The following is a 72,089-nucleotide window of genomic DNA, read 5'->3' as shown; positions in this document are numbered from 1 at the left end:
GATATTACAGTAAGCATTTGGATACACGCGTGTATATGTATGTGTATTCGGAAGTCGATAAAATTTATTTCGATATCAGCGATAATTATTGACGCATTATTGTACTATCGCATAAGATAATATTCATTTTGCTTTGTCGTTTTTGTTGGTAAATTTCTTCTATAAGTAGTATTAAAAGAAAAAAAAAAAAAAAAAAAAAAAAATTTCACAGATCGAAGAAATTATCGAGACTCTTGGATTAAGCGACGCCAGCAATACTCAAACTCATAACCTTAGCGGCGGACAAAGAAAGAGACTGTCAATTGCTTTGGAGCTCGTCAATAACCCTCCGGTTATGTTCTTTGACGAGCCCACTTCTGGCTTAGACAGCTCCTCCTGCTTCCAATGTTTGAATCTACTCAAATCCTTGAGTCGAGGAGGTTCGTAAAAAAAAAAGAAAGAAAAAAATATCAGAGAAGAAAATTTATCATATCTGAATGAATATTAAATTCAATCAGATACGAAATGTTTATACGTTTAAGAATGCATGGACATTGAATAAAAATCAGGAATGAAAACTGGGAATATTTTTATTTTAGGAAGAACGATCATATGTACGATACATCAGCCAAGTGCAAGGCTGTTCGAGATGTTCGATCATTTGTATTTACTAGCCGAAGGGCAATGTATATATCAAGGGAACGTAGGTGGTCTCGTACCATTTTTATCGTCGATGGGTCTCGATTGTCCAAGTTATCATAATCCTGCAGATTACGGTAAAATATTTCCTTTTAATTTATATTTCACTTGTACAAGACATTAGATAACATAACAGATCAGACAATTAGATAATATAACACCTGTTTCTAATCACGAGGTAACGATAACGAAAGCAAACAACAAGTGAGAAAACAACCTTCTTTTCTTTTTTTTTTTTTAGTGATGGAAGTTGCATGCGGGGAACACGGCGAGTGCGTTCACAAATTGGTAATGGCTGTGAATAATGGTAAATGCAACAATTATCAACATCATCAAGCTGCGATAGCGGCGAGTCAAACGGTTTCGAACGATATCGCAAAGCAATCACCTACTCAAGAACAAACCAAACCAGAAGCTGGTAGCTTAATACCAAATGGTGTTGCAAAACCAGCCGCTGATGGTACGGTCATCAATATGCCGATTTCTTGCACGACTTCTTTGCTCGACAGTGCCGAAAGTATAGAGCAAAAAGTTGGCTTCCCGACCAATGGATGGGTGCAATTTTGGATTCTCCTTAAAAGAACCTTCCTTTCGCAGTTAAGAGACATGGTTAGACTCGTCTCAATCTCTTGTCTTTCTTTCCTTTTCTTTTCTTTTGTCTTCGATGAAATACTAATCTCTTTCTTTTTCTCTCTCTTTCTCTTTCGAATCTTCAGACATTAACGAGAACAAGGCTGATTTCTCACATAATCGTTGGTTTTCTCATCGGTGCTATTTATTATGACATCGGTAACGAGGCCTCGAAAGTAATGAGTAATGCCGGATGCGTCTTCTTCACGGTGATGTTTCTTATGTTCACTGCTATGATGCCTACCATACTCACGTGTAAGTTGAATATTATTCATGATTGGTTAGAAAATTACTCAGGTTAATAACTCATCCAAGTATTGTTTTGTCTTACAATGTTTCTATCATCATTTCAGTTCCCACAGAGATGGCAGTGTTCGTGAGAGAACATTTAAATTATTGGTACTCGTTAAAAGCTTTCTACTTTGCTAGAACTCTAGCCGACTTGCCCTTTCAGGTATATAATACAATTAATTAATTAATTAAAATCGATCGTCGATAACGTTACGTACATCCTATTTATTCATCCATCTTTTTATTTTTATTTTACAGATAATCTATTCCATAGCTTATGTTATGATCGTCTACTTTATGACTTCGCAACCATTGGAGACTGAGAGGTTTCTCATGTATCTAAATATATGCGTGTTAACGTCATTGGTATCACAATCAATCGGTTTGTTAATAGGTGCTGCAATGAGCGTCGAGGTAAGCTTTATTTGTAATCTTACATCGAAACGTATCGAGATACAAAGATACAAAGGTACAAAAGATTTTTGATTATTTTTAGAGTGGGGTTTTCATCGGTCCGGTATCGTCGGTTCCGATCGTCCTATTCTCCGGTTTCTTCGTAAATTTTAACGCGATACCATCATACCTAAGGTTCCTTTCTTACGTGAGTTACATCAGATATGGCTTCGAGGGTGCCATGATATCCGTTTACGGCTACAATCGTGCAAAGCTAAAGTGTTCCGATGCATACTGCCATTTCAAGAGCCCGACAAAATTTCTAGAGGAGATGTCGATGGAGAACACCGTTTATTGGGTAGACGTTGTCGCCCTTGTTGGTTTCTTACTCGGTCTAAGAGTCGTCGCCTATTTCGTCTTAAGGCTGAAACTTCGATCTCTTCGTTGAAACCGATTCGACGACGTCGATGCTCCAATGGCGATGGCAGACAATAACATGAAAGAACAAAGAAAGTGAAGAGAAAATGAAAGAGAAAGAAAAAGAGAAAAAGAAAGAAAGAGAGAGAAAAACGAAAGCACGACAGTCAAAGGTATGGTTCTTCGTGGCCCAACAAACTTGCCTGACTTTTTTCAGAAAGAAAGAAAGAAAGAAAGAAAGAAAGAAGAAAGAAAGAAAGAAAGAGAAAGAGAGAGAAACAAAATAAAAAGAGAGAAAAAGAAGTAAGCTCCTTCGACGCGTTTTTACTTCCACGGAGAAGAGCTTCGATCGAGACTGGATCGGATTTTCCAATGCCAGACACTTTTTCCATAAGCGATCCAATGATATTGTCATTAGCATTTTTATAATAAGAAAAGAGATCTCCCACAAGGTTTCTGGCGTTGGAAAATGAATCATGGAAGTAAGTGATAAAAAAGAAAAAAAAAAGGAAACCATCGTTCGCTCTGTTAATATAACATACATACACGTACACACACACATACTGTGTTTCCTTGTGCTTTTGATATTATCCGACTTTTATAATTTGACTTTCTAGAGATCGGTAAAACTATACACATCACTGACTCTTATTATACACATATAAACACAAAAACACAAAGATACAGACAGCAGCAAACAGAGAAGCATAGAAGAAAATTGTAGTTTCGATTATTACCGAAGTTTAGCAGCTAAAGAGTTCATAGGCAGGACAATTAAAGTATGAAGCCTAATTAAAATTTCATCGAATTATTACGGAACTATCGGAGAAAGAGAGAGAAAGAAATAAAGATAAGAGAGAGAGGGAGAGACGGAGAGAGAAAAAAGAAAGAGAGAGAAAGAAAAAGTCGATTATTACTACCAATGAAATATAACCGAAGAGAACCAGAAGATGAATCATAAAAGCGCGTAGAATTACGTAGATATTTCTATAAGGGATGAATGTAGAGAGTGCGCATTAGTTAGGCTATTTTAACGAATCCCGTAATAATAATATCCTAAAACATGCGGACTTGCAATATATTCCAAAAGAACGGCCAGCGTTCGATCGAAGAGTCAAGAAAGTGAGAAAGACAATGTTCATAGCCAATTACTACTAACTCGCCAGGAGCCTTAGGCCCATTCAAGACTCGTTTCCCTCCAACGATCGCGCGTCTATCGTAATTAAATAAACGAGACGAAGGAATGTTTAGATCGTTTCGTTATTAAGTAGATTATACGTAGTTATATATATATATATATATTTAACGGATCAAAACTTAGAAAAGAAAACGAGTCTTTTATTATTCTCATATTTACGTGACGACGTCGTGTGTCTCTAAAGATGTAGCGAACAATTACGATGAACTAAATAAGAACAATAGACCTAATCGAAAAATATGTAAAGAAGAAGAAGAAACAAGTGGAATGATAAAAAAAAAAGAAAGAAACGTAAAGAGGTAAAGATCTACGCGAAAGGAGACGCCGACGACGCATTTATATTCGGCACAATTTCATATACATACCATATGTATAAAAAGGTCCGTAAGGATGAATTCTCTCGATTCATATCGTGTAATTTCATTAAGAAAACAAAAAAATGCATTATATATATACATATATATATATATATATAATGCATATATAAATGTACACGTAAGTACATACATCCCTACACACACACACACACACATACACACGCGCGAGTTTACTTAAATATTTGTAACACGCGAGAAGAGTCGAATACAAATTGGAACGTGCTGTCTATTGTAAAAAGGAACGAAAGAAAGAGAAAAATCAAGAAAAAATAAAAAAAAAAAATAAAAAAAAAGAGAAGAAAAAGAAGAAGAAAAAAAAAAGAAAAAAACTATAAAGAAACGCGAGAAAAATGGGAGAAGCTCACACTTGACCAATCACTAGCTGCCTGAGCGTTTGCTTCTAATAAGTGCGAGTGCTAGCGTAAACAAGTTGCTACAATTAAAAATAATTAATTCGAAGAATCATCAGGGAGGAAAATATCCAACGATCGTTGCACGTACGATGATGACGAAGACGATGACGATGACGATAACCATGATCATGATGTATGTGCTGGTAAAAACGCGCGTATCTTTCCTTTGCGAGCGTATCTTTAAGTGAGATAAATACATCCTCGTTATATTGCATTTCCTTTTTTTTTCTTTTGTTTTCTTCTTTCTTTCTTTCTTTCTTTCTTTTTCTATTTCTTTTTTTTCTTATTCTTTTTTCGCATTTTCATTTCTCTCTTAACCGATAATATTCGCCTTGACGATTCTTTTATGCGGCCTATTTGGGCAATCAAGAAAAAGAGGATAAAGACGAACGATCTCCCTTTTCGTCTTTTTCTTCGTCTATCTCTTTTTTATACGTATAACGAAATAAGAAATAATGAAAACCAGTCAATAAACGAGCGAGCAACTAATGATCTCTCTTAAGAGATAGGGAGAGAGAGAGAGAGAGAGAGAGAGAGGGGGGGGGGGGAGAGAGTGAGAGAGAGGGAAAGAAAAAACTTTTTACTAAAATTCGGATTCATCGATCTTTCTCCCTATATTCCGATAAACACAAGGAAAGCATACGGTTTATTAATCATTAATTATTATTAATTAATTACTATATTTTATTTTATTATACTTATAAATGAGAATTGAATTATTAATTTCTTTTGTCGTTCGACTGGTTCAGTGATAGAAAAGCAGTATTTATATCGATAGACGACAATGTATTACTTATTTCTAAAGATATATGTTTTTTCTTTTCGTTTTTTATTTTATTCTGTCTCGTTAGTTTATAATTTATCGGATATATATATTTATATATATTTGATTTATTAATAATCATCGTCTCATCATCGAATTGTTCGAAGTAAATTTAAATAGTACTCCTGTATTCCTGCTTCGATGGCTTATTTTAATGTAATTTTTTTTTTTATATAACGCGTGTGTGTATATATATATATATATATATATATATATATATATATTAGAAAATATGTATATTAGTTAATGGATAGACTATTTTCATTATTTTTTTTAATCGTGGTCAATAGTTTTATTTATGTTTAGTAAATTTTATATTATACTTGATTATATTATACTTGATCTTTTTTGTGTAAGAGATCCCTTATATATATATTAATGTTTTCATGGTTGACATATCTTATTTTTCGTAGAATGAAATCAATTGTCATAACATTGATTAGATTCGAGAGTCCAACGGACATTTATTTATTTATTATTATGTCCTTTTTATTGAAATGCAACTTTTTTATACGATATATAGAAAGTAGATATTTTTTTTGTTTTTATAAAATGCACCTTTGATCTGAAGTTATTCCTTTTTATTTTAAAGAGAAAAGATAAATATCTTTTTTTTTCTATTATTATTAATTGATAAGATCAGGAATAAAAAAAAAGGATTTCTCCTTTAAATGTTTGTAATATTAGTTTTTCGTTTCTTTTCGCGTGATATGCATTAGGACGTTTTTTCTTTCGAATAAAAACAAAAAAAAAGGGAAAGAGAGAGAGAAACCAAATAAAAATTGCATATACACGCGTAAAGATGTCAACGTTGATAGAAAAAAAAAAGGCGAAAGAAAAAGAAGAAGAAAGAAAATATATGATGATTACTTTCCCGAATACCTGTGATTTTTAATATCGATGAAATCAGCAAGGAATGACAATTGTATATGTAGAACTTGGGATCATTATCGCATAACTCTTTTTGTACACATAATAAATGTATTGTTAATGTAACGAAAAGGAAGAAAAAAAGAAGGAAAAAAAAGACAATTAAAATCCTAGCCTTGCTCTTTTACAGAGCTTTATCCGAGCAAATGCAGTGCATAGAACGAAATAAAAAAAAAAAAAAAGAAACGACATAAGATCGGTGTAAATCGAAATAATAGCGAAAGGATCGATGTATCCAAGGATTATTATTTTTTTCACAATCTCCTTTTCAAGCTCCTTTTCAAGCTTGATTAAAAATATATATATATATATATATATATATATATATATATATATATTATAAATCACATTGGATATAAAAGAAAGATAAAAAAAATAATAATATATATTAAAGTGACGCCTAACGAATAAAATAATTATTGGATCAATAAACTCATCGATGATGATGATAATAATAATAATAATAATAATAATAATAATAATAATAATAATAATAATAATAATAATAATAATAATAGTAATAATAGTAGTAATAATAATAGTTATAATAATAATAACAATATTAATGATTAGCAGTAGAATTAAGAATGATTTACACCAGTCTTATATTTCGGCTAAACGAATGACACATTCGCGTAGAATTGAAATATTTTATAATTAATACTGCCTCGTGTGGAATATATTTCGTATAATATGATTTATTTATTTATTTTTCGTTTTATTTGTCTTTTTCTGTTTTTCTTTTTTTTTTTTTGATTTTCATTGCCGTCCTATTCCTAATTTCCTAAAGTTTATGTAAAAATTTCGTAACCGCGAATCGACAGGAGAAAGGAGAAGAAGATGAAGAAGAATAAGAAGAAGAAAAAAGGAAAAAGGGAAGACGTTTGCTGCTCGTATTGTGTTCAAACGAAAAAGAAAGAAATGTCATAATTAATTCTCGATTAATAATATATCTTCGAACCATCTCTCTCTTTCCCTCTTTCTCTCTTTCTCTCTTTCCCTCTGTACGTAATAGAAATAATTTAGATAGTTCTAATTCTCTCTTATTTTTAGCGATAAACAGTTTCTAGAGGGAAAAAAAAATCACATTCACATATGCCACATAAACGTATACACACACACATATATATATACACATACACACACACACAGACAGACACATCGATGACATTATTCAAAATCGTCAAATCAGACCACATACTGCTTATCAAAATATGCTAAACTTTTTCACGTACGATGTAATTTTATATAAAAGAATATCCGTGTGCATGCGTGCATGCGTGCGTGCGTGCGTGTGTGCTTGCGTGCTTGCGTCTGTTTTAAGAAGCGTGAGATTAATAAGATGAAGATAATGAGAATGAAAGAAGATAGAACGAGAGTGAGAGGGTGAGTGAGAGAAAGAGAGAGAGAGAAAGTGAAAGAAAGAAAGGGAAATAAATATAGACGTCTTGTATGACGCATATAAAGGGTATTTCTTAGCAAATAATTAATTACATGCGTGAGTATATTTCAAATAAAATGTGGATTTAATAAAGACAAACGAGAGACATATTGTTTCTTGTTATAGACAAGAAAATAATGTCACATTTGTACTAAAGCACAAGCGAATAAAATCAATTGTAACAATGGGCGAGGAGCGTCCATCTTTCTTCTATAACATATAAATTATAAAACTACATTGATTTATTAATTAATCAATCTATCGTTTTTCGCACTTAACAATCGATGGATGGACCCGCGTAAATGGAATTTAAATTTGAATTGTTTTTTACAAATTTCCGACAGATGGCACATCGAGCTTGCAATAGCGCGAACATTTGAAATTCTAGAGTTTGAATCGTATCTCATATGACTTTGCGCGACGATACTACTTCGTGCGAGTTGCTATTTTTATTCGTACTAGTCGCTCGTCAATGCTGCCAAATTAATGATTATATATTATCATATCAACTATCAATTTGTATGATAGTTTTTATCTCGGATCGTAAATTTAACGCAATCGATGTTTAAAAAAGGTCCGATCGAATCGATCGAAAACAATTCGTTTTGGGTAAACTTTTTAAGTTCTTCGATGTAACTTTCTTTTAGTTTCTTATTCGACTTGATTTCGTTATTTAGTACGGTTGGTAGAAGTTGAAAGACTTTGGAATAACTTGCAAGACCATTATACTTACGTAACATCATCGTTAAAGATCGAGAACGATTTCGTTCTATCGAAAATATTTTTGACGAAAGTGATCAAATTTTTTTAAAGGATCATGGAAACACCTATAGTGCGTGCACGCGTTGTAAAAGTGCTTGGCAGAACGGGCTCCCAAGGTCAATGTACCCAAGTCAAAGTGGAATTCTTGAATGAACAGAACAGACAAATAATCAGAAATGTCAAAGGACCCGTTCGCGAAGGAGATATCTTAACTCTTTTGGAATCTGAACGAGAAGCCAGAAGATTACGTTAATCTTCCTTTCGATTTTTGCCATTGTGATCACTACACAATTTTACGTATATACATATATACATATACATACATACATACATACATACATACATACATATATATATATATAAACGAGAACACGATACTAACAATTTCGTCGAAATCTTTTCTATAAGATTTGTTTTATATAAAATAAAAAAAAGAAGTTGAAGATTCGTTTACGATGATTTGTAATTAATTTGGAAAATATGTTCTCTCGTAATTAAAAAAAAAAAAAGAAAAAGAAAACGAAAGCGCTATTATTATTAAAAAAAATGTTTATTGAACTATTACATATACGTGACATATAGAAGATAATCCTCTTCAGCATTACGTCAGATATATAAATCGAGTTGTTATTCATCAGGTAGAAAAAAATTATAGCTTGTTTTTTCAATGAAATTAACATCTTGTAGGTGACACTACCATTTGACGAGTTAATTTATTCTTAAATGCAAAACTTAATTAACAATTGCATTCTATCATCCGTTTAATAATTACTAATATATTTTGCTTAGTCATTTTCTACGCTATGCAATCATATCATAGTTAATACTATATCATTTACAATTTCTACTCAGTTATTGTATACAAATATCGTTGCTATATGAGAACTTATAAATCAGAATAAAAAAAAAAAAAAAAAAAAAAAAAAGAGGAAAACGTCAGAGAATAATTTAAATTGGCAAAAGTAGATTTTTCATAAATTTGAATCAACTTATAGTTTTCTACTTTATCTACAATCATTCGTGATTAATAATATTTTCTACTTTATCTACAAAATCTACAATCAATTGTAATGAACAATGAATTCTACCGACAAGTTTTTACAATCAATAATAATTATCGACATTTTTTACTTTCTCGATCGTGTCGATAACAAGTTAATACTTTTGTTCGATCTTTCGCCGTCTATGGCGCTGCTATATCACATTCAGAAGTTGGTCAGTCATCTTTTCATACGCCATGTTTGTTTTCCTCGCGTTCTTCGCGACGACACAGTGAACTGAGCACGCAATTAGTAGACCAATAATTCATCGATACTATAATACGAAAGAAAGTGAAAAAATAGTGAAGAAAGAAGAAACGTAGGACGTAATTAGAATTTCTACCATTCCTGAATTAAATATATAATTTAGCGATGAAACGAGATCAATGACGAAGCAATCAATTCATCAAAGTTTAATGACAGCGAGTTTATTCGATCAAAATATTTGTCTCATTGTCATTGATATACAAAAAAAAATAGGTAGAAAAATCATATAAAAAGAAAATATATGCATATGTAAATATCTGAGTACATGTGTATGCGTGTGTGTGTGTGTGTATGTATGATAAAACAAAGTAAATAAGAGGAAGAAGGAGGCAAACTATCGATATTAGATCTCGTTATTGTCAACCAATCAGAGAATTATTCCAACTCGATTCGTGCTCTCGGAGTGGCATAAATAATCGAATATATAGCGATTAGAGAGGAAGCGTGTAATTAAACGGCAAGACTTGTTGGAAAGAAAGAAAGACAGTACACGGTGATCGGCCGAACATATCCGTCACAGTTCGTTCTCGTCTATTCAAGTTACGCACATTCGTGTCAGAAGTTTAAATTAATCGTGTAAAATTAAAAAACAAAACAAGAACAAGAAGAAGAAATATCACACGGACAAAAAAGGAAAAGAAAAGTAAAGAAAAAGAAAAAGAAAAAAAGAAAGGAAAGAAAAAAAAAAGGAAAAACGAAAGAGTAAAAATATCTCGGAAAATTTGTTCAAACGTTTATCGTTAAAATATAAAACGAATGAACGGGAGCGGTCCAACAAGTATTACTTTTCACCAACATTCGACAATATTATACTTCGAGGATAGTAGTAGTGAGTCAACGACCTTGAAACTTTATCTCTTCGTTTTTTTATTTTTTTTTGTTTCATCACGTAAGTAAATAAGTCTTTCGAGATATTTTCAATCGCTTTTTAATCTAAACCTTTCCTTTTTCTTAAACGGCAAAAGATTCGATGGATAAATTCCAAAGTGATGAACGGATAAGATCCAAAGTGGATGGATAACCTATCTTGTATTATTTGTAATTAATTTTTTTTCTTCTTCTCTCTCTCTCTCTCTCTCTCTCTCTCTCTCTTCTTCTTCTTCTTGTTCTTCTTCTTTTTATCCTCTTCTTTGTCTTTTCATTTCATGTTTGTTTTTTTCAAACTGCTTTTTAATACTAAACATAGATACATCATAGTGCCATTGCATGTAACGTTGCATGTTGCATATATACGATATTCAACCTTTAAACTCTACATAAATAACGTGTTTCTTTTATAACAAAAGAGAGAGAGAGAGAGAGAGAGAGAGAGAGAGAGAGAGAGAGAGAGAAGATCAAAGTCTTTGGAAATTATTATGAATTTTATAATTAATTACTAAGGCACTATATATTTATTCGTTCACGTGCAAGTGCACACACGTGTATATTATACGCGCATCATTATTATCGTCATCGTCGTCGTCGTCGTTGTCGTCATCAAATTCTGAATATTGTTTGTCATGTTAATTTTTCTATGTTATGTTATTTTATGTCTAGTTTTTCATTTATAAAAAGTATAACATTTAATTGTGCATCAGTTCGATATAAAAAGAAAAAGAAAAAAGAACAAAGAAAAATATTTATATCGTAAACTAGAAAAATAGAGATAATATATTGAATTTTCACGAAAACATATTATTTCTTACGTAATTATAAAGAACGATAGAATAATTCGTTATTACGTCGTATCATACTGTTGAACATAGTTGCGATGAGCAATTATATTGTTATGATTATGCGTAGTGGAATACTGTAGATTTTATATTTCTATCGAACTATGATTCTACATTCTGCTGTTATAATTATTAGAATCTGACTTTAATGTTGGTAAAGAAAACAAGAAAAAGAAAAGAAGAGGAAGATGAAGAAATCGTTTATTACGTCATTTTTCTTCTTGTGAAAAACGCGATATAGAAAAAAAAATTGTTCGGTTGTTCGAAAGAGAGAGATGGAGGTGGAAAGAGAGAGAGAGAGAGAGAGAGAGAGAGAGAGAGAGAGAGAGAAATGAAAAAAAAAATAAAGAAAAAGAAAAAATAATAAAGGTCAAGGATATAACTGAACGTTCAAGATCGATTAGTTGTAAGAGTTCAAGAACCTAACAAATAGTATAGAAAATCTTAGTTGAATGTATTCGCATAAATAATCATTTGCTGTATTGTACGTATATTAATCCTGTATGGTATATCATTAACATAACGTGATACAAACTACTTCATAAGTATCATTTAATCGTTAGTATGTGCATATATATAATAAAGAAGTAATTCAACAAAAATTTGCAAATATAATAGGCAGATACGTTGGATTGATATTAGAAAAAAAAGAAAAAAGTAACGAAAAGAAGAAGAAAAAGAATGAGAAAAAGTTGACAAAGTATTGTTAATCGGAATTTTTTTTACCTTGGTTCTTATATAATTTTTCCTGCCGACTTTACTACGATCTACGACGGATAAAAGAACAAGAAAAGGAAAAATGAAGGAAAAAAAAAGAAAATGAAAAAGATAGAAAAAGAAATAGTGAATGATGTTATCCTTGACCATTAGATTCATTTGATATTCTTAAATGTATAGGTATTGAATTAGTTCAGAAATGAATAAGTTCAAGTATCGAATCGATTTTTACACGAATACCATTCGGACGTTCGTATTTCATTTAATAACTTTGTTTTATAAATTAATAAAAAGAAAAAATTAAGGGGAAAAAAAAGGAAATGAAAAATGAATATAAAGGAAAGTTACATCCGAGATGATACTTTTTCTATTGACAACTATTTATGTCGATAGATTATTTTACAAAAGATAGATCGTTGATAGATCGATATCTGATCGGGACAATTCTATCACGATACAATTAATATTATTTAAACAATTAATTATTTTTCAATAACTCTATAGAAAATTGAAGACGATAAAATCAACCAGATAAAAAAACGAGATAAATAAACGTAGAGAAAAGTAATGCATATGTCTGTGTGTGTGTATGTGTGTAAGTGTGTAAGAGAGACAGACGAATAAAGAGAGAGAGAGAGAAAAGAGAGAGAGGGAGAGAGAGAGAGAGAGAATAAAGGAGACATGACAAAATACAAAGTTTATGTTGCAATAAGGATAATTAGTGTTCCATGTTATTCGTTTGATTTATATATTTGCATATCATACATTTATATTTCAATGTATTTCTCATTTTTTCTTCCATTTATTTATTTATCTCCCCTTCCTCTACTTCTCTTTCTTTTTCCTCTCTCTCTCTCTCTCTCTCTCTCTCTCTCTCTCTCTCTCTCTCTCTCTCTCTCTCTCTCTCTCTCTCTCCTTCTCTAATTTATTTTCCCTTGTTGATTATCAGCAAAATCATGGAATATTATTCAACGTCACATCGAGAGACGATTACATAATTTTGACGAAATACACACTAACTCTTTCTCTCTCTCTTTACTAATTATTTCATCATTTAAATCTACTAGCTTTTATGATAACATAATTCTCATATAATATTCTGTTATACATTTAACTTTATTTAGAATACATGATTAACAAATTTTGTCTTATTTTTTCAGATATAATAGAAATACGATAGAGTTGGATCATCAAGAAGTAAAAAAGGAGAGAAATAAAGAGAAACAGATATATACAGAGCTAGGATGGTGAAAAAAGAGAAATACGATGTGCAAAACAGCTGTTATGGAAACGGAGTCGATAGGTTCGTATTTTTAAAAAATATTATAAATTCGATCGATATTCTTAAATGATATATATTCTATCGATGAACTATATAATAATCATGTGATTTTAAAAATTATTGAGTAATTCTTGTAGCGGTATGTCTCGAGCTTCATCCTTCATTGATTCGATTTTTGTGTTTTTATTCTTTTTTGGTTTTTTTCGTTTTCTTTTATTTTATATATATATATATATAAGAATTCATGTACGAACGATTTCTTTTTACGTTCCTAAACAATCCTAAATCCCTTTTTATTGTAATTTAATAATAATATTTAATTTAATATCGTTGAACAGTCTGTAAAATATACTCGAACGAAAGAAAGCTTACGTGATAATTGAAAAAGAAGAAAAAAAAAATGATTATCACTTTTCTAAGGAATTGCATCGATTTTATTATTAATGTTCTATCATTAGGTTTTATTAGACTTATAAAATTTTCCCGAGAATTTTACATACTGGTTAACTCATTCAAGAATAATTGAAACATTAATTAAACGAGAAAATGAAGGAACGGACAAACGAATGAATGAATCTTAAACGATGAATGAATAAAAGAAATATGTATGTGAGAAAGATTCAAAAGTCGATAATAATTATCTTTGACGAAAGATATCGGATTGGTGCAAAGTGCTCGTGAATCTTTACTTTTTAATCTTTAACAGATACTTGCGATAAAGAAAATTGGATCTAGATAGAACAGTGGTGACCGATTAATCGGCTATAGTCCATTAGACTTTGAACTTTTATCGATTATCTAAAAAAATTTAAGATTTCTCCTTGTTTGTCGATTATTGTAGAAAGACTTGAAAATTATTTATTATAAAGTATCTTTATATTTTTTATACTTTTTTTCTTTATTATATTATTTTTTTTTTATCATTATATCAGATATTATCAAAATTAAGAAGATAAAGGAAAAGAAAATCGTTCCTTTTTTCTTTTTCTTTTTATTTTCTTTTTTTTTCCTGTAATCATTATAATATTTCTTCATTCTAAAAATTATTTTCTTCGACGAAGTCCAAAGAAGACGTAATCGAAACGTAGTGACACAATATAAATGTTTTCCAGAAGTCTCGCGTTGAAATGTTTTTTTTAGTTCGTCATCGTAAACATTTGTTTTTAAAATAAACCACAAGACGACGGATTAATATCGAATCGTATGTCGTATATATTATATAATGTACATACAGACACACACATATATATACAATTAACATTAAAATTTTTTTAATATTTCATCAATTTATCGATACTTTTGATGAGAAGAAATCAAAAATAAAAATACTCAATTTTATTTAATTCTTTCGTAAAATCATTTTAGAATCATGTATATCTAAATGCTTAAATTTAATTTTCGTTTACTGTTATAAGAATAAAATGATTATTTGATATCTTTCAGGCCTAGTCAAAACACAAAGTTATTTATGATTAAAATTTATTCGTGATAATTTCTCCTCTGTAATTATGATATTTTTTTCGGAAGATGCGCGCGTAAGATTATGTCCGGTTTTGTTGTTTAGCGGGGTCAATGTCGATAAATATAGAATTTTCTTATAATTTTATCCTTACCTATTATTAGGAATTATAAACAAGAATTTTATAATAGATCGGGCTATTCATAAATTTATTGTTATTGTGTTTTATGAGATCATTTTAATTATCTCTCGAAACTAACGATTATTGATTTAGAGATAGTAAGAATCTATAAAGTTAACCATTAAACACGTATATTGCATGTGATATTGCAGAATTGTAAAAATTTAATGCATTTTATGAAATATTCCATAAATTAAAAAATAAAGGAATTAATAACGATATTTCAACTATAATTAATTTACTTGATAAATCTTTTCGATAAAAATTTTATAAGAAAAGGAAAAGAAGAAAAGATAGAAAAGAAAAAAAGAAAAAAGTAAAACAACAAGAAAGAAGAAAAAATAAACGATCGTGTGCATTAATTGAATTAAAACAAGACGATCTTGTAAACGTAGAGAAAGGATTTGCATAAAAATGCCTAGAAATAATTTTGGAGAGAAAGAGAAATAATAAAAAAATAAATTGTTTAGATTAAGTATATATAAGTTAGTGATGTAATAATAATGATGATAGGAGTGTTTTAAAGATGACGATTTCCTCGTTGACGAACTTTGATCCATTCGTTGTCTAGGCGACCTTTATTCCAATAACTTTATTTTTATATTTACGTTCGCGCTAAAGACTCTCTGAATGTCTTTTATTGATAATAAATGAAATTATTAGCTTTAGAAATTTTACGATTGGATCGTTAATAAGTTGAATATTCATCTCGAATCATTAACTTTGAATTAAAATATAATTAAAAGACACACGCGCGCTCTCTCTCTCTCTCTCTCTCTCTCTCTCTCTCTTTTTCTTTATGTTATCTTTAATATTTTTTCTATTTTTCTTTTTTATTTTTTCTCTCTTTTAATTTGATTACTCTTTTTATTAGTTTTTGATAATAAATTCTTCTCTCTATAAATATTTCCTTATCAAATCAATTCTAAACTTCTTCCTAGTATTTTCTCGTGCTTAGAAATTCATTCTAGAATCATTTCTAACGAAATTGTGGTTTTCCTTGGAATTGTATCTCTCATCGTAGAATCCCACATCGATTATGTCGATCGCGATCAGTAACGTATAGAAGAACGTGACTTTACTTTCTAATTAATATCTCGAGAATATAAAATAACATTGTACCGATGAACTTTATACGAGAAAATTCATTCTTAACAAAAAAAAAAAAAAAAAGGAAGGAAGAAAAAGAAAATCCATTTAGTTGAATTACATTTCAATTATTAATAGTTGAATTAACATTTTAATTATTTTCATTGAACGGTAAATGAAATTAATCTGAATCGAATCTGGGAAAAAAGTAATTATGCTAATAATAATAACAATATTTCAATTGATAGACTTAAATAAAATTATCATACTAGAGATTATGTCGTTAAAATAATAAAAAAAGAAAAAAGAAATAAAAAAAATTAATAACAAAGAATAAAAGAAAAAAAAAAGAAAAATAAATTACAAGAGGAATAGTGGAAAAGAATTTGGTTTATTATATTCATGATTATTCTTATAAATATATATTATATGGATTTATTGTCAGGTTAGAAATCATTTTTCTAAATTTATTGCCTAGTCGACGAGTAAGACATATGACATCGATTATATGTCCGACAAAAAAGAATGAATGTATAAGTGTAGGATGTGTACATCCTTTCGATTTAAAAGGAAATAGAAAGAAAAAATAGAACTGTATACATATACATATCTATATGTATATATGTATTTACATACGCGTAACGAAGAGAGGAAATATTGATGTGCTTTGTAATCGCATAAAAGATGATTTCATATCGCAACTACGTGATACTTTCCTCATATGAACTATAAATGTCGTTGAACAAAATATAATTTTCGATAACGAATGAATGTATTTCGAATTTTTCATACCAATCGTATCAAATTTGCGATTATTTCTCATTCTCGTATGATTATCTTTTCAAAAATTTCTTTTTCTTTTCCTCTTTTTTTTTCACAATAGACGCAATTGTCTAATAGAATTGCAAATTTTCTTACAACAAAAGATTTTATAGCAGATCTAATTTCAACAATTTCATTTCAACATTATTTAAATTTTCCATTATCGCTTGATCGATGATAAATCGATTCAACTTTAAACTATAAGATAATTTGAAAGAAAAAGGATGTAAAAAAAGAAGGAATAGGTGTTCTTTTTGCTTTCTTCTTTTTTTTTTTCTTTTCTGTTCGTTGAAATCGTTTTCATTAATTGTGATTATTTATTATATATATGAACGAAAAAAAAATACTGTACGATATTGAAACGAATTTATTTCCATCGATATTCCTCTTTTCTGTAAGATGCTGATCAGCTACTTTTTACGATTGATATTTTAATGCAAATTGATGATATTTTCGTGATAAACAAATAGTGAAAAATATTCCCGACTTTTTTTTTTTTAATATCGACTCCAATTATAATGATATATGATCATGATCTTTCTGATAAAAGACATTTTTTTTTTATTCTCCTGTTTTTTTTTTTTGTCAGTGTCAATTCTTAGACTTTATATTTTAATCTTTTTATTCGAAAGGATACGATATATATCACGATTATTCCTTTTTTGCATTCATAAAACATACGTGTAGTCACGTTTATGTGGTAGTTTGAAACGTGAGCAGTCATTGTGACGTAAAACGTTAGACGAACGAGCTTTCCTTCGATGTCTATCATAACGGCTTATTGTTTCTAAAAAACGCGGCGAAACTACTAGTGGGATTTAATGAAGTTAGATAATGGGTCATGATCATATATTAGAAATTTTCTATCTCGTTTAACAGGTCGATTTCAATTTTTATGTTATTTTTTATCGATTATTTTTCGATCGATACAAGATCGAATATTATTTATTGTTATTATATATAAGTAAATTATTTTTGATTTCGTACATGACGATTACAAAATTCAACGATGTTTAAGTCGTGCTCAAATCAATGTCTCTCAACGATATCGAGGCATCACAATCGACCTAAATCCTTTTGAATTATGGATAAGGATGTGTGACGTAAAGAGAAAATAATTAAAACGTGAAACGTCACTCCCTTACTCAACCAACAATCTATTCTAATTTATGAAAGCATTGTACGAAGAAAATAATAATATTAAAAGAATTTCGTTGGACAAATGAAACTTTTCAATTTATTTGTTATTTCGATTTTAATTAACAAGTTTAAAATATTTTTCAATCGTCGTACAAATTTTATATTCTCTGTCTGAAATAACATTATTTTCTTTTCTCTTTTTTATCCGTATCCTTTAATTGTCGCTTGATTTTTATAAAAAAAAAAAAAACAACGACGAACTTGAATGAGATTAATTCAATCATTTATTTATTTATTTATTTTTTATTTTCTTTTTCTTTTTTTCACTCCGATGCGCTTATACAATATGATACATATTTAATATAAATAATTTAATACTGACATATGTAACATTTGCAATGCTCGATACGTTTTTCTGTCTAAGTGTTAATTTTTTGGGAGCGTATATATACGCTCTTAGTATCTGATATGAATATTTATTCTTCAAGGACGTATATATACACCATTTGTTGCTCAAAGATTAAAGATATAACGTTCTATATCCTAATTTTTTTTTTTTTTTTTAATATTCATACAAGAACTTTGTACTTTGTTCAACTGAAAAAAAAACATGTAGATGGTATAATAGAAGGATTCCATTCATATAATGAAGCATTTCGATATTATATGTGACAAGAGAGTGAGAAAGAGAGAGAGAGAGAGGCGGAAATGAAGAGAAAAAACTTGTAATAAAAAAGACTATTAACACGAATGACCTTCTTTTTCCATTATAATTTACTATCATTCGCTCGATTACATTGATGACAAATTTTTTAATGTACATTTAACATTTAATATATGCGGTAGCATATAATGCGTTTTTACTGAACAAATCGTTAGAAAAATAAATTTCTATTTAATAATAATATTTTGATTTATTACAAACTAGTATCTGTAATTAAGTAAAATTAATTTCAACTTTCTCTTATGTTTAATTGGATCGAAAAAGCAGATTTTCATTAAAAATAAGAAAAGAAGGATCAGGTCGATCTTATAACTGGTTGATCTCTTTTTATTTATTATAAAAAAAGAATAAAAAATAACAAAGATTGAAAAAGAAAAATAAAGAAGGTACAGCTTTCGTTAAATTAACTGCAATTACTTAGAATATTATGATATATCAACGACGAAAAAGTAGCACGACGAGGTGCTCCTTTCACTCATTTCAAAATTTGCGATAATAATTACGAAAAATGAAGAAAAAAGAATAAAATTAAAGAAAAAGGGGAAAGATAACAATAAGAAGAAAAAGATCGCCAAGGAATGAGGAAAATATACAAAGCGTATAAAAGAAAAAGATAAAGCATTTTGATTTTAATATCAATTTTATCACGATTTAATCGCTTATTGTTTATACGAAAAATCATGCGTTCGTTATTCGAAGAGAAAGAGAAAAGAAGAAAGAGACAATAACATTCCTTTATATAATTTCTTTTTATGTTTTGATTTTTTCTTTTTTTTCTCCTTGTATTAATCATACCAATCAAGGAGAAACGATATTTAGTTAAATTCATCACGTCGACTTTAACCTTGCCGATGATAATACACGGACTTCTCGTCTTTCTTATGCATATACTTTTTATCAATATTTATATTCGACTATAAGCTCTTTTACAAGTAAAGAGAAGTATAACAACATAAGAGAGAAAGGTGCGAATGAATGTTAATGAAAAATAAGAAAGAATAATATAAAGAGAGATAGGCAGATATAACAAAGAGGGAGGGAGGGAGGGAGAGAGAGAGAGAGAAAGAAAGAGGTAGGGAGAGGAAGAAGGAGAGAGAAGGAGAAGGAAAGGGAGGGAGAGAGGGAGAGGGAAACGACGGTCAATGGCGACCAATGTGATATAGCAAGAGCAGAGTGAAATCAGTCGGTCTCAAGACATTGAGGCGCTAATATAAAGGAGGGAGAAGAGGGTATTTCGTTCGTTCCTTTTCTCTTTCCAATATTTTTCTTTTTTTTTTCTCTTCTTTATGTATCATTTATCAACAATTTCTAATTTGAATTAATTTGTTAATCTTTTTTCAATTCGTCTGCCGGCCTACTTTATCTCGTTTTATTTCTTTGCATTTTTGTTTGATTTTCTTTATTATCGAATTATTTCGAAATTATCGATTAAATCCATAAAGTTTATTTTTCCTTTTTTTTTTTTCTTTCCTCACTTTTTTAATATCCAAGTGTTATTACACGCGTCACGCGCGAGAAGCCATATCGTCGTCGATGACTAAACACCACTGGTTCGGTTTATTCTCCGATTAGAGAAAATTTCTCTCTAGAAAGAGAGAGTCGCTTGAAAGTGCACCATACTTTGATTTAAGAAGTCTAAGAAGAAGGATTGTTGGACGAGAGAGATTTTTATTTCTTAGTGTTGTCTCAATACTTGCCAAGAGATATCGATAATTAACACAGTTTCGCACATGTAAGAATTTATTTCATATATATGTACATATATATATTTTTTATATCTGCGAGAAAGTGTAAAAAGTATATTTTTAAACGTTTTAAAATACATATTAACATTTCTTTCCAACATATTCTTTATTTTTTCTTTCTTTTTTTTCTTTTTTTTTTCTTTCTAATATGCATGATTACTGACTTGCATTACGTAGGAATATGTAAGGAAAAAATATGTATATATACATTGTAATAATTATGAAGTGTAAATTCAAACAGAGATACTTGCATCGCTATAATTTTTATGGATAGATCAAAGTTTTTATTAGCTATCTCATTTTTAGAAATCTTTTATAAATATATACATACAAGTTTTTTTGTCGAACGTTTATCTCCGTAACTAGGAAATAGTATAGATAAATATTCCGATATATTACATACGTATCATAAAAAGTTAGCAATGTTAATCAATCATTTCTTTTTACAATGAACGTTTACCATCGATCGTGAGCACACTAGATCACTAGATTTAGTTTTTTCTTTTATCATAAGAAAGTAATTGTCTAGAAACATTCCAAGTTACATCATAGTATATATAATGTATAAAACTTACGAACTTCGATCATGCTAAGGAAATATTAAATAAAATTGATATATCGAAATTTCCTCTATCTTTTCTTCTTCTTTTTTTTCTTTTTCTTTATAATTTTTCCGTTTCTTATAGTTAAACAAATTCTTTTTAACAAATGAATACGTTTGACGAAGATAACTCAGTGTTTATCTTTATCGTACAAAAAAAAAGAAGAAAGAAAATAAAAACAAAAGGAAGATAAAAAGTATATGTATGATTAACAATAAATTCCATCTAGTAAAAATATATAAAAAAAGAGATACGTACACAATCAATTTTACAGGCGGTGAGAGGAAAGTCGACCAGTCAAAAGGTCAAGTGCATGAAACGGAAAAGAAAGAAAGAAAGATATAGTTCGCAACATCTGCTCCTTGTTATAATTCAAGGCTGACTTCTTTCTTGCGAAGAAAAAAGAAAGGAGAAAATTTTATACTCGTTGTGTATGTGTGCGTGTGTATGAGTGTATCTATAAAAGGGAAATATATATATAAAAAGAGAAAACCAAAAAAGTAAATCGCGATGAAGCTCGAGGGAAACTGCTCGAAGGACGACGATACCAATGGGATATTATTGCAATCCAGGAAAAATTCGGCTGTTCGGTTACAAGTTGTACCATCGCCGCCAAAAACTATCACGCATTTACCAAAGAGACCACCAGTTGATCTGGCCTTTTCTGATCTCGTTTATAAAGTTCGAGAGGGACGCAAAAACAGTAAGTAATTTTTTCTTTTTACTCTTATATGTGTGTGTATATATATATACATTGAAAGGCATAAAATAATTGTCGAGATAACATTCGAGGATAAATATTTATTTAACATTATCCGAACATGTTTCATTATCATTTGTAATAGGACAAATCTTTTGTTTCTTTTATTTTTTTTTTCTTATTTTTTCTTTTTTTTTTTTTTCTTTCTAAATGGTGGAAAATATTCTTCTTTGTTTTCTTTCTTTGTTTCGTTTTTGATATTTTCTAACATCGCAATCTCACAAATATTTTTCTACGAACGAATCGAGGAAAATTGATACTTTCAATATTTTCTATTGATACAAGAAATTTTTCCAATAACTGTGTTTTCGTTTCGATCTTTTAAAAGATCGAGAAATGAAGATAAGAAAAGAAAAGAGAAAAAGAAATCATGTGTACTATTCATCGAATTACATAATTCAAATTTACTGTCTACTTACCGATGTTGTAAGTAGAGTTAGACCGAGATCGCGAACGGAATATGTAATGTAATAGTTGATATAGTTGAGAGATCGAAAGGAAAAGTTTTAACAATTGGAATACGTGCTCGTAGACCCCTTCGTACGATTGTTGATTTTATTTAGAAATTAAAAGAAAGTACTTTACGTAAAAATATATTTTATTATCTTTTCTTTGGTTTCCTCCTTTTTTTTTTTTTTTTTTTTACTTCATGTTTCTATTTCGAAATCTATGCAAATAACGATTGGTATTACTATAGAAAAAACAAAAAAAAATATATAAAGAAAAGACAAAGCATAAATTGTGAATAAACCGTGCCACAGTTTCTTGGACTCAAGATAAGATGAAAAAAAGAAACATAATTCTTTCACAAATTACGTTTCCTTTTCTCTTATCAATACGCTTACCAAGAAATTCATATACATACATAGGTAGATATATATATATATTACATATATGTCATCAATAGCAACAGAGAACCTTATTGTTCGATCGTAATTCATTCTTTCTTATTTCTAAGTCGACCTTCGATTTCTCTTCGAATTAGAAAGAAGAAAATTTCATTGAACTCGTTGCATATCCAAAGATATATTTTTTTTCATCGAAAAGATCTTTTTTCTCTTATTAATTTTTACTCGATTCGACTATGATTCGATTTGTCGTTTTAAGAGAGTGATCATTTTTATTATAACAGTAACAATAATAATAATAATAAGAAGAAGAAGAAGAAGAAGTATAATAATCTCTAGTAATCAGTAATGCAACAGTGTACTACTTACCGGTTTAACATAGATACGATCATTGACCCCGATTTTGCAAGAAATCTAGTTACAGCATAAACCCGCAAATACGATTAACGATCCATGTGTTAGCTTCGAGAAACTATTGACTCGTGTGACATGCACACCTACTTTTCTATTCCTCGAGTCTTCTTTATTCTCGTAAAGATTTAATTTATAATTTAGATAAAAACTTGGTACCTTTGCTTATTTTATTGTATTTTGTTGTTCTTTTTTCATTTTGATTTTTATTTCTATGTTCTTTTTATTTCATTTGATTTTTTTACTTTTTCTTTTCTTCTTTTTCTCTCTTTCTCTCTCTCTCTCTTTTTTCATTTGAAATTAAATCGAATTATAATTAACGTTGATTAAATCTTGTTTTATTAAGAATTTATAGATTCTCTTAAAATGGATTTTCTATATATTCGGAAATGTTATAATTAAATTATTAATAAAGTAATTATATATTATAAAATATTTGATTATCATTAATAATTGTATATGAAATTACATCTACAATTGAAATCAAAATCAAATGGTAATGACATTTTAATTGGTAATTATCGAACTATAATTATTCGCGGATATCGTTTATTGAATGTTCATTGTATGAATGGTACGTTAAATTAATTCATACCTATTCAAAAGTTGTTCTATATTTCGTTAGAACTCGAATAGTCGTCGAAAGGTAAACATGTTACTTAACACCATTTTTCCCATATAAGAAAGAAAAATATTTCGACATAAACCTCATTTCGAATGATTCGTAGGAAAATAAATATAGACGTAGATTTCATTGTGTTAGAATCAAAAGGGAAAAATAATTATACTTATCGAACAAAGTACTTGAGATAAAAAAGACAGAGAGAGAGAGAGTAAAAACATATATATATATACATACATACATACATATATATATATATATATATATATACATATATATATATACACGAGTTCGATATTCAAGTATGACGGATGTTATCGAAAAATAATATAAAACACTTGTGTATCTTTGACCTCCCCCTTTTTGTTTGCAGTTTGTACAATTTATCAACTTGATGTTAGGCACCTTATCTAGAAGGTACAACAATTATAATAGATATTAAATTATCATTATTACGTTTTAACCTGTACCTTGATCTTTATTTTCTGGTTAGTTGTTTATTTGAGGATTTATTATCGATCGTTACTTCAGATAAAATATCACTGTGAATGGTCTTGAATAAGAAAGAAAAAAAATGGGAACTTGTTCATTTTATCTGTAATTAAAAGAAAAAAAAGAGAGAATGCAAAATCCTAATTAGAAAAATAAATATTGGTATTCATCGTTATTGCAAAATTATTTATAAAAGAAGAAAAAAAAAGAAGATAGTTTTCATATCGGCTTTGTAACTTTCTCATCGATCCATAGATCCCTGACCGCGTTTTATTTATATCCAGAAGAGCACATCGATCTTTCGTTTTCTTTTCTTTTTCCTTTTTTGCCTTTGATGCCATTGTTTTCTTTCGAGAACATTGAATTAACTATTATAATTCTTTTTGTATTTACAACGTTATTATTTGCATATGCTTAAATATATTCATATTTGTTCAATAGCGAATAGCAGTACACGTAACTTATCTTGTCTTCTTCAAGACTACTAATTTTTTGAATTTATAATTAATAGATTGTTGATGAAAGATATTTCTTGGCGTATTATATTTCTTAAACATCCGATAAATAAGAAAGTAGTATCTCTTATCAATAGTTACACTCAATGATTTTTAATAAGATATTTACATTGTTCATTTTTTTTCTTTTTTCTTTTCCTTTTTTTTTCCTTTTTTTTTCCTTTTTTTTCTTCTTTTTTTTTTGGTATAGGTACATGTACGTTTGACATATATCTCCTAAAAATGTACGACGAATGTAGCAAAGATTCGTTTCATAATATACATTCAATGATCTATCGATTTAACTGTTTTAATTGTTTTCTTTGTTATAGTATTTATTTCGGTCAAATTTGTAAAATTCTATGAAGATTCGGAAGATTAATTTAATTAATTAATTCTTAACCACTATAATAAATTGTGTTAATTAGTGATAATATATTAAATAGATACAGTATTGCCTATTAGCTTCTTTGTTATTTTCATTTCAAATGAAAGAAAAGGAGAAAGAAAAAAAAAGGTTTTATAGAAGAAACTAAAAGTATTTAATTCAACAAATGACAATTCTTTCACAATCGGTGTACAGTATGTATATATATGTATATATATATATATATATGCATGTTTGCAATCTGTGAGCAAAAGGGATAGGTTGGATTTAAAATCGAAAGAAAGCGAAAGAAACTTGTAATTTCCGATGCAATCGTTAATGCAACGTAAAAGAATGTTCAAAGCAAAGGAAGCCACAGAAAAAATTACCTTTAACACGACGCAACACGTTTCACTTCGCGTAACTTCAAGAAATAAATAAGTAATATGATGAAGTATGAAGACATATTTTCAAATGACTATTTTATATATTCATCTTCTTATTTGTACTTAAATAATTTTTTTTTGTTTTTTTTTTGTTTTTTTTTTTTTAAATGTAATGCATTGAAAAAAGAAATGATTTTTCTTCTTCATATTTTTTTTTAATCATTGAAATACGCAAAGAAGAGAAAAAGAATTCTTCGAACGTCAATCGATTTTATTTTTTTGCGTGCAATACTATTTTGAAACGAAGTAGATAGAAAAAGAAAGAAGAAATAAAAAAAAATATGATATTAAATTATATATCAAATATTAAATTATATACCAAGTGAATCGTAGAGCTGACAATAAAAAAAAAAAAGAAAAGAATAATTATCCTTTTTTTTGTTTAATAATATTTTTTTTCACTTGAAATCAAATAATAGTTGTGTTCGAAAATTGTTCTATTCGATCGATGTCATTAATTTATTAACGAACACAACGGAATGATGCGTTCGTTCATCGTTCTGGACTTTGCTCTGCTTATTCAACGCTCTTTGTTCGATATCCGGAACCACGAACGTTAATAATCATCGTCACGATGAAACTATCATGTAACGTTTGCACCATATGCGAACGTATTAATAAACTCGTATTGATAATATTAATAATAATAATAATTATTATTACTGTTGTTAACAGACCATGTTCGGTAATTAAATTTCATTGTAACGTAATATCTCCAAGATATTTACTATCATTTTATTTATTTTCATTTTATTCCGTGTTTATCTTTACAATTATTTCTATTATTCTCTATTTTGTTTAAAAATTATTTATATCAATATTTCATCTTTGATTTCAATAATAATCGATCGTATAGATCAATTGGTTTGATTTTCTATTTAATTATTAACACTTATCTCTCACATATTATTGCGTTCTTTTTTTTCTTCTGTATTTCTATTAATTCATTAATTAATTAATATTATTTACAGATGTAAAAACAATCTTAAAATCTGTGAGCGGCAGACTCCGTTCTAGTGAATTGACAGCCATTATGGGACCATCTGGTGCTGGAAAATCAACTCTTTTGAATATACTTACCGGATATAAGTGAGTTAATAAATATTAATATATTTCCATTTATTATTTCCAGAAGAAATAATTTGATTTAATGAATTAAAATATACGTATTTAGATACATAATATATATGTATCTCCATGTTACATATCGTTATATTTTTTTTTCTTTGTATTATTTTTTTACATATATAATTTGAAGTACAGAACTATTCCATTCGTAGTGACGCATAAATTGTATAACTTGCGAAAGTAGCATTGTAATCAATCGAGTCACGTATTATGTTACGCGATGTACTTAAGTACTTACATTACATTATATATAGTAAAAAACGAAAAAAAATAATTTATTTATTCGGTTGTCTTCGATAGCACTTCATTGTTTAAAGGTTTAACTATTTTTGTTATACAATAAGATCGTTGGGTCAGGGTTGCATCAGGATTGCTGATGAATAAATCAACTGACACGAGAACTCGATTTTACTTCTTTTCTTTTTTACTTTGTCTCTTTTTTTTTCTTCTTCTACTTCTTTCTTTTTCCCTTTTTTTTTCCTTCTTCTCGTAAGAACTACTTTTACTTTTATTTTAGAAGAGAAATCATTTCACTTTCTTCGTTTTCTCTGCGATTATATAAATGCAATAGTACGTAAGAAAGAATATTTTTTTTATCATAATTGTCCACTTTGTCTAGAGATAAAATAAATTTTCCACTAGATTTATACTAAACAAACAGATTTTTAAATTGTTATTCATCGAGCTGTCGCATTTTTAATGTAGAATCATTAGCATTTTAAACATTGCATATTTTAATTCTTTTTTTTTCTTTTTTTTTTTTTTTGTAAATACCAAGAAAATAATACATTGAAAACTATTAAATCTGATTTAGTAAGGATAAAAAAATTATATGTATATGTACATATTCGTCTATTCTTTTACTAAATTTATTTTATTTTTTCCATTTGAACGTCAAACTAAGCTATTTCGTATTTATATTATACAACATTTGCATAAATACGTGTACTACGAGCTTATGGGGTCAAGACCGAGTGTCAAGGCTTTTCCGTTTTAACGTCGTTTATTTATCAAGAATGTTCCGAACGAAAATTTGTTGTCTATCGTTTTTCTTCTTCTTCTTCTTCTTCCTCTTCCTCTTCTTTTAATCTTTTTAGTTTCTTTCAAATTTTTCTTTTCAATTTTTATCTTTTAATTTTAACACTTTAAATAAAATAAAAAGAAAAAAAAAAGAACATAAGAAGATTCCGTTATCAAATAGATAAAAAAAGAGAAACCAACTATTCCTTGCATCTAATATTGAATATTTTCATATAATAATTGAAAAATTTTCGTATAAATATATTATAAAGAACAAAATATCTTGATGATTGAAGATAAATAATAAAGCATATAGAATTTATAAAATTCGATTTTGAAATAAAATAGAAAAGTATTGCGTTTCGTTAGAAAGGTACTCTTTATCGTCTTTTTAAAGATAAGGGACAAAATAATAGATAAAAGTTTCACCATCGTTTCTTTTTCCTATTTTGTTTTTTTTCTTTTTTCTTCTTTTTTGCTCAGGGTTTAAGAAAACATGATGTTTCTTTCTTTCATCGACTTGTAAATATGTAATTCAATACCTAGACTTCATCATAATATAAAAAAAATAGAGAGAGAGAGAGAGAGAAAGATCACGACATTAAACGAGTTTTATTCCTAGTTAAATTGTCACATGAATTACGATATAAATTTTATCATCAACTTGGAATTTAATTAAGTATCTTTCTTATGAATTATTAATTAGAAGCCATTCTTTGCTATTTTTTTCCTATTTTTTTCTTTTCTTTTTTGTTAGATCAGTATCGAGCATTCTTAAATTGAAAATAATCTCTCTTTGTGTTTAAAAAGTTGATAATTAGTTACTATACTTACAATTGAAATTATTTCCATACTTTTACGATTAATAATATTAAATTAAAAATGAATTGTATTTTTTTAGATGGGCAGGAGTAGAAGGAAGTATAACAATGAACGGACACGAAAGGAATTTAAGTGTCTTTAGAAAACTCTCTTGCTACATCATGCAGGATAATCAGCTTCATGCCAATTTAACTGTCGCTGAAGCTATGAAGGTCGCTGCAAGTCTCAAACTTGGAAAACACGTTTCAAAAGACGAGAAAGAAGAAGTGGTACGAATAACTTTTAATAATTTTTTATATTATTTAAATATTATATATGTATATATAATGAAATAATTTCTTTTAAGTTTCCTCATCTTTGAAAAATGTAGTTAAACTATTAATTTAAAAAAATATACTTATATGTGTATACATATGTATACATAAAAAATTAAATAACATATTTATTATAGAAGTTTTGCATCTTTTTAAAAATTCCATTAATTATTCATTAAACAAAATGTTAAGTTAGTTAAATATATTATAATACACACATTAATAGTTATACATATTAAGTTAACTAAATGTATTTATGTAATAATACCTATATTATTTAAGAGAAATAAAATTTATAGAATAGATTCTAATATTAATTATTAGCTTATATAAATAGAAATGAATTTATTTCAGTACATGTTATATTAACACGTTACATGAATTTTTCTAGATACAAGAAATATTAGAAACTCTAGGTTTATCCGAACATAGACATACTATGACCTCGAACTTGAGCGGCGGTCAAAAGAAAAGACTTTCGATCGCCCTTGAACTTGTCAATAATCCTCCCGTCATGTTCTTCGATGAACCCACAAGGTAATTAAAACGCTTATAAATATTTAACGATCTCTTTTATAAAATCACACGATTCGTATTAAATTACTTTCATTTTCTATATAATTAGTAAATAAACGAATTTAATCTCTTAAGATTATTTTGAATGATAGTCGAACAGGTTCGAATAAAAATCGAAATAAAGAATTTAAAGAATTCGAAAGAAGACTTTCACTATTACAAATAGTAGCGGATAATCTTCTTAAGATTTTTATTGTATTAATGCAGAATTATTTACTTATCAAATTATTTATCAATATGTATATACTCTCAAAGACACATCTTATTAAAATTAATTTAATTACGTAATTCAGGATAAATCATAGAATCTTAAGATCCTCATTTCTACTGGAGAACAACAGCCAGTGAAAGTTTGAGATTAATGTCCACTTTTTGAAACGATAACTCTCATTCGCTTTCTCTTACATACAGTATAATTTCTATGGTCTTCAAAACTTATAAACAGAGATTGCGTTAGGTTCTCTCTTTCTCTTTCTCTTTTTTTTTCTCCTTGACGATTTTTATTTATTTATTTTTTTTTTTTAATATTTTGACATTTTAAATATCTCGAATATTTATCTAGGGCAAATTTAATTGTTGCTTTAATCCCTTTGAAAAAAGATATTCTGTCTGATGAACATATATATATATATATATATATATATATATATTCAAGGTTAACGGGTCTATCAACGTCTTCTTTCTATTTTTCTTATTTATCGCTACGACAAAAAAATAAATGAACAGACGGTACTGTTTCGAAGGTCCTCATTTGTCCTTGAAAGAAAAAAAGGAAAAAAGAAAGAAGACGATTTTTTATTTTCGTTCAAATTTATGTTAATTATTCTACTTTTTATTTTGATCGATCATATAACGATATGAATTTATCGATGATTGTATATTTTTATTAATCTCAGATATCGAACAAAGAGATAAACAATATTCACGTTCCTGGTTAACTTTGATGAATAAATTGTATAGAATGATAATAATACAAATAATCTATTATTTAATTTTACAGTGGATTGGATTCATCATCTTGTTTCCAATGTATATCCCTGCTGAAGACATTAGCTCGTGGTGGAAGAACAATCATTTGTACGATTCATCAACCCAGTGCAAGATTATTCGAAATGTTCGATGCGTTATATACTTTAGCCGAAGGTCAATGCGTTTATCAAGGATCTACTTCTCAGCTGGTACCTTTCTTAAGAACAATTAATCTGAATTGTCCAAGTTATCATAATCCAGCTTCTTTCAGTAAGTAATTCTATCAGAGGATGATCAATTTTATTAAAAAAAAAAAAAAATAAAAGAAAAGCAAGAAAAAAGGAAAAAAAAATCTTATGATCGTCGAGTCGTCTTAACGAATTTAATTACAAATTTTATAGTAATCGAAGTCGCTTGTGGAGAATACGGTGACAATTTAAAAAATTTGGTGAACGCGATTAAAAATGGAAAATACGATATACGCGAAGGCCATCCGTTTCCTGATATCAAAAATGAAGGTTTGAATAATTCTGGAGCAAACTCTAGTTTCGAGAAGGACGTAGAATCAATTGAAAATCAACGAGAAGTTAAAGATAAAAAAAATGTCAATAACATGGAGGAAAAATTTCCAGAAAATGAACAAATCAAGGAAATCAATAATGGTGGAATTATTCCGAGTTATGTCACAAACGATATTGTTAAACAAGGTACATTGAACTTTTCTTTTTAATCATTATCTACTCTTTTTTTACCTATGAAATACATCTTACTTATTTATTAATTATCAAAAGTTTTCTCTCTCTCTTTCTCTCTTTCTTGAAATATATCTCAATGAAATAAAAAAAAAAAAAAAACAATTTTTTATTTTAATCACAGCTCCCGAAGTAACGATACCTATTTCTAACGAAAAAGACAACGTCAAGACGGCACTCCTCGACAACACGATCATCGTTACACCGGAAAGATATCCTATCTCAGAAATCGTACAATTCTGGATCGTTTTGAAGAGAGCGTTACTTTTCAGTCGAAGAGATTGGGTAAGTTATAAAGATGGACGAAAAAAAGAAAAGAAAAATAACAAAATGTTTCATAATAATAATATGTATTTTATAAATTTTGATAGACTCTGATGTATCTTCGTCTATTTGCTCATATTCTGGTAGGCTTTTTAATAAGTGCACTTTATTACGATATTGGTAATGATGGTGCTAAAGTACTAAGCAATCTTGGATTTTTATTCTTCAACATGTTATTCCTTATGTACACGTCCATGACTATTACAATTTTATCCTGTAAGTATATTGATTGATCTCGTATTTTATTAGATTAAATAGAAAAAGCATTTGATTGATCAATGTCCTTGCTTATTACAGTCCCGTTAGAACTTCCAGTACTCCTCAAAGAGAATTTCAACAGATGGTATTCTTTAAAAGCGTATTATTTAGCCCTCACTGTGTCGGACATACCTTTCCAGGTAAATCAAGACAATTTTTCTTTTATTAATATATTTGTTATATTTCGAACTGAACTGTTATCGAACAAGAAGAAAATTATTATTATTATTATTATTATTAATACCATTTGTATACATTATATATCGACTTCTTCTTCCAGGCTATTTTTTGTATAATCTACGTAACAATCGTTTATTTTCTAACGAGTCAACCGGCTGAGATAATGAGATTCAGCATGTTCCTAAGTGCCTGCCTGTTGATATCATTCGTCGCACAATCAGTAGGTCTTGTCGTCGGTGCTGCCATGAATGTACAAAATGGTGTATTTTTAGCGCCAGTAATGTCAGTACCGTTCCTATTATTCTCGGGTTTCTTCGTCAGTTTCGATGCCATTCCTGTTTATCTTAGATGGATAACTTATCTTAGTTACATCAGATATGGTTTTGAAGGAACAGCATTAGCTACTTATTCCTTCGCACGAGAAAAGCTCAAATGCTTCCAGGTAATGACTTTTTATATGACACTTGATTAATAATAATTAATGAACTTCTTAATATATCTCGACGATCATTAAAATTTATAGAAACGGAATGAATTACTTTCCTTTTCTTTTTTTTTTTTTTTTCTTTTATGTAAATCATTGATTATTTATTCTTTCGGTCTTAGTTGATTATTAAATATTCTATCTCATGATTAGTTGCGATAACGAGAGAAAAAAAGGAAAGAATTTAATTAATGAAAAAAGTTTTTCGAGTCGATTACAACGATTGACGTATTATTTGTTTTGGTAGACTTTCCTGTTATCATTAATACGACGAGGAATGATCGATCGTGTTTCATTCACAGGTATACTGCCACTTCAAAAATCCAGAAACGACATTAGAGGAACTCGATATGCTCGATGCCGATTTCACTCTGGACATTCTTGCTCTTCTTTTGATATTCGTTGTTCTACGAATTGCTGCGTATCTGTTTCTCCGTTGGAAATTGAAGTCAGCACGATAATAACCATCAAATTCATCAATTGTATTTCTGTCTTTTTTTTATTTTTCTTTTTTTATTTTTTTGTAAATTCACGATCTCGACGATAGTGAAACGATTAAGAAAGAAACATTTCTTGTTCTACGAAAAGATTCCAAGATTGATGGATCTTTTTTTACCGGTGCTATCGAATATTTTTTGAACTTGAACAATTACATGTTGAACATCTTTTGATCCGCTTGCCGATGCTTCATGTAGAAATATGGAAGATAATCTACTATGTGTATGGAACCAGAGAAGATTGTGCCGAAATGAAATCGAGAAAAATATAACATGGAGAGCCTTAACCGTTTGATTGCGAATACCGTATTATTTAAAGGTATCAAATTTTTTGTAGGATACGTACAATCTGTGATCTTTCTATTTAGGTAAATACGATGTGAAAAAAATTTTGTTTTATAAAAATATATGTTTTATATATATATATATATATTATATATATATATATATAAATTTCTTTTTTTATTTGTTTTCTCTCTCTCTCTCTCTCTCTCTCTCTCACACACACACACACACTCTCTCTCTTTCTCTCTCTTTCTCTCTCTTTAATAATACATAAATAATATATAAATTGATCAATAATTGTTCAAACGTAATAAATTATTTCGTCACAATTCTAGGCTAACAAACAAAAGCTTGTTTGCAGCCAAACGGTTAAAGAAAATAACATAGAAAGAAAAAAAGGAAGAAACAAAAGAGAGATCTTCAAAATGTTCAGTCTCAAAATTTTTCACAAGAAAATTTATCGTTTAACTTTTTTTTTCTATTATTATATTGTATGAGCCTAATCTATAAAATAATTTATTTATCTTTAGTTTCTAATTACTCTATATATAGACGATGATGGTTATCTATAAGTTAATCGCTTTTTTTATTCAGGGTACTATCTTTCTCTCTAATGCTATTATTATTTACAATTATTACCGTTATTATTATTATTGTTATTATCATTGTAATTATTCTTATTATTATTATTATTACTATTATTACTATTATTATTATTATTATTATTATTATTATTATTATTATTATTATTACGATCACTAATACTATTTCTACTACAATTAGATTTTTTATAACAAACTGATTATGAATATAAATTCTCGACTTATAAATCATTCACGATCATTATGAAATCATTTATGAGATCATTTGTCAATGATCATTCGTTAACAAAAAATAGATAGAAAAGAAAAGTATGATCTTTTTTCTTCTCTATCCTTCATTTTACTATTTTTTCAATAATTATCACTCTCGTAATTCATAAACACAAAACAACCTTTCATAGTCAATAATAATAATTATTATACTGCGGATGTTTATGCAAATGTATAGTTTTATGGAAAAACAAAAAAAGAAAAGAAAAAAGTAGCATTTAAGACGGATAAAAATTTATTATGTCATGTATATATTATAACAATGTAGATTTTATTCTGTATAATGTATCGTAGATATGATTTACATATTTTACGTAACTGATATATATATATATATATATATATATATATATATATATATATTCAGGAATATAGACATTTGTTTAAAAAGTAATTAATTTTATAAAAATAATTATATATAATAATATTATTTACAAGCAGTAAAAGCTGATAATATATTTTCAATATATTATCACTTCTATCTTACATATTTAATGAATTTTCATTTTTATATCTATTCAAATTCTTCAAATATTCGCAGATTAATAATTATGATTTGTATATTATTCCACCTGTTTTATTTTCTTTTTCTTGTTTTTCTGTTTATTAACGTATGACTGTGACTGTATGAATGTAAAAGGGTTTTACGATAATACGTATGTTATCAAAAGTTTTTTTCTAATCTTCTCATTTTTGATTATCAATGGAGAAAAAAAATAGATTTTTAGCTTACGGTACTAACACATAATTTTGTGTTATCTTGCCGCGATAATTACTGTACATGATAAGTGAGTTAAATATTCTTATTCATACGCATTATACATTATGAATCTTCCATCTTTTATCTTTCAGTTCAATCGATATATGAAAAAACCATAATTTCGAAAAGATAAATTGATTAACAAACAAAAATTTACAATATTAATCTAATCTTTGAGAAAGAAAAAAAATAAGAAGCATTTCATTCCTTCAATATAAATAAGTATTTTATATACCAGAGAGATTTATTTCATATATAAGAAAGAAATATGAATTTATGAGTCTATTAAATGTCGATTAAAAAAAAAAACAAACAGATACATATATATATATATATAAATTTTATTCTGGCAATCGTGCCTAACGGGAGTGGTCGTATTACATATACATGTATGTACATATACTTTAGTTTCAAATTTTTTCTGGTCTTTTATTTGTTTTTTTATCGTAGAATATTCGATCCTCTATACATATATACATTTAAACGTGTGTGTGTATATATATATATATATATATATATATATATATATATATATATATATATATATATATATATGTTTATATATATTTTATTTTTATTTATTATTTTATTAGTTTATTATATATATTAGGTGTAAAATAATATTTACAAAAAATAAAATATTTTTTTCTTCAAATTGTTCTTTTGTATATATATATATATATATATATATATATATATATATATATTTTTTCTTAATATATATTTGGTATTAAAATCCTTTCATAAAGTCACTATAACTTTATGATTTAAAAGAATATCAATCAGATTAATATGGAGCAATTAGAGATTAATAATTAGAGATTTTAATAAGGAGGAATATGAAGCTTTATTAATTTTTTATCGCAATATAAAGATAGGTTAATAAAAATTAATAAAAAAAAAAGAAAAATCCGAATGATATTGATGAAAATATTTTAGAAAAAAATTATCGGTATAAAAAACTGTATCTATATATACATATTATATATATATATATATATATATATAATATTTATATAATGTATATATATATATATATCTTTTTATTTAATTATTAAACGACGTGATATTTTATATATAGTATGTGATAAAATGAGAGATCAGTAAGCAGAGATCTTTACGCATGTAATAGATATATATAATTATCAACTATGTTTAGAATTTCGAAAGGATTATTATAAAAATGTTCATTTATTTTTTCGAAAATATTACGGATAAATCTAATTTATCAAGAAAGTGAAGCTGTTTTTTCGACAAAAAAAGAAATGAATCAGAGATATAATTTTACAATAGAAAGTACAGTTCGAGATTTTTCTTTTTGATCTTTAATCCAAAGTTGAATTCATTGAAATAATAGTCAATATCATAATAACGAAATATAAATTTACATATACATTTTCGTGTCCCTTTTTTATGAACTCGTTTAATAATTTATCTTACATTTTATAAAAAACTTGGAAGAAAGAATTGAAAATTAATAAGAACATAATTGAAAAAACTGAAACTGGTTTTTTCTGTATCTACGATGTATGAGATTAAAAAAATTTTACTACCAAGAAAAAAAAAGAAAGGAAAAAGTAACAAGACGGGATTGATCAAATCAAATGAGAGATTGTGATTCCTTTTTTTTTTTATACAAGCTGCATAGCAATTAAGGACAAATCCCAAGATATTCGCAGATTATAATACATTAGGTTGATCCATAAATAAAAAATTTGTAAGATAAATATGGACGAATATCTTATATTATATACTTTGTTCTTCGTAGCTTTATCATCCTGTCTTAATCATTGTTACATGTATTGTATTACATGTATTGCGTGTAAAGTGATTATATAATTATAATTAAAATAATTTATTAAAACTTGACGACGATATAATTTATCTTTTTTCGAAGTTTAAAAAATAAAAAGAAAAAACCGATTCACCTCTCCCGTTTAAAATGTTTAAAACTGAATGACATCTTCCATTAACAATATGTTAATTCGAAGATTATTATGACCGATCACGATGATCTAATACTTGTGTTAGCACACGCATATAATCATTAAACTATCAAATTGTATAACTCGTCATTATAATATTATCCATTACGTAAAATCATATTAAAATTTAATTGAATTTATATATGATCCAATATATCCAAAATTTTTCATATTTTTTAATGAACGAAAAATTTCGATTTGATTATTATAACTCATTACAACTCAACTATGTACTGTATACGATAATTGTTATTATTTTCACTGATATGTCAGATAACAGACATATCAACAAACGATTTAATATTCCTCTCTACGTTCGTTTCTCGTTTTTGTCTCTCGATTGGATAGAGAAAGAAGAAGAAAAAAAGAGAAGAAAGAAACACGCCAGAATAGAAGAGGAGGAGGAAGAGGAAGAGGAGGAAGAAGGAGAAAAAACGAATTTGAGAGATCGTAAAGTAATAGAGGAAGGAAAGAAGGTCAACGATAGAAGAAGAAAGACAAGAATAATACTAACACGTAAGAAAAAAAAAAACAAGTATACAAGCCCTACTTGAGTTCCAATTCGGAGCATGCGTGGTAGTATCGTATAAGCAGCGGCGTTCCTACTATAGGAACTCCCCCAAGTTAAAGTCTAGAAGGCGTTAGCCAAGCTTGCAGTCAGTTTGCCGCCACTATTCGCACGGTATACACATATTTTTCTTCTTTCTTTCTTTTTCTGTCTATTTCTCTACCTCTGTTTTTCTCTTTCTCACCCATGTATTTTTCTCAAGAGTTACTTCGTTAGAAAATCGTGAGATAGGTATATCTTAAGATCACAAGTATAGTTTAGATTTAGAAAATTCAGATAGTGGGAGATCGTGAGAGTGAAACAGAAATAGGTTATTCTTCTTTCTTTGTGTGTGAGTACTATCTGTCTGTCTGTCTCTCTCTCTCTCTCTCTCTCTCTCTCTCTCTCTTTCTCTCTCTTTCTCTCTCTTTCTCTCTCTTTCTTTGTATCTACACCGACGAAGTTCATCTCTTTTACTCTATCTCTATCTCTATCTCTATCTCTTTTTCTCTTTCTCTTTCTTTGTCTTTCTTTCTCTACCTCTTTTTCTTCCTATCAATCTTCTACGTTCGTTCATTCGTACGTTCGCACGACGTACATATACGTTTATTCGCCCAATCGTTTCATAAAGATATTCATTATTTTAATCTATTATTAGATTTATATGTAAAGAAAATTCTGTACGTACGTGTGTGCACGCGCGCCCGTGTGTGTGTATGTGTGTGTCTGTGCATATGTGTTTGCGTGTTTGTATACGTGTTCTTTTTTCTCAAACAAGAGAAAATAATATTTTTAATATTTTCTTTAATAATATGTGTACGACATTCATTGATATTGAGAATTTATTTTTATTTCTATAAAAAAACTTGTTTCTTTCGCACGATATAAATTCGAGTATTTAATAGATTAAACATTTATACTTATTATTTATACAAATTTTTATCTCTCTGTTTGTCCATTCGTCTGCCTATCTGTCTATCTGTCTCTCCTCTCTCTCTCTCTCTCTTTTTCTTTCTCTCTTTTTCTTTTACGTGTTGCATACAGAATCTCGTGTTTCATACAAAATTTATTAAATGCGATATGATAAGGACTTGTTTTGTCATTTTCGTTTCAATCTGACTTACGAACGAATATGTCTTGCTTAAGAAAAACAAAATAAAAGAAGAAAGAAAAAGAAGAAAAAGAAATAAAAAAGGGATCATGGGTCTTTTCTTACGAGCAGAATATTAAGTCATCTGGCATGATAAAAAAGTGAAAAGAAAATTAAGAAACAAATTTGATTGAAGTTATATTTCCAACGCATTCAGTTGAAAATTACAAATGATTTTAGTTAATTCCATGATCACGAGTACGTACATTCGTGTTAAACACAAAAAATGCTAAAAGGAATTAGAAACATTTGTCGAGAAAAATTAGAAACGTATTGTAAGTTAATCGATTAAATTTAGCTAAGGTCAATCTTTTTTAAATGAAATAAAAAATCGATAGAAACGAAAAAAAATATTTACTTGTTTTCGATTTGTTATCTTTCTATTATATCTTTACCCGTGATTTTGCGAGTTAATCTTTTACACATCTCGATCAAATTTCATGATAGTGATTAATATTTTGATGCGTTGGAAAAGAAGATTATATAAATACAATTTTCATTCACTTTATCATTTCACTACAGTCGAATTTTCATTGATCGATCAATACATTGTAAAATTGTAACTTTTTTACTTCTTTTTCTTTTCTTTTTTTTTTTCTTTTTTTTTTATCACTTCGACACATACATTAAACGCGTTATAAATATATTGAAAAGGTTTTTTTAGTAACTGTTCTAATGGAACATTTCGTAAAAAAGAAGGAGAATATTTCTACGACTAACTTCAATAAAATTATAATTATATATATCCTAACGTTATGCAATAATTATCGAGCATTGAGAAAAACCTGAATTCTTAATAAACTCGAATAATGATTTCTAATTGCGTATTATAATGAAAGAAAATAAGGATTAAGATGAGGAAATTATATTTTGTAGGTGTTGATTATAACGATATTCAATCGATGAAATCTAATCGTGATTGAATATATTACACACACGAGTTATAAATTCTATCGGCCATAAACATTAATATTTATATATATGTATATAAACTTGCGTAAATATTTGTTATTTTTCTAATTAAAATGAACTTTTTATCAAACCGGTTTTAAATGTGACAATATTATTGTAATCAAAGCGTCGATTTTTTCTTTTTTTTTTTCTTTCTTCATATTTTTATCTTTCATTACATTAAAATGGAACGTTTAATAATTTATACTATCGGTGGGTTAACATTGTCGAATAATTTATTTTTGATATCTAGCAAAGTTTTTCGAATTCAATGCATGTCACGTAAATTTTTATTTGATCGAGGAAACACAAACATTTCTTTGAAATATTAACGACCCATCTCTCTCATTGAGTTCTAATTCGATATCATCGAGCAGGTAGAATAAACGCATGCGCATATACAGTAAAAATAGAGGTTGATGAACGAGAAAAGTGTCTGCCATTGATTAACGTACCTATTCTTTTTTAAACATATTTGTATCACTTTCGATTTATTTAATGCCTTTTGTAATACACTTCAAAGAAAAAAAAAGAGAGAGAGAGAGAGAAAATTATTAACATCAACAAAGACATTGATTCGACTTATTTTTTATGAAAAGAAAAGAATAAGAAAAAAGATCAAAAAACAAGTATTTTGAAATATTATTTTATATTTGATTTTACAATTCGCACATAAGACTTTGTTTTGAACATATTTGAAGATGTTATTTTTACATAATCATATAAATTCTTCATATTTTCCTACAACAAACATACAAGTATAAAAATAACGAAATACATATTACTATATTATTCCGTATGTCAGTGACGCAATGTTAGCAATACAATCCGTCTGCAATGATCATTTTTTATTCTGAATTTGAATATATTAATAACAACTTCTTCGCTCACTTTTTTATTCGTATAAGAGTATAATAGTTTAATCCTATAATCGATTTCTTCTCATTACGTGTTTATAAAATGAAAAAAAAAAGAAAAAGAAAAATAAGGAAAAAGAAAGAAATTATTCGTTTTTATTTGTTAATATTTAAACAAATAACTTTTATTAGAATAATATGCATGTTTTGTTTAAAATAATCACTTTTAAATATTACAACCGGAAATTTATATTCTTGTAAACTTGACCAATTGACATTTCACTAATCGTTGAACTTATTTATCGACCTACATATCTGTCTTATTTATTTTTACTTACATATCTATGTTAGTTATTTCGGGTGATTAAAATTAGAAGGAAAAAAAAAAAGGAAAAGAAAAAAAAAGAACAAGAAAAACTCAGTTCTCTTTTTTTTAATGATTAGATCAATAGATAACAATTGGTATTATTTATTTAAATGATATACTTTTTACAGAGAGATATTAATAAGTTTTAATATTTCTCAGCATTATTCTATGATTCATTCATTATATATTCATTGCTATGCATTAATGTTTTTCATTGAATAGTCCTTATTTATATATGTGTAAAAACTCGAGATACACATAAGTAATCTATGATGAATGTCTGTTTAGATAAATGTCAAAAGGTCGCTTATTATTTCATTACTAAATATAACATGAAACAAAACGACAAAGAAATAATTTTATTACTTACTAATTGTAAGTATAAACAACAAAGTTTATGAATAACGTTGACAGTAACAAATATTGCATTAAAATTATTCACAAAATAAAAGATAAAAAAAACGAGAAAGAGAGAAAGAGAGAGAGAGATTCGTCTCTCGACGAATATATTTAATCAAAAATTAATTTAATTCACAATTGTTCTTATTTTCTGTTTTTCAGAAATAAACCAAAAACCGGATCAATTTTCAAAAGAATGCATCCTGCATTGAAAACTTTTTGAATTATCAAATACATTGGTGGTAAATATTCATCATGGATTCAAATGTAAACATATTCAGTAATTCAGAAGAGAAGAACGATATCACAAAAGATAAATCGTACAATATCGAAGTCTCGACGGATTTAGGACATCTTATGAAATTGGAACCATTGGACATTGAATTCAATGATATAGCTTATAGCGTGCCGATAGGAAAAAAAGGTAAGCCAGATAAGAACAAATTATTCATATAAAAAAAGAGAGAGAGAAAAAGCAAAAAGAAAAACTAAAAAACATCCATCGTTATTTCCTATCGACAATTTTATTGATACACGTTGGAAATAAATTGTCTTCTTTTCTTTTCTTTTTCTTTTTTTTTTTTTTCTTTTTTTCCATTTACATGCTCATCCTATTTTAAAATAAGAAATTCTAAAGAAGATAAAACAAGTTCTGTTTTCTTTTCTTTTCTTTTTTTCTCTTTTTTTTTCTCCTTTTTTATCTTTTACCACGAAGGCCACATTACCTCAATTAACAATCTGAATCATTGCATTTCGAAGTATACGTCATTGCGTACGTCTGCAGTAACATATATATACATACATACATATACATATGTATGTACATAGATAATAAAGATAAAAGATAAGAAATGTTTTTCTCTCTCCTTTTTTCTTCTTCCCTCGTATTATTTTTCTTCTTGTTTCTTTTTTTTTGTTTTTATCCTATGAACATTCTATATCATTATTAGACCGAACGTGTTTTTCCTTCGAATAAATTCTAGTAAAGATTGCAATGATAAAAAAAAATATAGTTGAAACATTAGCGAGAGATGCGATGGATAAAATTAAAGATGCTTGTATACTTAAAAAAAAGAAAAACCCACAAGATGTTATGCAATCGATCAATCGATTGAAATAATTTACCATCAATTTTCATTTCACTAATTATCGATTTGATGGATAAAAAAGAAAACTTAAATATACAAATGATTTAACAACTGTTAATTAACAATTTTTCAAGTGTTTGAAAGAGTGTTTTTAAGAGAGAAAAAAAGTATCAATGATAAAAAAAAGAGATAAGATAAAAATAAATATTTCAAATAAGATCAGTAGAAATTATTTTATAAAAAATATCCAAGAACATAAAAGCAGAGTCACGGTGAATGTCCGAGAGATATATTCTGTTATAATTATTATCATTCGGGATAGCATTATAGTGAAACAGTGACGTTTCACTTTCTATCCACCCACAACATGAATCTTTCTCACTCTCTTTCTTTCTCTTTCAAAATAAAATATCAAATGAGTTTCTTTGTAGTCATCGATTACGTAATGTTTTAGATCCATACATTTACATCGTTTTTTATTTTATTGAATCGTTAGAAATGCTTTTAACGTCTGTTCAAAGTTCTTCACTAATGATGCAAATCCTTGAATATATGTTTATTTTCATAATTACATAAAATAGCATTGATAATTTCCATAAAACGGCTACATTTATTTTAACATAACGTAAACATTTAAATGATAATAATTTTTATAATTCAATTAATTTCTTCGTATAATTACGAATTCTACAAATCAATTTTTAAAGTTCAATCGATCATATTTCATTCACAAAAATATGCAATAGTTAGAAGTGTCTCATACATATGTATATATAAGATAACTTTATAATTTATTACCGACGTTTGATGATACTCATAGATTTGCATAATTAATGAAATTTAACATTTCGTTGAAGCTAAAAATTAGTATAACCTCGATTAGAAAATCCCTTGAGATAGGATAAAATAAAGTAATTCGCTTAAACGATAATGTGAAAGTGATGAAAAGAAGTATGACAGTGAAGGTTACTACTTTCATCGATAATTCTTCTTTACTAAAAGGCAAACCCGTTCGTATCGTTTAAATCGAAAACTATTCTGAGTTGACAAGAAACATCATTGAAATAGTCGAGATACTTTCGTTATAAACATTTCCATTAAATTATTGCTTTTATAAATAAAAAAAAAACTGTGAACTTGAAAAATTATTACTTTGAATGATTTTTACTTATAATTAACAAAATGATATTCTTATTAAAGTTAGTTCTCTCTATCTATCAATCTATCTATATTTATTTCTTAAAATTTATTAACATACATATATTTCATTCTACTGATTCATAATTACTATTAAATTTATCCTTCTTGGATTAAATAACTCCAAAAAATGATCTTATCATACTAATGTATATTTAAGAATATATGATTTTTTCTAACAAAATATTATAAATGTTTCGTAGCAAAAAAAAAAAAAAAGAAAATTAATACTATCGACATATCATTTCTTTAACACATTAATTATTTCTTTTTTTATATCGTTTACGTTAGGCAATTAAAAAAATCTGAATGCGTGGATATCTGTAATTTATTTTCATATTCGAAGTTCTCTTTTTTCTCTTTTGCTCTTTTTATATTTATCAAAGGAAAACGTAATCTACCTTAATAATTTTTCATTTATCTTATAATTATCTTTCTATATCACTTTAATAAAAACTTGTTTAATTTTATTTTCATTAAAATATTGATAAACTTTATACCAACTTAAAATAGCCATCTCTGTTAAGAAAAAAAAAATATATATATACATATATATATATATATATATATATATATACATAAGCATTAGAATGTTCGTATAAGATCCTTAGAACTATAACTAAATAATAAAAACATGATTAGGATAAATCGTAAACTCTATTATAACAAAAAAGTATAAAAATAGTGCAGAATGCATAAGATCTATCCATTCGTTTCTAATGTTAAAATTTCTAATGTCAATGATAAAAAAATGAAAAGAAAGAAGAAAACGATATTACCAGTAGCCTTTGTAAAGTTTGTTAACGCTTAAATTGTTAAGACTTAGAAAAAGAAAAGAGAGAAAGAAAAACAGTCTTTTGTACGCTCAAATGCCTCGTAAATCTTCGAATTATGTTGAACGTTTCCGTACTGTGCAAAAGATGCGAATGAGTGTGCACTTTTACGAAGCAGGAAAATACCAAAGAAAATGTAATATATAATAGAAAGGTTAAATTGCTTTCCGCTTGCTGGAGACGTCAACCAGTTGGAGAACAAATGCTTTTGTAGCCAATGATTTGTTGCCAGAGGCGAGAACAAGAAAGAAAAAATGGTCTTCTTTTATAATTTGAATGACTATATTGAATTAAATTAAATACATAAAGCATAATAAATAAATATATATATATATACACACACACATATATATATATATACTTATATATGTATACTTACATAGATATCTATAAATAAAAAAATGTACCTCATAAGTTTAGCATATATATTATGAATAATACTAACGCGAAGATCATCGTTTTAACTCGTTATTTTCCTCTTTTTTCATTTTATTTTTTTAGATATTTTTAAATATTATTCGTCTTGTTTTTTAATATATGTATATATCCACGTGTTTAATATTATCATATATTTTTATTCGACATTTATATTTTTTATATATAGAATTTTTTTATATACAGAAAAGATATGTTCTTTTTTTTTTACAAATTTTTTACTTTTTCTTTCATTTCTTTTCTTCTTTTTTCCCTTATTTTATACAATATTGCTTGCTCATTTTTTTATACTCATTACATCTACCCATGTATATATTTATGCATGCATACGTAGGATTACAATTAAGGAGAAAAAAATAATTGTTTAATTATGCTTGAAAAAAAAAGGAGTGGAATGAAAATTACTGATGCTACTGATTTACATAATGCAACGTAAATATTATGTGCAAAAATTATTGAATAAATTTTTATTATTTTAAATTATTTGCAATTCCGTATCACATATTACATTTGCATATTGCTTCTTACATATATTCTTGCAAGATCTTCTTTTTCTAATTTATGCATGAGTAGATAGAGTACGAATTTCTTATTCGTTAATAACGCATTCCCATCTTTTTATCTGGCTTTTATAGGATCTAAAGTAATATTAAGAGGAATCAGTGGTCAATTTAAATCCGGTGAATTGACCGCCATTTTGGGTGCTTCCGGCGCGGGAAAATCAACTTTATTAAACATTCTTGCTGGATATAAGTAAGTATTAAATGAATCCATAAAATATTATAATTAGAGAAAGAAGAAAAAAAAAGATACAAAGGAAGTGTTTTAATGACTTGTTACGTTTAGCATAATTAGAATTTAAAATAGATATTTTCCGACCGATGGAATGTAGTAGTACGTGTTAAAAGTAAAAGGTCATGAATATTTTGAACTCGAACGTGGCAAGGGAAATTAAACTTTGAATAGATTTACTTTGAAAAAAAATAATCTAAAACCAAGTTAAACGATGATTAAATAAATTATCGATTCGAAAAAAAAATTTTGTTATAAAAACGTTGATTAGAATATCAGTTATTACGTAATTTTATAATCATATTATGCTCTTAATTATCGATAAACTAGTTTACGATATCATTGAAAGTGATCTATTTAAAGGAACTTCTTTTTTTCTCTTTTTCTCTCTCTTTTCTTTTCTTTCCTTTTCAATTTCTATATGTTAATATCATTATATTATTTTTTTTCTAGATGCGAAGGGGCCACTGGTTCGATAAATGTTAATGGACAGCCAAGAGACGTGAATGAATTTAAAAAAGGTTCTTGTTATATAATGCAGAATGATTTAATTCAACCTAAGCTTACTATCTATGAAGCAATGTGTTTTGCTATCGATTTAAAACTTGGCTCGAAGTTAACGAAAACAGAGAAATCAGCAGCAGTAAGTGAATAATTCTTTTTTTCTTATTTTCATAAAATTAAAATAAAATAAGAAAGAGAAACAAAAAGAAAACGAAGAAAAAGAAATATAGTAGTCGTAAAAATAATTAATATTTTGATATACGTATCCGATTGTACTATCTCTCTTATGAATCTTATTTTAATCTGTTATTAATTAATTAACACATTATACGAATATAAATGTATAAACTTATAAAAAAATTTTAGATAAAAGAAATCATGGAAATATTGAGATTAACTAATGCAAAAAATACAGTTTCTGAAGAGCTTTCCGGCGGTGAAAGAAAAAGACTTTCGATAGCTTTAGAATTAGTTAACAACCCACCAGTAATATTTCTCGACGAACCCACCACGTAAGTTATCAAGAACTTTTCTTTTTTTCATCTTTGAGAAAAAAAGATATTGTAATTTATAAAGACAATCTTATTCTATCTAGAGGTCTCGACGAGGTATCCTCGGCGCAATGCATCTTACTTCTTCAAAAATTAGCAAAACGTTTAGCGAGAACCGTAATCTGTTCGATTCACACACCAAGTGCATCGATTTTTTCTAAATTTGATAATGTTTACGTTATGGCAAATGGACAATGCGTTTATAGAGGATCTTCCAATAACGTGGTATCGTTTCTTCACCAAATTGGAATTGAATGCCCGATTCATTATAATCCAGCCGATTTCAGTAAGTCATTTCGAAAGAAAACGAAATTTTACGATTTCATGTATTTTTTTTTCTCTTTTATATTTAACAAAAAATTTATATCATTATTTAATATCATATTTTATATGATTTTTTTTTTCTTTTTCTTTTTTTTTTCTTTTTATAGTCATTGAAGTTTCGACAGGAGAATATGGACAAGACTACATCGAACGAATGATCACTTACGTAAATACAAAATTACCAATCTTATCGATAACACGATCTACCAAAGAATTCGAGCTTGAAAGAAAACATCCTAGAATTTCATGGTACGAACAATTCGTCACGTTATTTAAAAGGATGATGCTGCAGTTGTATAGAGACAGAGTAAGGAATACAACAAAGAAAGAGAAAAAAACATTAAAAAAAAAATTTGTCACATTTGTGTAAATTGTTTTTATATCATCACTTTATCATTATAGATTATTTGTTTGTATTTTTCAGAGATATGTATACCTCAAGATATCTTTACATCTCTTTACGGGTATTATGAATGGTCTATTATTTTTAAATATTGGCAATGATGGCTCAAAAACCCTCTTCAATTTTGGTTTCTGCTTTATCTGCTTGATAGTCTTTCTTTACATACCGATGTTACCAATATTATTACGCTGTATGTAAAAATTTACTTAAATTTCTAAAAAATTGAAAAAAAAAAAGAAGAAAAACTATAATTTTTATTATTTCAGTTCCTTCCGAGGTCCTTCTGGTCAAAAGAGAACATTTCAACAGATGGTACAACCTCAGTCCTTATTACTGTGCTCTCTCTCTGTCTTATATTCCTGTACAGGTTGGTATATATCTACATGTATATATAAAAAAAGAGATTTAGATTTTAATATTTAGATTTTAAAGAAAAAAATATATACTTATGATATATAATTTTACAGTTTTTCATAACATTTATATACGTTTCAATGGTTTATACGATCACTGGACAACCTCTTGAGTTACCTAGGATAAGCAAATTTTTTGCTATTTGCCTCCTTTGTGCTTTCATCGCTGAAAGTATAGCTCTATCTATTGCCTCTACATTGAGTATGGTGGTACGTAAAATAAACTTATTTTATATGTTTAAGATTTATGTATACTATAAATCATATGTTTCAGAATGGTATGTTCATTGGACCAACAATAGCAGCTCCTTTAATGTTACTCTCTGTACAAGGCATGGGAGATCCCGAACCAATGCCTATTTATCGCACAGTAGTAATGTATTCAAGTTATTTAAGATATGGACTGGAAGGACTCATAGTAGCAACCTATGGCTATAACAGAGAAAAACTGCCATGTCCAATAGAAGAAATTTATTGTCACTACAGTGCACCGAAAGAATTATTGCGAACAATGAGTAAGAAATATTTCAAACAATTTGTAGAGTTTCCTAACCAAATTATACGTTCATTTCTTTTTCAGAGATGGAGCATACCGTTTTTTGGATAGATATTACAGTCCTTATAATCATTCTTATTATCCTAAAAGCAATTACATTCTACTTATTGAGACAACGAATACAACCAAATAAAACTTTTCAAGCTCTCCAGCTCATTGGACGGATAGTAAAGAATCGTTTTAATAGTACCTGATGACTAGTAATTTTAATTAGAATAGTTTTCAATGATGTTAACTTGAAAATTTACTTGTATTATACTACTATTATATTTTGTAATGGTAACTAATCAAAACTTTTTTTATCAAAACTTTAATTTAGAAATCAATGGAAGATTTTAACTATTTCTAATAGAAAAAGACAATTTTAGTTGAAATTTAATTCCAGATTATATCAAGGTCTAGGCCTTATAAAATTTTACAAAATATTAGTTAGATATAAGAATAATCTTTTATATAATCTTTTATATATATTAACAACTCTCTGACACAACTCTCTTGTTTTTATAAATATTATAGATTGTGATTATTAAGAGTATTGTACAAAATATTATTTTTTATATTAACATATATCAAGAGTAATAATGAATTTAAGTACTATGAGTCATTAATGTTCCTGATACAAGCACAAAGAAATATAGACCAAGTTCTTTCTGCAATTTGTGAACTTTAAAAGAATGTTTATCAACTTCGAACATATAGATTAGTAAATCTAATAAAAATATAAAAGTGGCACTAAATATTTTGTAAATTTAATAAAACAAAAAATTGTTATGCGTACCTATACAAGATTACAATAACTGGCAATACTTTTTAATTTATAGAATCAATCCAAAACAAGAAGATGAAGAAGTAATTGTAAGGTAAGTTGCTGAAAAAATTGTTATCTTCTTTTTATATAATATTAATACAACTTACACGTATTAACCAGCAAAAAGAAATTTGTTATTTGTTTCTATTCTAAAGTTCTCTTTTATGAATAAGATGGCGCTGTAATATTTACACACGAAATTTAACCACGAAAGCATAGAGATACAACGACGCTAGCTTCACGGATCGATTATCAATTATTGTTTTATAATGATCTAATAATAAATATAATTAACGTTTAATCCCTTTAATTTTATACAAAAGATTGAATTTAATACGTCTTCGATCAAGTCTCATAAATCGTACAATTGTGCAACACTCATAAACATATACTCATCTTCTAACAATTCAATTTCATTTTTACTATTTATAAGAATTATACAACGAAACATTTTTCGATATATTCGTCTTATTCAAAACAATTCTCGAGGATATAGTGAGAATAAATGGAATATCAAAAATTATTGGATACCGTCGATATTTTAGGTTACGCGGGAATATGCACAAGCACGGAATTTTCTCAGCTTTTAAAAAATTCCCTCTTGATATTACAAAAAGAAAATCACTTTCGAAAATGTTATTATTGGGGTAAAATAAACGGCATACAAAAAGATTATCACATCGCTTTTGGATACGAGAAAGATTGTATGAACGGACAAATATATTACTACAGGTTATAAAGAAAGGTCTACGTAAAAAAAGAAAAAAATAATAAATTAATTAAAAAAAGAAAAAAAAAAGAAAAAACATTAAACGATATATAATTAAAATATAAATAATTGTTCGATCTCTATACAGTATGGATGGATTAAATTGGTTGTTATTACCAAAGTCACAAAAATATGCAAAATTTTTAACACCTCTGGCCGTTAACAAATTCGAAGGAGAACCATCGTTTGCTACGAATGTTTACGATTCTAATCCACCATTTCCACCAAACGAAGATCCTAAACATTATTACAACGTATAATAATTGGATCATCGTGCAATTATCTTATCGTTTATCTGGAAAATCTTATTAACGTTCTATATTTTTACGTATTTATTTTATTTTATTTTATTTTATTTTATTTTTTTTTTTTTCCAGGAACCTATACCAAGGGAATTAAAGGAGGAAGATCGTTTAGCGACTATCGTTGAAACAATTAGAGAAGATGCAGCAATTATTCCTCGTGGTGGATGGTTCAAATGTTCGAACGGAGATATCGTAGAAAACGTAGCATTCGAGGGATTAGATTTACCAGACGCATCTAATCTTAAATCCTATTTACATGCACGCCCACCACAACAAAAATGGAATACTAATTTGTTATCAAGACCTGATTACAATTATGCTACCGATTTTCTTGATACCATCGATCTGGATGTTCCTCATGGTATTGAAATTATCTTACTCGTGTTCGAAAATGTATTAATAGAAAAATATGTTAACCTCGAACGATTCTATCGAATGAATATTTCCATTTTTGTTATATATGTATTTACCACGAGATATAAGAAAATATAATATACAACTTACAGGATGCTGGAATCTGCAACTAATTTTGGAAGCACGTTTAATTATCCTACACAGTTTATATTGGCCTGGAATGACATTTTATCACAAGTTGAGTACCCCTCATTACGGTTTTTTATACGTTGGAAATGGTAAGAAGAATATGGATTTACCTTTCATGGTGTAACGTAATAACAAATAAATCGAGAAGATAAATCTCCTTCTAAAAGGAGAAGAAAAGGAAGAAAAGATTATCACCAGTAGTAATATTTGTTCGATTAAATATTAGAAAAACAAAATACAATATAATATCTATTTTATTTATATATATATCTATACAAATATGTAAACGTATATACATTTTGACTATGGTATTACGGTTTTCGCGGGAGCGCAAATAATTCGACCAATCAGAAGGCTCGCCTTAGAGTACATAAGTTGGACCGTTTGAAAAGTACGCCAGAAGATGGCAGCACTGTAACGGCAGAAGGAAGGACGAGTTTCGAGTCGCAGTATACAACGGACACACAGGCGCAGTGACCGGCTTAGAGAGACGGAGTGAAGTGACGTTGCCAGTAACACTGCGAGAAGTCCCGTTTTTATTCTTAGAAATTTCCTCTGGATAATTTGGTCGTCCTTACCGGTAAGTACACATTTTTCATATTATATATATATATATATACACATATATATACGTATATATTTTTTTCTTTTTTTTTCCCTTATTTCTATACCCCTCGTCCATCCGCTTACCCGTCTAACCGCCCGCCCGACTAAATCGCGTACAGAATCACGTATCAATCGTGTCGTTAGATCCGAACGAGAAAACGTTTACTTTCCGATCGGCTAAATAAAATGGAAAAAGAGTTAGAAAGAGGAAAAAGGAGAACGAATACTGAAAAGAAAAGAAACGATGAAAGAAAAAAGAAAAAGCATAGCTTTTTTCAGTGGCTGCCCTTCACAAACCCCGAACGCGTCTTGCCTTGCCTTGCCTTGCCTTGCCTTTGCTTTCCCTTGCTTGTGCCGGGTGACGCCGGTTCATGTCGAAGTATACGTTCTTTCACGAACACGTGAAAGAGAAGGATCCTATCGTCGTAATACCTTCGAAATATCTTCACGATCGATCGGAGTCGAATCACCTATCGTATTTTTTTTTCTTTTCTTTTCTTTTTTTTTTCGTCGTTATGAAGGTCGTCCTACGCGAAAGAAAAAAGTATCAAACTTCGTATCTTTTGTTAGCAACGATATGCATGGATAGAAATTAGGCGCGACGCAGATCGTTTCTTTCTTTCTTTCTTTCTTTCTCTCTTTCTCTTTTTCTTTCTCCATCTATCTATCTTTCTCTATCTTCTCGTCGTTGACAGGCGGCGTTCTCGTCTTCTTCGTTTCCTTCCTTCCTTCTTTCCTTCCTTCCTTCCTTCTTTTTTTCTTTTTTTTTCTTTCTTTTTTTCTTTTCTCATTTGTTCGTTCGTTCGTTCGTTCGTTCGAAATATCCTCCACCGATTTCTACACAATCACGAAAATGGATATTATATTATTCATCACGAAAAGTTTCTCGAAATTATTAAAATAACACGCAATAGAGACGCGACATTTTTTTTTCCTTTACGCGTTAAATACGTGTATGTATATGTGTACGTATATGTAATACACGATAAGAAAATATTATTATTGTTTTATGCGTATATACGTCGTCGTCATATACATGTGTACGTATATCTCTTTCAGATGAACGTTTCAATGTTTCTCTCGATAATTCCTATAGAATTTTGTTTCGTAATAGTAAAATGATATATTAAACGTTAGCAATATGGAGGAGCATGTTTTTTTTTTTTTTTTTCTTTATACATTTCGTTTTCTTTCCCCTCTTTTTCTTTACTAAGATATTTTAGAATATTTAGACAGGAATCGTATAGAAACGATATAATTCGTTAATTTTTTTCTTTTTTTTTTAATTCGTTTACATTTATAATTATGTGTATATTTTCATATTAATATTTTTAGTTTCTTTGTATTGTTAATCGTTGGAACAAACGTTAAATAACCTTTGTAAAGATACATGTATACGTTTTTTTCTTTTCATCAAAGATTATTATTACAATTTAGGTTATCTTAACGTTTCATTTTTCTTTTTTTCTTTCTTCCTTCTCCTTCATCTTTTTCTCTTCTTTTTCTGCTTCTTCTTCACCGAGAAAGTTTGTTCGTAGAATGGTGATATCGTGAAATACGAGACTCTGATTGGTCGATCGAGAAAGCGACCCTCCTGATTGGTGCACATTCGATCGTACTTAGAGATAATGAAATTCATTTCGACGAGAACATTATTGATCTCTCTCATTGGTCCAATCTTCTAATTACTATTACGATTAATTACTATTATTTCTGATTAGTGTGACAATCTGGATTTTGTACGTGCGTATGTGTGTATATATACGTGTGTGCATTTTTATTAATTTTTTTTTTTGTTTTATACGAAATATAATCAACTCATAATTATCGAATAGAAAAACAATAATTGTTATTATTAATATTATTATTAATGTATAGTATAGGACAAGCTTGAATGAATATTTTTTATGGTATATGTTTTTTGTCTTGTTAGTGTATTTTCAGTTGTATTCGTTTGATCTTTCTCTCTCTTACTCTTCCGCTTTTTCTCCGTCTCTCTTACATGTCGCGTTTGTTGAACGATGAAACACACGACCGACTTGATTCAAGGTTAGCTGGGTCAACCTAAATTACAAACCCGTTGGCGAATGAAAAAAAGAATACTTTTTATTCTTTTTCACATCTTCGTTTCTTTCTTTTTCCATTTTTTTTTATACATGATCTGCACGTCGACATAACCTCTCTGTTCGATTTTCTATCTCTTTTTAAAACGATCGACCGTCATCTGATATTTCGTATGTCTGTTTTTTATTTATTTATTTATTTATTTTTTCTTTTCTTTTCTTTTTTTTTCGTTTCACTTCTCACTCTTTATTATAAATATTGTATGATATTCTTTTTATTGGGATCAAATTGTTATTATTGGTTTGAATTTTAGAAATTGAGGTTACTTCTCTCTTTACCACTTTCTTTCTTTCTTTTTCTCTTTCTCTTTCGTTGATAAAGGAGAGTAGGCTGCCTGTTAAGTATCTCAAGCATATCCCCGAGGGTAATAAATTAATCTCATTGTCTGCCAATTACAAAGTTCAGATTCTGTCTTCTTTCTTATTGCTCATTCAAGGTCTACGTTTTCTATGTAATATCATCTTGGAAATTTTCTTTCTCCTTTTTTCGTCGTCTCGTTTCTTTTCATAAAAGAAGAAAAAGAAATAAAAAAAAAAAAAGGAACAAGATTCGCTCTCACAAATTATATGTATGACATGTATATAAATATACACACATCATACGTACGTACATATACATATATATGTACATGTATAGATACATTTATTAGATTAAGGAAGAGGAAGAGATAACGACGAAATTTTATTAGAATCAACAGAGAAACTTCTTTCGTGTCATTTTTATTTTATCAATAAATTTAATTGATAAATTTCTTTTTTCTATTTTTAATTTTTATTGTTATTATTATTATTGTTGTTGTTGTTGTTTTTGCAAATATTAATTAAATTATTTAACGAAATAGAATTTTTTTAACAAACCATATACATATATACTATCGTTTTGATTTACACATAAGGGACATAGGATGAATATTTGCTGATCATTTGCAATACGAATTAAATTCTCATGTGACCTTGATGCATATATGTATATATTATATACACATACATACGTTTCTTGATCGTTTCTCGATACAGACTTGTGTGTGTGTATACAGGGTGGACTAAAAGTTCCTAACTGATTGTACAAATCAATTAATCTTTTTTGATGCTTTTTAGGCTAATCTTTTCTTTATTTTTTTAATTTTAAAATTGCAACGCTAATTGTAAGTTTAAAGAGTTACGAAATAGAGTAATAATTGATTTTTAAGATCGTCTGGAAACTTTTGACTCACTCTGTATATACCTATGTATATATAACTACGTACACGTTCGTTCCATTTTAAAAAATTTATAATAATCATGCAAAGGAAAAAAAAAAAAATGAGAAAAAAAGGAAGAAATTTTTTCCATTCTGGCAAAGTCGTTTAGCATAAGCAAATCACTGCGAGAAACAAAAGTTGTAGGTCTTGATTCGTGACTAATCCATCTTTGCATGACGTATCGTGATCGTGCGAGGATGCTAACAAGAATGGAAGCTTATCATCGTCGTAAAGAAATTCCCGCGAACGATTGAAAACGCTTTTCTTCGAACGTGACTAACGCAGTGGTAAAAAATTTATGATGCTTTGAAATTAAAACGATAACAAGAAAAAAAGAAATAAAAAAAGGATATGTATATATATATATATATATATATATATATATATATAAAAGTTGTAAACCTATAATAGATCTATATTACAATAAGATAAACTTAAATTAGAAACAAAGAAAAAGAGTATACCATCTATAAATTAAATCGACATCTTATCTATATATCTACAATCCCTAACATATCTCTCTGGAGATAACATTAATTACCGATATATTAGAATTAAAACAAACTATATTTTACAAAAATTAGATTACTTTCGTGTATGTCGAGAAAAAAAAAATTACAATCGATTCAGTATATTTCAATCGTTCATTATCGATTAAAATTCGAACAGATGCAGATACGATTACGTACTACAATTGTAAGATCAATTTCTCTTAATGTTTCTTTCGATAACCGATAGAATTTATTTTCGTGCAACGACAAGAACGTAGACGAAGAAGAAATCAATGAGGTGCCGATAACCTCGGCGCTTTGCTTCTTCTCCCCCGCAAAGCCTCCGGCTCTCTTTTTTATCCGATTCATATGCACAGCCGTACGTGTGCAATCGTGTAGTCAATTCCGAGCACGGACTACCAAGTTCCGGTTCCTATTCAAGTGCTATTCTCTCGTATTTTCTACGTACCATCCCTCCCCCTTGTCCTCCCCCTCTTCCATCTTAATACTCCTTCTCTTTCTCCTTCTTCTTCATCTTTTTTCTTCTTTCGATCTTTCTCTCTTTCTCTATCTTTTTTTCTTCTCTCGTTCTCTCTCGTTTTCTCTGTCGTTGCCTCTTTCCTTCTCTGTCTTTTTATCTCTATGCCTTTGTACCAAGCCGAGAATTTTTCTCCATGGATTCGTTTTTCCATCATTCACATTCTCACTTCTCGATTCAATGATATCCATTGAATCTCAAGTTTCAGGAAACTGGATCCTCACTCTTAGATTATCTCGGATCTGTTTTTTAATATCGCTTCTTTTAACTTCGTTTAAAGTTTTCTTCACTTTTTTCTTCCTTTTTTTTTTTTTTTAAATCATATTTTTGATGATTGATGTTCTGTAGGTTTATATACTAGGTGTACGATAAGTCAATTGAATAAGAATGTATTTTTGTTGCAATTTAATTAACAGGCGTTTAGTTATACAGACGACTCTATTTATATTTAATTAAATATAATAATTTCTTTCCATATAATTTGTTCGAATATTAATAAAAATGCAGAGTTGGCTAAAAGCCTTAAGCGAGTTTTAAAAAGCGAGCTGGTCCTTAAGTGATTTTAAAAAAGAATTCGGTCTTTTCCGCGACTATTCAGGCCACTTTTTTCTTCCTTCCTTTTTTTTTTTTTTTTTTAAATCAAATTTTAAAACTGCAAGCCTGAAAAGTCTCGAAAGAAGAGTAATTGATTTTTAAAATCACTTAGAGACACTTTTGATTCACCAACAAACTTTTGGCTTTACTATTAGCGTACAGAATTTCTTTCCAATAGATTTAATAAATTCGAGTTGAATATAGGTACTGAATATACTACAGAGAATTTCTTTTCAATTTTGATGAGAGCTTTCGAATTAAAAACAAAATAATTTCATTCAATGGATTAAATTTTTCGATATATGTATGTTACTGTATATGTTGTGTGTGTATTCGTTAGGTTTTTAATCGGAGAGATGATGAAAATATCGGCAAGAAATCGATGAAACAAGCACTCCGTGTAAAATAGTACGAAAGGTAGCCTTTTGTGCGAATGGAAGCCACAAAAAAATCAGCTCCCGTTGGATACATCGAGAGCGGAAGTTGTAAAAAAAAAAAAAAACGGACAAAGACCCAACTCGTGGTAGGATGTGGTCGAAAAAAAAGGGAAAAAAAAAAGGAAAATGTACCAAACGTGACCTGCTCCGTGGTATTAATTACCACTTTTGCTTCTTCGTTAAGCTCTTTATTATACTTGTATAGTTTCTATATATTTTCCATATTACCATAAACTCTTAAAACCTTTGCATGTATTATATTATTGTTTCTTCATATATGGTGTTCAAAAAAAAAAAAAAATTGATAGAATAGGTTTTTTCCACACCGAAAAATTTAATCTGCTTTATTTATACATAGATATCTATGAACAATTATTTTTTTATTTATAAATCTTTATCAAATCCTCTGACAGAGAATTGAAAAAATTTGTTAATTTGGATCTATAATATTTCGATGAAAGCAAATGAGATATATAATTGGAAATCTTTAGATATTTTTTAGCTTGTTTATTTATTTACTTTTTTATTTGTTTTCTTTTTCTTCCTTATGTCCGACATCTTTCGAGATAATCGAAAGGCTGTCGACCTCGACTCGATACGCTTTGTCGTTGCGTTCCTCCTTTTCAACGCTCGAGCTAGCACCGTACTGTTGCACTGGTAAGATCGTCTAACGGGATCTAGTGTAAGCCGAGAAAAAGTACATCGAAATGGTTGCGCTAACTCGAACACGTTTCTTTCCACTTTACCGCGAACATTCGTTCTTTCCTTCGGAAAAATTATCATCGATCGATCGATCGAAATCGATATCGATATCGAAAGTGTTTCACGTTTTATACAAACAATCAAACAATTGTGTCTTCTGTGTACAGGTATATTTCTCGAGAATAAAAAAAAAAAGAAAAGAAAAGATAGAATAAAAACAGGAACGTACGTTTGTAATATAATTTTATTTATACGATTTTTTATATGTGTTTCATATTTTACGAGATATAAAGATACGTTGGACAAGGACAAAAAACATTACGTTTGTAACATAATTTTATTCTGAAATAATATTATATATTTTACTTCTCGAAATGTATTCGCGAGATTAATTTAATTGTTGTTAGTTTGAGGAAATATAAACGTATGTTTGTTAAACGTAATTTAATTTCGAGGAATGCGAAGGAACATTTACTAAATGCAATTCGTTTGGAGTAACTTTACCGTTAGAAATGATGTAATGATAAAGAAAAGAAATTTAGAACAATATTGAGTTACGTTTCTATTTCTATGGATTCATGGACCAATTTTAAATACTAATATTCGCATTTCCGCACGACTACAGAAAATAATTTGATTTAATGAATCTCATTTTGAAGAATCTCGTAAGATTATATTTTATGATATTTTACTCGCTCGTAATCGTTCATAATTTTGAAAATGATTCATTGATGTTGAGTGGAATTAACAAAAAGAAAAGGAAACAAGAAAAGACGTGAGTTTAATATTTTATTATCATTATCACAAAGACTAGGATCGGCATTATCGATCACGACAAACTTATCAAAGAATTTCTCGCGTTCCAATATAATTATATTTTTTATCGTAGTACACTTTAATATAATATCTTTTTGTATTTATTCGTACTTAAAAAACGAGAAAAAAATATATATATAAAAAAAAAAAGATTCGCTCATAAAAAAATAAGATGATCTTCCTCCCATCGAAAAGAATATATTACGCGTACGCGTTGAGAATAAAGATGGCGGATGGAATAGAAACTTAAAGAAGTTAAAAAATAAATATTAATCGAAATTAATTCGACATATCGCCAGTAGATACGCTGTTTGTATGTATCTTTAAAACGTTATATAGTATTAAATATATATATATATATATATATATATATATACGTATATTCTAGAGTCTATGAGAAGCTGAAATGAAGTTTCCTCTGAAATGAAGGTTGTCCTTTCGATCAATATGTATAGAGAAAGAAAGAAAGAAAGAAAGAAAGAAAGAGAGAGAGAGAGAGAGAGAGAGAGAGAGAGAGAACGATTAGATCGAAGAGAAAAGATATATGCATAACTACGAAGAAGGGTTCGAACTAAAACGTCCGTGAGAACCACCCGTTTAAGGCGCGAGAACTGGTTCCGAGTTGGTCGCGGGCCATCTTCTTTCCAAGGTCCTCTCTTCTCCTTTTCTTTCTTCTTCTTCTTCTTCATGTTCTTCTTCTTCTTCTCATTGTTAAATGCGCGAGAGATGTTGCGAACTCAGCATGGTCCTTTGCCTGAAATTAAACGTCTGACGAGGACAAGAACGGACCTCTTCCTCTCTCTATCTTTATCTCTATCTCTATCTCTATCTTTTTCCAACTTGAACAAAATATATTTTTCCTTTGCACGGATCTTTTATTATCCCTTCTCTATCTTTTTCTCTCTCTATTCGCTTTTTTTCCTGTCCTTTACTATTTTTATCTCTTCTCTTTCTCTTACTTTCTGTATCTTTTTTTATGCTTTCTCTTTGGTCTCTTTTTTTAAATTTCTTCTTTTGCCCTCTCTCTCTCTCTCTCTCTCTCTCTTTTTCATTCTATCCCTTCAACTCCTTCGAGAAACATATTTTTCCTTTGCATACATTTTTTATTCTCTCTCTCTCTCTCTATCTTTCTCTCTATCTCTCTCTTTCTCTTTCTTCTTTCCTAATCCTATTTTTTTTTATAGTTCTCTCTCTTTTTTCTTTTTTTTCCCCTCTTTCTTCTTTTTACCTGGAAACTATTACGAAACTTTTAAAGTCGATCCTTCTAAACCCACGAATGGAATTTCAAGGACGAAATAAGGATCAACGGGCACAACAATTTTCTACGGATCATTGTCAGTAGATAATAGATCGATAATATTGGTCAGATGATACAGATGATGGTTTAATAGATCTTTTTTTTTATGATCGTAAATATTTAATAGGATTCCGTTCGGGTAGTATTATCGTTGTATTATAGATAAATGCTGGAAGAAGAGTTAGGAGAACGTTATGAATGTTTTCTGACCGGTATCGGACATCATCATCACGTGCACCAAGACTGATTCTCTTCCAGGCAGTGGCTCCGTTGTCAAGTGGACAATATCTTCTCGTGTTACAACGATGTTACCGTTGCCGAACAAAACGAGCAGTTCTCCGATGTTTCTTCCTCTTGCATATTCCTCTCGTCGTTCGTTCATTCCTTCGTTCATTCGTTCATTCTTTATTATCGTGTCTTATTTCTTTTTTTTTTTTGTATCCACGTCTTATGGTACGATCCATATTTTCTCTAAAAATTCTCACTTACATATATATATATATATATATTTGTTATATAAATATTTATACATATATTTTTTTTTACCAATGCTTTATATGGCATTATAGAGTTTATGTATTTTTTATGATTCAAAATCATAACGAAGATGAAGGAACGCTTTGTCAAATATTATGTTAATTAAATATATGTATGTATTTTTGATTGCATAATGATTCGATTACAACATAATAATTATTTTAATAAACAATGTATACAATAATTATAATTTTCATTAGGATTTTACAAGATCAAAGAAAGATTAAAGAGATTATTACTGTTAATATCGCTTTGTTTGAAAATGTTTGACAATTTAAATCGTTAGAGGAAATAAGTACTCGGGTATATATGTATCTATAAAAAAAAAATTGATTTGAAACATTATACTTTTCCAAAATATCATAGATCCTTCGAAACGATCAAGACGAATAGGACATCAACCCGATGTCCGGATGCATTTGACGGGCAACGTTATTTCCGTTGGTAGTAGTAATAGTAGTAGTAATAGTAGTAGTAGTAGTAGTAGTAGTAGTAGTAGTAGTAGTAGTAGTAGTAGTAGATAGTAGTAACGTTGCGTACAAAGCCACAGTCGTTTAATCGATTAGTTCAGTTCCATCGTTTCCGTCTCTCTATCGCTATTTGAAATGAACGTAATAAAGCTTGGAGAGCATATAAACATGTTCGTACCAAAGAGTGAATAAGTTGAAAGCTTAGTTCTATCTGACATGAGCGGAGTTAATTAACTCGTGGCCGGTGAATTTGCTTTTGGATTTTCGTGCAAATAGAAAGGATAGAGTAATTGACAATTGTTAGATATATAATATACATATATTGTGCGAATAAATCCAGAACAATAAGTTAAACCGCGTTGGTTTAAATTATGCGAAGAATATTTTGAAGATATTAATTGTAAATGTTTCTTGAATTAATGAAACTCTAATTCAAATGTCAAATTAATTAATCCGATTCAATTTTCATCATATATGTATTTGTTGTATAATTAAAAATATTTCTTTTTCATCGTTTAATTTCACAAAAATAACATTCGATATTACCGACATATTTAAGTTATTAATAGAATATTTATTAACAAATCGATCTTTCTTATCAAAGTATTAATTCTCACAAGCGCGCGATAAAAATTTTAATATAATTTCAACAATTATAACAACGTAATCATTCTATTATAAATGTATATACGCCGTAACATCGTTTGATATCGATACAATATTGATCGGTTCGGTAAAAAAAAATTTCTAAAAAAAAAAAAACTCGAGGAAGAAAGACACGACACTCGTGAAATCGATAGATAGATATGACAATCGTTCAAAAACGTGAGAAATAAAAAAGAGAAAAGGAAAGAAGAGGAAAAGAAAAGAGGATTCTCTCGAAATTATCGGCCGACAGTTGAATTTAATAAAAATAAGAAAGAAACTCGGTCTGAGAGACGTTTAAACGATCACTGGAAAGATTTCATTTCCAAAGGGTATGAAAGCGTAGGGATCTTGTTGAAAACGCGACGGACACTCGTCACAATAGTAATACAGGCACGAACGAACCGTGACGACGTAGGACGTCCTCCTTGTAATCTCGAATCACGGGCTAACGTCGTCTCTCAGGGTCGACAGGCGTGCTAATTCCTTGGATCAAAAGCGGTCGAGCTATCCTCTTCCTTCACTTCTCTCTGAATTCTTTCTTTTTCTCTTTATTTCTCTTTCTCTGTATCTCTCTCTTGCTCGGTCGCTCGCTCATTCTTTTTCGAAACAGTCCATAGGATTCCTCCTGGCCTTTTCCTTTGCTCGGCCTATCAGGATCGACCTTCTGTGCGAGATCGTTCGATCGTTTTAAAAGATTACTTAGAGTTATACTGGGTGTCGGAAATGTCTTTAATATATTGCAGATAGATATATTACGATAACACAGGGCGTTACGCCAGAAAAAGTTCCTAGGTACGTGTGTGATCTTTAAAAATAAAAAACGAACGGAAAGATACTCGGGAGAAAAAAAGCAAAAAAAAAATGAAAAGAAAAAACAACAAAGCTTCCATTAATCTTTTTCAAGACTTTTTAGGCTAATTTTTTTTTCAGATTGTTAAACTACAAGACTGGGAGAGTTTATGATGAAGAGGCTCACTTTGAACGAGAGAACGAAAATAGTCCAGTTTTACTTTGAAAATAATCGTTCGATAATTAGTACTCAGAGAGCATATCGCAGACATTTTAACGTTAAAAATGCACCGGCGGAAATGACTATACGCAACATTATTGCCCGTTTTCAGCAACAGGGTACTGTTTCCGATTTGCCACGTTCCGGTAGGCCACGTTCTGTCTTTACAAATGCTAACATACAACGCGTGGAGGAAAGTGTCCTCGAGGAACCCGGAACTTCGACTCGAAGGCGTTCTAGTCAATTGGAATTATCACGAACATCGTTGCGACGTATTTCAAGGCACTTGCTCCTTTTATTCCCATATAAGATACAACTCGTTCAGGATTTACATTTAGACGATTACAAAAGCCGTTTGAATTTTTCAATTCGTTTTCAACAACTCGTAAAAGAAGAGGACGATTTTTTAAATCGTTTGATTATGAGCGACCAGGCGGATTTTCATTTAGACGGTATTATCAATAAAGAAAATTGCGTATTTTGGGGCGCAGTTAATCCGACGGCTATACGCGATTATCAGTTACATCCAATTAAATGTACAGTTTGGTGCGGATTAACGTCGGATTGCGTGATAGGTCCGTTTTTCTTTGAAAACGATGATGGTAATAACGCGGCTATCGTTACCGTCGAACGATACAAAAACATGATAAAGAATTTTCTACGTCCTGCCGTGGAAGACAAACCGGACATGTGGTTCCAACAGGACGAAAACGCGTCTCATACGGCCGAGCCAACGATGGAAATTTTAAGGGAAATTTTTTCGGGACGATTAATATCGAAGCAAGGGGCAATCGAATTTCCCGAACGTTCGCCGGATTTAACGGCTACCGATTTCTTTTTATGGGGTTATTTGAAGGGAAAGGTTTATCGAAATAAACCGCGAACGATTCAACAGTTACAAGAAAACATTAGAACCGAGATCCATGGTTTATCGCGACAAACGCTGAGAACAGTTATGGAGAATATATTGCAACGAACGAAATTATGTCAGACCGAAAACGGACGATATTTACGCGATGTTATTTTTCATGGTTGATCGTAACAACAACAACGATATAATAATAATAATAATAATAATAATAATAATAATAATAATAATAATAATAATAATAATAATAATAATATCGTCGTCCCTTTGTAACATATTATGATATCAATGAAAATATTCCGACGTACGTAAAATATTTCGTATATACGCAAGATGCAATAGTATTATTACTATTTCGTATCACCTAGGAACTTTTGGCACGTCCTGTACATTACATAGCTCGTGAAAGAGCGTCTTGTTTCCTCTATCTAACACTCTACATGATGCTCGAACGAACGAACGAACGAACGAATGGATGGATGGATGGATGGATGGATGGATGGATAGATGGATGGATGGATGGATGGATGGATGGATCGATCAACGAAGAACCGAATGAAGCGTTGTATAGGAGAAGGGCTCTGTGCTAGGGTGCCGGCGCTATGGGGGTTATGGGGGCACGTTCACACAAAACGGCCACCGTAGGCAACGGCAGCTGTTCACCATCCGTGCCCTACTCTCTACTCTCGCTTCTCTCCCCCGCATTCTTTGCTCGGCTTAAGCCTCGCCCTTCGGACCGAAACTTCCTCTTTCTTCTTTGCTTTTACCTTTTCTCTCTCTTTCTCTTTCTTTCTTTCTTTCTTTTTTTCTTTCTTTCTTTCTTTCTTTCTTTCTTTCTTTCTCTCTCTCTCTCTCTCTTTCTGTCGTTTTCTCTCTCTCGTCATTATTTTCGTCATAGAAAACGTGTACGTGACTTTCACAATCTTTATCTGTTTTCTTCTTTCCTTTCTTTTTTCCTTTTCTTTCTTTTTTCTTTCCTTTCTTTTTACATGGTACTCTCAATACGACGCCACGTAAAATCATCGTCATTAAAAATCACGTTCCATTTTTTATCTATATATACGTATATATGTAAGTGTTAGAGAGATTTCCTTTCGGGAGTTCAAATTTTTTTTTTTTTTTTTTTTTTTGATATCTTTGTATTTTAATCGTACTAATCGTAGTGAGATGATTTTATTTATTTGTTTTATTTTTTGTTTTTGTTTTTGTTTTCCTTCTTCGATTACATTCGTGTCGATTGAAATTTTCTCTCTCTCTCTCTCTCTCTCTCTTTCTTTCCACCGTGTAAAATTTAGAAATAATCATTCGAAAGACGTTTCATATTTTTGTCTTTTAGTGATTAGACCCAATAAAATTTTATTTATTTATTCTCGTCGAGATAGATAAATCGTTTTGTGAAATTTGCAAAAGTGATATAAATAGGTCGGTAATTTCGTTGTTAATTGTACAAATTATAGTAATAAGAAGATTCCTATGTTTCTTTAGTTGAATTCGTGTTGAGAGAAACAGAAAGAGAAAAAAATGTCGGTCGTTCTAATTAAGTTTCGTTTGAACGAAAGACACTTCTTCTCGTTGGTCTCGATCAACGAACAAACGAAGAAACTATACTACTGACCGTCCTATGTAACGAGAGTAATACTTTCTCTCTCTTTCTCTATTTCTCTTTCTCTTTTTCTTTCCTCGTGGTAGGATCTCCTTTGACTCTAATTAATTACAGTTAATTACGTTAATTGGCGTAACTAATACGATCGCGCCATTTTACGTCGTCTGGTTGCTTTGCTCTTGGAGTTACGACCTTTGACATGCATCCCCCTTTTTTTATTTATTTTTTATTTTGTTATTTTTTTTAACACGTTGACACTCAATTTCGCATGCTTCGCATTTACCAAATTTTTCAAGTTATTTCTTATGAAATTTAAAATACTATACAAAAGTATATAGTATGATGTAATATAATTATGTATGACAATGTATTATCTTGTATCTTTTGTCTACAAATAGTTATGAGAAAATGATCAGATAATAATAACGTGTTACTAATATTTCTTTATAATGTTTAATATCCAACGCGAAGATATCATTATTGTCTTTCATAATCAATGAGACAAAATATATGCAAATAAATTACTACATTAGAAAAAAGAAAATATATATATATATAACAATCTTTTATATATAAATATTTCTAGTATATATATATATATATATACTGTTAAATTTTCATAGATACATTCATGCATACATGTAAACGAAGACACTATACAAAAACTTTTTCGATAAATCTAATATAAACAAAGTTCTATTCTTGCGTAGAAAAAAAATTAGAAAGAGAGAGAGAGTGAGAGTGAGAGTGAGAGTGAGAGAGAGAAAGAGAGAGAGAGAGAGAAGAAAAAAAGAAATAATAAATAAATAAATGGGGTCGATGTTATACGAGGCATCCCCCATGACGTGTCTCGCGGGACAATGGAGATACCGATGGAAGTTTTCCAATAATATCCTTCGTTGAAGAAGAGTAAGAGAGACAGAGAGAGAGAAAGAGAGAGTGCGACGACCGGACGAAGTGCTTTTGTTTCATCGTTTGTCTTTTCTAAAAGCGCCGGCCTCCATCGTTGCATAAGAAGAAACAACCGACCGATTGAATTATTCAGTGATAAAACGTTCGCTATTTCCAATCCGATAAGTATTATCATCCTTTGAAAGTTCCAGTGTAAAAGAGAGACATCAGTAGACGTTTATTAATCGTTGAAATTCTTTTTTTTTTTATGATTAACTTTCGTGGGGTTTCTTTTTTATTTATTTATATTTGTTCAGAGTAGTATTTTATATCAGTGTACTTATATCAAAATTTTATATGAGATTTATTCTCCAATGTTTATTCTGTGAAAAATTCCAATATGTGTTCTTTCTCTTCCTTTCTTTCATATTAGGATCTATATATATATATATATATATATTAACACGTATAATCAATGTCCATATGTAAGACATCCAAGAAGATTCTAATCGGAAAGATCCTATCTATGAAACGAATGTTTCTCTGCTAGATAGAATGGAATAAGTGAGAAAGAGATGTAACGACAGCATGGGAAAGATATATAGCTATAATTCGGTTCGAGTTTATCGCAAAAGGGTCACATCAATGGGTACGTTGGAAAAACCATAGCAAGCATTTCACAGACCCTTATTTGTTTTCCCTGATGCATTGGCTCGACACGTGTTACTATATTATTCTATTCCGAAACGAAAAAAAAAAAAAAGAGAGAAAGAAAGGACGAGATATTATTATACATATATCATACATACATACTTGCTTACGTCAGACAATGGAAAGTAACCCGGAAGGGACAATTGAAATCGTCTGACTGATTTCTACTTAACATCAATATATATCTAATAATCTAAAAGGTTCAGAACCTTCGGCGTAAAGTTAGTTCATCTAAATATAGATCCAATCGAAAGATAAAACTTGGATCATGCTTTTATTTTCTCTCTCTCTCTCTCTCTCTCTCTCTCTCTCTCTTTCATTCTTTATAATTATCATCGTTATTAAGAAAATAATTTTATTCAATTTTTTAACAAATGCATAGTCACAATCTTTATTGAAAATTTCAATTTATTATGTTTGGTATAGGATTTGTATACAAACCTACATATTTATGTGTATATATATATATATGTATGTATGTATGCATGCATATCTGTCTGTATATGTATATATATATATAGAGAGAGAGTTTTTAAAGGAAGAATGTATTATTGAAAATAGTATATAATATATACATATGTATGTACGAACTTCCTGAACCGTAAACTTTGATAAATCTTACAATGCATTATATCTAGTAGCTTCTTGAAAAGAAGGTACACGTTCAAGCCGATAGAAAGACACTCTCGGCTAACCAAAGGGAGGTTTTATCCAAATACTTTATTACGTTCCATTTGGGACGGCAAATATTTACTTAGAGATAAGAAAAGAGTATTCTTCGTATAAAAGAGCTACCGACTAAAAAGATTCCTCCCTCTCTTTATTTTTCTCGCATTTTTTTACAAGCAATGCTAAAAAACCAACACCAACAAATTTGAATTGATATTCATAATTTAGAATACAGTTTATCAATCCTTTTTTTTTGTTTTTTTTTTTTTGTTTTTGACGAAAGATAAGAATAATTAAAATTAATAATTGTATATCTACCAAAACTTTAATCTTTTGTTCTTATTCTTTTACTCGCCACAAAATTAATTACTACTTCGTATCCGTGATTTTAATTGAATTGTTAATTAATAACAATCGAAGTACTTTTCACGTTTTATAAATTTGTTTAGATAAGAAACAAAATTCACATTTCAAGATTCTTAACACAATAATAATCATTAAAAATAGATAGTTAAAAGTAAAGTATTGCGAAAGAAATATCTTTACTCCTTCCAGAAAATATTGAATACGATTAAGCAATTAGGATAAAGTTAGATCAATTGTCAAGCAATGTCTTATTAATCACTTACGTTCAAGTCCATTCACCTATGTATGTTGTACGTAATACAACAACCTACGTTAATTCAAGAAAGAACGATTATTATTTCCTTTTGAAAGATCGTGGGACGTTTATTCGCCAACGTCGCGTTGCTACGCCATTTTTCCGATGTTCCCGCGAATGAATAAATTGACCGAAGTAACTTGTTTAAAAAGATAAGATGAAACGAGACGAAGATGAGATAAGATGAGATGATATGAGAAGAGAAGAAAAGAGAAGAAAAGAGACGAGCATACAATGAACGCATTTATGACGTCATGAATTGATACAAGTATTGTGTGGATAGTTCAATCGACTCATTCTCTCATTCACTTTCTATTCTATAAAGAACACAGTTAAGATTAGAATTTACGTGGTTGTATATGTTAGAGCGTTAGTTCGGTACAAGACACTATACCCGTATTTTTAGGGTAGAACCCCAAAATAGTTTTCTAGAGGGAGCTGCTCTCTGAACTGTTCAAGGTTAAGGTTAAAGCTACGAGAACAGTATAGCCAAGGGCAGTACGACGACGACAGCGACGATGACGATGGACTAAAAGCAATTCCTATTCGAACTCGCCCTTCTCAACGTCAGAGATAGGATATAGATAAATCCCCTAACAAGCGGAAGTATATATATTTCTGTCCTTATCTTTAGGTAGCCCTTCGCAGCCCTGTCAAACCCTTAGTGCACCTTTACTTTTCGCATTGTTAGACATTGTTAGACTATATCTGGTTTGATTGTTTAAAAAGTTATCGACAAAATGATCGAAAACTAACTTAAATTCTTTATCTCATCCTTAACGTATTAAAGTGTTTATATTGAAGTGTCTAAATTTAAGTGGATATATCGATCGATTGTTTGTTTTTATCAATTGTCATTGATTGTGGAGGGTCAGCAAGAAATACGATATTCTTTTTTTCTTTTTCTTTTACATTTTCATTCTCGTAATTAGTGTTTCTTGATAAAATTTTTTTCTTTCTCTCTTTTTTTTTTTTTTAAGTAATTGTATCGATTATTGCAGTTCAATTTTTTCTTAAGATAATGGAAAGAAACGTCTTACGTTTTTATCATTCTTATTTTCTTACTGTTATTAAATATATTTATTTATTTATTTATTTATTCACTTTGTTTTTATTTTATTGTCGTTCATTGTCGATTCAGGTGTGTCGCTATTCGATAACGAAATGATCAAAGGTGTTTCACTTCGTATGATTAGGGTGTATAGAAGCAATAGGTGTTGACGATAGTCTTCGGGTGTTCCATTGGTCGATCTTAAAATAGTTTTACTCTGGCGTGTCCACGTTCGAGGTTAAGGTTAAGGCTACGTGAGTTAATGGTTCGTGCGTTACAGATACGTGAAGCAGCACGACATCGAGACGAAGAACAAGGGCTGTTCTTAACGCCCACGATCTTGTTCCAGCCCTTCCCATTTAAATTACAAAGTTTAATCATCCTGATAAAACATTTGAAATTATTTCAATTCCTTCTTTTTCTTTTCTTTGCTTTCTTTTGGTGGTGAATTTGTCGAACATAATTGTATTAATACAAAATTATTATTAACTCGATCAAAGCATATTATTAATTGTCAGAAAATTGTCTTCATCGATCATCAAGAATATTTTATCAATCATTCAATATTATTATTATCAATCGGAATAATCTATTAATTACCGAAATGTATTATTAATTATTCAAATTACTAACTATCCAGATATACTATTAATTGTCGATATATATTATTAATTATTGAAACATGTTATTTATTATCTATAATAGAAACATACTATTAACCATCGAAAGTAATTAATAACAATAACATTAGTAATTACAAGAAGAACAAAGAGAAAGTCAAATAAAACAAAACAAAACAAGAAATAAACGAAAAATAATCGTACGATGTTGAAGAAGTTGAATAAAATTGATAATACGCGTGTAAAACTACCTCCTGGGCAGTATCGTTTTCACGAAACCGTTGAAAAACAATTGATCAAGATCAACTACCGGGACATGCTCTCCTTCATGCAGCCACAATCTAGATTTCCATTTCACGGCTGCTACGTTCGATCTACGGTAGGCTATCCTCTCACAGACGCTGTGGAAACTAAATGGAATCGAGTTTGATATATATCTACGCGTTCCGGTTTCGACATGCTCGGTTGACTATGGGAGGAGATGGAGGTGGTGGTGATAGTGATGGTGGTAGTAGTGGTGGTGATGTAGAAGGGGGTGGAAGAGGGAGGTGGTTGTACAGAGAGGAGACACACCTCTAATGTTCACTTGGTGGTTCGCCTTCGTGAAAGTTTTCCATAGGTTTTTATGTTTTTATCTTAACTTCTCTTTCTTCATACTTCTCTCTCTCTCTTTCTCTCTTTTTATTCTATTTTTTTTTATCATTCTCTTTCTTAATCAACTCAAACAGCTATTATACTTATTCTTACCTACACTTTAATTTAAACTTAATATCGAGAGATTTCTTTCTTCTTCTTTCTTTCTTTCTTTTTTTCTTACTTATTTACTTACTTACTTACTTCTTCATTTTTCTGGTATAATAACTGTGAGAAAAATTCGGTAGAAGAAGATTCGAGTTAAAAACAGTGATTTTTTTCCCTCGATTACGGTATTTCAGACTGGTCCAGAATACTACTCGGATCCACTCTGCCTTTTAACGATCGTTAACCTTAGACCTGCGCGTTCATATCTTTTCATCTTTGCTTCCTTGTCTAAAGAGAAATTATGGCTTCTGGAAGGGCATCGGTTTCTCTGTATTTTTCATTTTCTTCTTACGTTTAAAAAAAAAAAGAAAGAAAGAAAGGAAAAATTAAACTTTCGAAAATTGATGGAGAAAGAAAAAGAAAAGAAAAAGCGAAGAAAAGTTTGTTTCATCTTTGAAATCGAATCGAGTTCGAAGTCATCATTTTTATTTTTCTTTCCTTTTTCTTTCTTCCTTTCTTTTTTTTTTTTAATTCTCCCTTCCCCAACATTTTCCAAGAAAATATTTCAAAGTTTCTAATCTCCTTCGTTATCTTCAAACGTAATACGTTAGAAATCCTCTTAGACGTAAATAGAACTCTCGAAGCATCACGTTCACGTTCGAATGCGTTTTATACCTGTTTCTCACTTCTTTTTTGTGTTTTCTTCTTTTTCATTTCTTCCTTTTAGATAAAAAAAGAAAAAAAAAAGAAAGAAAAAAAAACCTTCTTATCTCTGACCCAAACAAAAGTAGATGTATAAACAAAAGATATCTTTTAGTTCCTATGAAACTTTCCTCGTATTCCTTAGCGATCTTAACTAATGATAAGAAGTATATATATGTATATACATACATGCACATATATATATATATATATGTGTGTATTGTTGTGTTCGCAAAATAGTACGATCGTCGTGTTCATCTGTCGACGTTGAACAAGAGACTTCGTGTTTTTCTTTGTACCAAGTAATTCCTTCATAGAGATACGGAATAATAGACTGTTTCTTTGGCCTCCATGACCTACGTCGTTAAGATACGTCCGTTAGAAAGAAGGATAGAAAGAGAGATAGAGAGAAGGAGAAAAGGAGAAAGAGAACATGAGAACATGAGAAGAATCCGTTGTGGAATCGGCTGAGTCGATTCCAACTGGTCGATCATTTTTCTCTTTTCTTTCTGTGTCCTTGAAGATGTAGAGAAGATCGAGGATTAAGAAGAGCGAATAATAATCTTGTTCGATCGATCACTAAATCTGTATGATTTTTTTTATCCTTCGCTTGGTATATCGATTTTTTTTTTTTATTTGTATTAAAGGAAAAATTCCTAATAGACTAAAGAAGAATGATCTTCGTTGATTATTGTATAACTAAGTTAATTACGATAAAAATGAAGTAGATATTTTAACACGGAAATAATAAGAATAATAATGTGCATTGATAATTATTTATATAATTATTTTATTATGATAAATAGTATCGATTTATTATGATGAATAGTATCGATTATTTAAAATGAAGTGGACATTAGTAATGCTCCAACATTAAATATATTAAAATATACACTCTCTATCTCTCTTTCTTTTTCTGTTTAATAAATCTACTAACTTAATTATACCGATGAAGTTTATACATACACACATACACACACATTTTATTATAACAGTATGCATTATTATAATTTATTATAATAATCCTTCCCTTTCTCTCATAGAATATATACTATATACTATATATATATATATAAACAAGAAACAAAGGTAATATAAAAATAAGGATCGATACCAAGCAACCTAGTAAACGATTACGCTATTAGATTGAGCTAGAATCGAACGGATTAGAATTTCCTTTCTCTGTTGAACCGTCGACCGATTCCATAACGTGCCGCGCTATTAGGCTGACTCACAACAGCCAATAATCTCCTCGTTTCTCAGTTAGTAAGCGTGAATAGAGAAAGGGAGATAGATAGACTTGCAAAAAGGAACGAGTTACAGGAGAGAACAGAAATGAGAAGTAAGAAAGAAAGAAAGAACGAAAGAAAGAAAGAAAGAAAGAATGAAAAAAGTAAAGAAGAGGGAAAAGTGGGAGAGGTAAAGATGTCGAGAGAGGGCGGAACCGTTTTCTACATGAACCATAGGATCGA

General features: G+C 29.0%; 5 protein-coding genes across 15 annotated transcripts in view; all 5 read left to right on the top strand.

Moving 5' to 3' along the window:
- Positions 1 to 4,611, top strand: part of LOC127067584 (ATP-binding cassette sub-family G member 4) — a 16,597-nt gene extending 11,986 nt beyond the window's left edge. The window contains exons 6-12 of the mRNA XM_051002673.1: positions 212 to 419; positions 579 to 755; positions 920 to 1,287; positions 1,395 to 1,563; positions 1,662 to 1,762; positions 1,858 to 2,013; positions 2,096 to 4,611. Of these exons, the coding sequence (XP_050858630.1) occupies positions 212 to 419; positions 579 to 755; positions 920 to 1,287; positions 1,395 to 1,563; positions 1,662 to 1,762; positions 1,858 to 2,013; positions 2,096 to 2,440 (1,524 nt within the window). The 3' untranslated portion in view covers positions 2,441 to 4,611. The remainder of the gene's footprint in view (positions 1 to 211; positions 420 to 578; positions 756 to 919; positions 1,288 to 1,394; positions 1,564 to 1,661; positions 1,763 to 1,857; positions 2,014 to 2,095) is intronic.
- A 3,317-nt stretch (positions 4,612 to 7,928) lies between these two features.
- LOC127067595 (40S ribosomal protein S28-like) lies at positions 7,929 to 8,806 on the top strand. Its single transcript, XM_051002698.1, has one exon. It carries the CDS (start codon positions 8,409 to 8,411, stop codon positions 8,604 to 8,606), a length of 198 nt encoding a protein of 65 aa, XP_050858655.1. The 5' UTR covers positions 7,929 to 8,408; the 3' UTR covers positions 8,607 to 8,806.
- A 34-nt stretch (positions 8,807 to 8,840) lies between these two features.
- LOC127067586 (ATP-binding cassette subfamily G member 4) lies at positions 8,841 to 35,232 on the top strand. Of its 8 annotated transcripts, none has more exons than XM_051002684.1 (13): positions 8,841 to 8,991; positions 13,250 to 13,392; positions 21,706 to 21,836; positions 26,545 to 26,662; positions 28,623 to 28,812; positions 29,249 to 29,394; positions 30,434 to 30,672; positions 30,804 to 31,109; positions 31,279 to 31,439; positions 31,526 to 31,694; positions 31,776 to 31,876; positions 32,017 to 32,358; positions 32,703 to 35,232. In XM_051002684.1, exons 2-13 carry the CDS (start codon positions 13,334 to 13,336, stop codon positions 32,859 to 32,861), a joined length of 2,121 nt encoding a protein of 706 aa, XP_050858641.1. In that variant the 5' UTR covers positions 8,841 to 8,991; positions 13,250 to 13,333; the 3' UTR covers positions 32,862 to 35,232. The 8 variants fall into 8 exon arrangements, with proteins under 8 accessions (XP_050858641.1, XP_050858640.1, XP_050858639.1 ...); XM_051002683.1 differs by lacking the exon at positions 8,841 to 8,991 and adding an exon at positions 9,542 to 9,719; XM_051002682.1 differs by lacking the exon at positions 8,841 to 8,991 and adding an exon at positions 9,884 to 10,303.
- A 2,096-nt stretch (positions 35,233 to 37,328) lies between these two features.
- On the top strand, positions 37,329 to 48,956 carry LOC127067589 (ATP-binding cassette sub-family G member 1-like). 3 transcript variants are annotated; one of them, XM_051002687.1, is made up of 12 exons: positions 37,329 to 37,481; positions 41,233 to 41,494; positions 45,259 to 45,376; positions 45,869 to 46,058; positions 46,286 to 46,431; positions 46,515 to 46,756; positions 46,902 to 47,101; positions 47,219 to 47,387; positions 47,464 to 47,564; positions 47,665 to 47,820; positions 47,885 to 48,125; positions 48,191 to 48,956. In XM_051002687.1, the coding sequence occupies exons 2-12, from the start codon at positions 41,326 to 41,328 to the stop codon at positions 48,358 to 48,360; spliced, it is 1,902 nt and encodes a 633-aa protein (XP_050858644.1). In that variant the 5' UTR covers positions 37,329 to 37,481; positions 41,233 to 41,325; the 3' UTR covers positions 48,361 to 48,956. The 3 variants fall into 3 exon arrangements, with proteins under 3 accessions (XP_050858644.1, XP_050858646.1, XP_050858643.1); XM_051002689.1 differs by having other exon boundaries at positions 37,466 to 37,598; XM_051002686.1 differs by lacking the exon at positions 37,329 to 37,481 and adding an exon at positions 37,488 to 37,698 and having other exon boundaries at positions 48,191 to 48,505.
- A 62-nt stretch (positions 48,957 to 49,018) lies between these two features.
- On the top strand, positions 49,019 to 65,098 carry LOC127067590 (radial spoke head protein 9 homolog). Of its 2 annotated transcripts, XM_051002691.1 has the most exons (5): positions 49,019 to 49,706; positions 49,832 to 49,997; positions 50,121 to 50,409; positions 50,555 to 51,171; positions 56,525 to 57,761. In XM_051002691.1, the coding sequence occupies exons 1-4, from the start codon at positions 49,480 to 49,482 to the stop codon at positions 50,713 to 50,715; spliced, it is 843 nt and encodes a 280-aa protein (XP_050858648.1). In that variant the 5' UTR covers positions 49,019 to 49,479; the 3' UTR covers positions 50,716 to 51,171; positions 56,525 to 57,761. The 2 variants fall into 2 exon arrangements, with proteins under 2 accessions (XP_050858648.1, XP_050858647.1); XM_051002690.1 differs by lacking the exons at positions 49,019 to 49,706; positions 49,832 to 49,997; positions 50,121 to 50,409; positions 56,525 to 57,761 and adding an exon at positions 62,022 to 65,098 and having other exon boundaries at positions 50,729 to 51,171.
- Positions 65,099 to 72,089: the final 6,991 nt, after the last annotated feature.

The sequence above is a fragment of the Vespula vulgaris genome, chromosome 11 (genome assembly GCF_905475345.1).
Source record: "Vespula vulgaris chromosome 11, iyVesVulg1.1, whole genome shotgun sequence".
Lineage (NCBI taxonomy): Eukaryota > Metazoa > Arthropoda > Insecta > Hymenoptera > Vespidae > Vespula > Vespula vulgaris.
This window is presented reverse-complemented; position numbering and strand designations above follow the sequence as displayed.

What these genes read in the sequence shown, in the direction of transcription:
- LOC127067595 (XM_051002698.1), top strand. Translation starts at nt 8,409, where the DNA reads ATGGAAACACCTATAGTGCGTGCACGCGTTGTAAAAGTGCTTGGCAGA.
- LOC127067586 (XM_051002677.1), top strand. Translation starts at nt 21,644, where the DNA reads ATGAAGCTCGAGGGAAACTGCTCGAAGGACGACGATACCAATGGGATA. An exon ending in TCGAGAGGGACGCAAAAACA is followed by an intron (nt 21,837 to 26,544) that starts GTAAGTAATTTT and finishes TATTATTTACAG; the next exon opens with ATGTAAAAACAATCTTAAAA. An exon ending in AAACGATATTGTTAAACAAG is followed by an intron (nt 31,110 to 31,278) that starts GTACATTGAACT and finishes TTTTAATCACAG; the next exon opens with CTCCCGAAGTAACGATACCT.
- LOC127067589 (XM_051002687.1), top strand. Translation starts at nt 41,326, where the DNA reads ATGGATTCAAATGTAAACATATTCAGTAATTCAGAAGAGAAGAACGAT. An exon ending in CCTCTACATTGAGTATGGTG is followed by an intron (nt 47,821 to 47,884) that starts GTACGTAAAATA and finishes CATATGTTTCAG; the next exon opens with AATGGTATGTTCATTGGACC. An exon ending in AGAATTATTGCGAACAATGA is followed by an intron (nt 48,126 to 48,190) that starts GTAAGAAATATT and finishes TTTCTTTTTCAG; the next exon opens with AGATGGAGCATACCGTTTTT.
- LOC127067590 (XM_051002690.1), top strand. Translation starts at nt 62,051, where the DNA reads ATGATGAAGAGGCTCACTTTGAACGAGAGAACGAAAATAGTCCAGTTT.